The sequence below is a fragment of the Erythrolamprus reginae genome, chromosome 8 (genome assembly GCF_031021105.1).
Source record: "Erythrolamprus reginae isolate rEryReg1 chromosome 8, rEryReg1.hap1, whole genome shotgun sequence".
In the NCBI taxonomy this organism is placed as follows: Eukaryota; Metazoa; Chordata; class Lepidosauria; order Squamata; family Dipsadidae; genus Erythrolamprus; species Erythrolamprus reginae.
In genome coordinates this window covers 58,172,254-58,242,370 of record NC_091957.1, presented here as the reverse complement: position 1 = coordinate 58,242,370, position 70,117 = coordinate 58,172,254, and the positions used below count along the sequence as shown (strand labels likewise).

Genomic DNA, 70,117 nt, shown 5'->3' with positions numbered 1-70,117 from the left:
GGATGTGGTTAGTTGTCCCTGTCTTTCCAGGATGGTTTAAATGTCTCAGTCTACAGGTACAGTGGCACCTCTACTTACGAACTCAATTTTTCCCATAGGAATCAATGTAAAAGCAAATAAGGCATGCGATTGGAGGAACCACAGGGAGGGCGGAGGCCCTGTTTCCTCCCAGGAGATTCCTAGAGAGGCCCCACGGAGGCTTCTCCCCACCTTTTCCGGCCCTGTTTCCTTCCATGAGATTCCTAGAAGGGCCCCACCAAGGCTTCTCCCTGCCTTTTCCGGCCCTGTTTCCTCCCAGGAGATTCCTAGAGAGGCCCCACAGAGGCTTCTCCCTGCCTTTTCCGACTACAGTTTCAGAGGCTTGGGTTTGTAAGTGGAAAATGGTTCTTGAGAAGAGGGGAAAAAATCTTGAACACCGGTTCTTATCTAGAAAAGTTCGTAAGTAGAGGCGTTCGTAGGTAGAGGCACCACTGTACTTTAGAAAGAGGGATGTTCCAACTGCAGCTAGGATTGCTTTTGCCCAGTTTTGGAAAAATGCAGAGCCCCCCCACACAAGAGAAAGTAATAATTAATAAAATTTGCAATTGTTCCGAAATGGATAAACTTCCATTGGAATTAAGGGGCCAAAAGAATCAGAGTGTTATGAGATGTGGGAACAATGGCACAAAGGGATTGAATTAAGGAAAAGGAAGAAGATCATGAGTAACACTCAAAATTAGTTAAAATGTAAATATATATATGTAAAAAGAAATGTACAGCTATATTAAAGTAATAAGGTTTATGTAAGAGTGCCATGATATATAAATATGAGTTTTTAGTTGCACCACTAGATGGCAGCAATAGGCACTTGTGTCTCTCTAGGCTGCCCTCTGCAGCTGCAAACCGGAACAGTTCTTCTTAAGCGCAGGCACCCAAGGAATGGAATTTGGAGCGTTTGAAAAAGACCTGCTTCGGATGTCTCAGGTCTTCTAGTTGCTTTCCCCAAGTAGCAATATTGATCCTTCAGCCAGCAAAGTTCTCTCAAGTTGACACTTCCGGCCTGAAAAACTCTCAAAAGTTAAAATCTTGCACCGTTTCCTCCTTGGCAGATGTTGACGGATGGCGTCTTTGTCTTAACTCTTGGGAGCTCTCTCCAAGCAGCCGACTGGAGGATGCTTTCAGACCTCCCCCCCCTCCACGGACCCCTCCCGTGGTTTATTTATGCCCTCGGCTTTTAGTCCATTAGGTCTCCATTAAATCCAATCAGGCTCAGAGAGGCTGAAAGCTGGTTTGGCTCAGAGATTTGACACTGAGGATGGGCAGCCAGCAAACGCCGGCAGATAAAACCAGAGAGGGGGGGGCTGCAGGGACAAAGGGTTCAGCGCTCTTTGCAAAGAACAGAGGCGGAAAATTGAGCCTTTCTTTAAAAAAAACACACAACTCCACAACCTCTGGGGTTTTTTTTGTATTTTTAGAATGTGCCACCTCACCAGAGGCAGAATTGTGGCCTGGTGCCTTTCAAGCATTCTCCTCTTCGCTGGATACGGGGGCCAACTGGGCTGAGGCCGGGAGGACAAAGCCCCGGTGCCCCTCCCGAACTGGAGGTGATATTTAACCCCAGAATCTCTTTTGTACTATTGTATTATTTTTTTATTCTTGAGTCCTATGAGATTGGGTGGCATAGAAGTCGAATGAATTTTAAATTAAATTTAATTTAGGGAATGTGGTCTAAAAATCTCACGCTTCTGCCCAGGAAGTGAACCCTGGAGGCTGAGAAGACTGTGGCCAAAATGGGCACGCTTCTGGAAACTCAACGGAAGGAAGGAAGAAGAGTTGGAGGAAGAAGAAGAAGAGGAAGAGGAAGAAGAGGAAGAAGAAGAGGTCCTGTATTTTATACTGTTGTAAGCCACCCTGGGTCCTTCGGGATTGGGCGGCATAGAAGTCAAATAAATGAAGGAAGGAAGGAAGGAAAGAAAGAAAGAACAAGGAAGGAAGGAAGAGAGAGAGAAAGAAAGAAAGAAAGAGAGAGAGCGCAAACGGGCCTTCCTTCTTAGCAAACCCAACTGGACCAAGATGGAGCCTTCTCTTCTGCATCTGCCAAAGTTCTGCTCAGGAAGACGCAGAAAACAGGGAAGGGAAACGGAAGGGAGTGTCGTCAAAGAGGGCAGGGCCAGCTGGCAGGAGCCCCACAGCCAGTGATGGGCTCCTACAGGTGCAGTCAGGTACGCAGAACCGGTAGAATAAATTTGAATTTTTTTCTTGTTTCGCCTTCTGGGCTCTGGGTCTGTTTTTCCTATCGCAGTAAATGAGGTTGAATGTGTGTAATTTTAGAAGAGCTGTGCGTGTGTACATACACTTTATATAGTAGAGAATGTATATTTTTGTGTGCCTGTGTGTAATATGTATGTACACACATGGCGTATATACATAGAATTAAAGAGTATATTTTGGATGTTCAGTAACAGTCAATAAAGATGGAAATTGTCTCTCTTGGAGGCGAGGAGAGGCCAGGCACCCTCACCCAAACTTTTGATGTGAGTGACGTCAAGGTGGCCACCTTTAAGCCAGTCACATGATCTTTAAACCAACCCCCTGGTCACATGATTATCAAGCCGCTCCCACCTGGTCACATGGCCAGCAAGCCACGCCCATAAAATAAGCCATGCCCGCAATGTGGTAGTAAAACCTTTCCCATCCCTTCACGGCCCACAGCCCATCCTGGTTTGCAGTTACGGGCTGGGTGGGGAGGCAAAGCGGGTGGAGGAGGCTTTGAGAAATCCGGGGCCGAGACGTTGCCTCAGAGCCCTGAGGGTTTAGCAAGGCTCCGGAGGAAGCGATCTTTCGGTAAGTGGCCCAGGGTGTCTGGAAGGAACCTCCAAGAGATTGCAAAGAGTCACCGAGAGAGCATGAAATGCAAAGTTTCAAAACCTCCACACACTCTAGGCCAGCGGAGGTTTGTCATCTCCCGACGGTGCAAACCCTAAAAAACAGCAGTGTAACTTCCTGCCACTTTGTCAGTCAAAAACAGGCTTAATCTGGCCGGCACTGGGGAGCCCCACCTTAATTCCCAGCGGTGTCCCAGTTCTCTCCCCTGCCTAAAAAGACAAAGACACACACACACCTGGGTTGAACCCCATCCTGACTTCTCCAAGGCGGATTGTTGAGGTTCAGAACAGAACTAGAGCAGGAGCAGGCAAAGTTGGCTCTTCTATGACTTGTGGACTTCAACTCCCAGAATTCCTGAGCCAATCATGCTAGCTCAGGAATTCTGGGAGTTGAAGTCCACAAGTCACAAAAGAGCCAACTTTGCCTACTCCTGATCTAGGGGACTGGGGGCTAAAACATGTGAAGAATGGTTGCAGGAACTGGGCATGGCTAGTTTAATTAAAAGAAGGTCCAGGGGGGACATGATAGCAGCCTTCCAATATCTCAGGGGTTGCCACAAAGAAGAAGGAGTCAAGCTATTCTCCAAAGCACCTCAAGGCAGGACAATGGGTGGAAACTAAACAAGGGGAGAAGCAACTTAGAACTAAGGAGAAATTTCCTGACAGTCAGAACCGTTGATCAGTGGAACAGAAGTTGCCTCCAGGAGTTGTGAATGTCCCAACACTGGAAGTTTTTAAGCAGATGTTGGATATAACCATCTGTCTGAAGTAGTGTAGGGCTTCCTGCCTAAGCAGGGGGTTGGACTAGAAGACCTCCAAGGTCCCTTCCAACTCTGCTGCTGCTGTTGCTGTTATATATCTAAATTTAAATCTCCAGCCTTGCAGAGCCTCAAGTAAACAAAAAAAGCCCTGGTTTCACAGCCCCCAATAGCATTGGGAGAGAAATGCCCCCCCCCCAAGATGCCCAGGCCTTTTGCAAAGGCACCAGCTGAGTAGAAGGTCCCCAAACCGGAATGTTTTCACTGGGGGCCTGCTGCTATTTCCGCAGACCTCTGGCTGGGCTCCGAAGGCTGCTCTTCAGCAGGAAAAAGCTGAGTGCCAATTGGAGAGGTAGGAATCTCTTCTCGTCTCCCCAAACCACAGCCTGCAAGGGAGGGTTTAAATGTGGCTGTTCCGAGGCCGTCTTAAGAAACCTGTCTCCTATTTCTGCAGAGTTCCAAAATAAAAGAGCTATTTCCAGAGCCCCTCTTTAGCCTCGGTGCTTGGACATCCTGCCCTCCACCCGGTGACAAAATAAGTGGATCCGGCCCTTCCTTGCCAGCCCCCCCCCCCCTCAGTGGGGAAGGTGGTCTCCAGGCGGTCTCGAAAGAGGAAGGGTCAGATGTCCCGGGATGAGCCGCAGGGTCAGTGATGGGCTACCCAAATCTTTACTACCACACTGTGGCCGTGGCTTGTGCCTTTTGTTTCAACATCTTCCAGTGCAAATTGGGGGCTCTGGGGTGGAGCTCCACATTTTGCTAGCGGAACTGCGTTCCTGACCGTTCCCGCAGGAGCCCATCACTGCGCAGGGTTGTTGTGAAAGAGAGCTCAACAAGGGAAGCAGGGGTCCAAACATTAGCTGAGCCCCCCAAATGGAACCAAGATTCATGGTGAAACTGAATGTTTGCATGGGCATCTTTTGCAAACATTTATTTGAGATATTTCTGATAAGAAGGAAAGCTTTATGTCAGTGCTTCTCAACCTGGGCGCTGGGACCCCTTTTTTGGGGGGGGTCAAATAACCATTTTACAGGGGTCCCCTAAGACCCAGAGGGGGGCAGACAAATTTCCCCTGGTGTTAGGAACTAAAGCTTCATTTCGGTGCCTTGGAACATATGTTTACACTCCAACCAATCAGGCGTTGACAGTGGGGGGTTGTCCCTCTGACCTTCCTGCCAATCAGCTTAAAGCTCTGTTGGCACTAGACTTATGGTTGGGGGTCACCACAACACGAGGAACTGTTTTAAGGGGTCGTGGCATTAGAAAGGTTGAGAACTGAGGGGAAATCACTGCCCCAAACAGCCAACGATCAGATTCCACCACGTGAAGAGAAAAAGCTGCTTTCTCCAAAGTTCTGCAGGTGTCCATGAAGGTGGGCACTTCTCAAAAGCCACCTGAGATGGTGGCACCAAGCAGTGGTTCTCAATCTTTCTAATGTCGCCACCCCTTAAAACAGTTCCTCGTGTTGTGGTGACCCCCAGCCATAAGTCTAGCGCCAACAGAGCTTTAAGCTGATTGGCAGGTATCTGTGCCCGAAGCCCAACGGAAACTGTGCAGGGCAAGGCTTGGCATCTGGGCAACTAATCCTCGACAGTGACGTCATCGTGATGTCACCAGTGGCTTGCTACCAGTCCAGGCGAATCGGTCTGAACTGGGGGGAACCCACCTCTGGGGAAGTGGGGGAGACAGGCAGCCCCTGGGAAGGGGAAGCAGGAGGCCTCAGCAGAAGGGCCTCCTTGGTGGCTTCCTCCTTCAGCAACGAGACTCAAAGCCGAGGGACTTTCAGGTGCTTTGCAACCACTTTTTGAGGGCAGCAAAGGAGGAAATTAGACATCTTGTGGTTCGGGGGGGGGGGCATTTCTCCAGGACAGTCATTTCAAAACCATTTTAGGTATATTTAGTTTTGTCTTCTGCAGCTCCTATTGATTCACTGGAGGTGGGGCTTTTTTAAAAATATAATTTTATTGAACATTTTCAACATTAAAAAACAAACATAAATTTTACTCATTATGCATTTCCATATCAGTATCAATTCTCATCCATAACATTCCTACAAGGGTCACCCAGAAATGCACCATATCTTTTTTCTCAGCCTCCAGTAATGGTACAAATGCGAAACTTTAGATATACATTATTTGAATTGTCCAGGAGTGCGTGTGTAAATTTTGCTTTTCTTCAGACAGATAGTGTAGCTTCAGCCGTGTTTCAAAATGGCGTCTGTAAGTGATGTATGTTACAAGCAACGTGTCATCATTGAATTTCTCACTGCGGAGAAAGAAACTGTTGGGAACATTCACAAACGTTTATGTACAGTTGATGGAGAATCTGCAGTCGACAGAAGTACGGTTAGTCGCTGGGCACAGAGGGTGGGGCCATTACAGTGCAGAAATGGCTTCATGAGCAGAACAAGGAGTGGTACCGACTGGGCATCCAAGCCCTTGTGTCTCTCTGGAGGAAGGCCACAGAACGGGATGGAGATTACGTGGAAAAATAGGGAGTGTGGAAGAAACATCACTCTTCCTTGTGTGTAAGTTTCATTGTGTTTGATAAATAATTGTTGAAGGAAAAAAATGTGGTGCATTACTTTCTGGGTGACCCTTGTATCTACATGAGTTGTATTTCTATGGTTCACTATATTATACAGTCATTTGAAGGATAATCAGGGGTCCAAATAGCATCTCAAACTAGATCAGAGTCCGAAGCAAAATATTCCTCAAAGCTCCAATTTATTAGCAGAGCCATCTGGGAGAAATCTGAAGTCCCAGGGGTTTCTCCACCCCGTTGAAAGTCCAGTCCCTTGTTCCCACTACGCTGTGTGAGAGGCCTGGACATGACTTTCCTTGACCAGATGGACCAGGTCTGGGGGAAGCAAGTGTTCTAGAAGTAATCCATCTCCCTGAACTCCTACATGCCAGAAAGGGGAATGGGATAAAATCGGATGTGAAACCCTTGTGCTCTTCCCATTGACCTCAAGGTCTGTGCGAGCATGACGTCTCTGGGAGAAAAACCCACCATGTTCCCCAGCTCACATCTGCTCAAAAGGGAAGAGAGCCCACGAGTTGAAGGCATCATAAAGCCCCAAACATCTGGCGTTTAATTCAGTTTCATCGGCCTGGATTTCCCTTCCTCCCCTTCCCAACAACAGTGCTGATGACGGCCACATGAATTTGAGGGAGAGGGGGATTTAAGCCCCCTCCTCATTCCCACTCGAAGTGGCCTGTTATCTGAAGGGAGGGGGGCTCTGCAAGGTGGCTATGGGGAGGGGGCGAGGGGAGCAGCCCTCGTCCTTCTCTGCCGCTTGGAGGCTCCCTGAAGCCAAAAGAAACCACAGGAATGCGTTTCTGTCTCTGGACGGGAGCCGGGGAGGAAGGCCTGGCAGCTGGAGAGGAGAAGCCTGCCCTGAAAGGAAGGTGGAGGGGAGGGAGGGGTCCTTTGGTGTCAGTGGAGAGGAAGCAGGTCCCAGGTGGATCCCTCCCTCCACCTGCAGGCTCAGGCCGGTGGAACGAGGGCAGGGCCCGTTCTATGGACGGAAGGGCAGTGGACTTCCTCCCTGGCTGCAGGAGGCAAAGGGTTTGGCTTCAGGGTTACACAGAGGAATCACTGAGTCTGTCACCTGCACCTCCATCACTGTCTGGTTCGGTTCTTCTGCAACCCAACAAGACCGACACAGACTCCAGAGGAGAATCAGAACTGCAGAACAAAACAATGGCTGCCAACCTGCCTCCCATTGAGGACCTGTAGACTGCACGGGTCAAAAAGAGGGTGGGGAAAATATTGACTGACCCCTCGCAATCTGGACGTAAACTGTTTCAACTCCTACCCTCAAAACATCACTACAGAGCCCTGCACACCAAGACAACTAGACACAAGGACAGTTTTTTCCAAACGCCACCACTCTGCTAAACCAATAATTCCCTCAACACTATCTCAGTAGGAGAGAGGCTTATAATATCATATATGTATTGTGAGTGTTGACTGATGTAATGGTGTATGGCCAGGATTGTTCTTGACTAAGCTATTTGCCAAAGTAAATAATATTTATACACTTAATGTATCTGGTTATCTGAGTTACTATTTGTATCTCTGGGCTATAGCCATCAAGCTTGGACACTGTATGGTAGAGTCTTGTGTAACATTGTGTAACGTTGTAGGATGACATAACAGTGACAACCCCCATAGTTCCTCTTTCTCCAAGCTTGATGACTTCCACATGAGTTGGGACTGCGCAGGAAGACCAGATAAGGTACCAGAATATAATGTGGCAATTAAAGAACCAGATAAATGACGGAGACACGTTCGTAGGAAACAATAGTTTTACTCTTCAGTGCAAAATATCTTCTGCCTCAGTCTTCTGTATACAGGAACTTTACTTTAGCTATAGTCAGCTTACTTACAAGTAGATACTAAACCAATCCAAGTTACAAGTAGATACTAAACCAATGCAGTTTTCTAGTGGATACTAAACCCATCCAGGTTTCTCCATATCACTATCACTACTCTACTCAATATTTAGCTCATGCTCAAACTGCTCCAGCCAGCCAACTCCCAATCACCACCATCAACAGCAAACAACAGCAGACGATCAGAACATGGTGAAGTTGATTTGCGTCTTATAATGCTCTGGCCCAATCAAATTGCAGCTCACACCCTGTGACTCAGCATGAGCATGCTTTACATTCTACCTTTACCTTATATGGTAGAGTCTTCGGAGAGGGGCGGCATACAAATCTAATAAATGGAATTGAATTGGAATTGAATTGAATATGGTAATGCAATGAAATATCACCCAGGATTGCTATTCCTGACAGGGATATCAACGCCGAAGCTATGGAACTTCAACTCATGGGAGTTGTAGTCCCCATCTGAAGATCTATTTAGGAGGAACAATTTCCACCCATGTCCATCCATCAGTTGACCTGGAAAAGGAATTCTGGACTCAGAGGGTGAGAGTGAGGCCCCTTCCTTCATGGATCTTTATTGTCTGTTTTCTGGCTTTTGTCTTTGGAACCGGATCAAAAATGTCCTAAAAAAGCCTCCTTTCATGTAACGTGAGTGCAACGGGGATGAATTTTCCAGGAGGACAAGGGGGGGGGGAAATAACAGAGAGAGAGAGAGAGAGAGAGAGAGATGCTAAAAAGAAATCAACCACAGACAAAGACTCTTTAATATAAAAAGGCCCCACAAGAGGCAATTTCTTTCTTGTAGCTTTAGTCCCTTTGCTTTTCGGATGGAATTAATTTACAAAGTAAAAAAATAAATAAATGAAAATCCAAAGTATTGAATGAGCGACTGTAAAATTCCGGTTCTCTTGATACTCTGAGGATTAAAGATTAAAGCAGCCGAATGAAATGGAAATGGAAGAAATGTGGTAAAGGATGGAGAAAGGAATTTAGGCTAAAAATGATTCAAGTGCCTTAGTTTACATCACAGCGGACAAAAGCAAAGGGTTTTTGTTTTTATTGTCCCTGGTGTACAATTTGTGGGTGTGTGGATGTCCACACGAGTGTGCCAGCAGTGAAAGTGAATAGCAATTAAACAAGCAAAAGCCTTTTATATTTATTTTTTAAAAATAATCTTTATTGAATATATATAAAAGGAAAAAACCCCAGTCAAACATAGAGTCAAAAGTACAAACACATAAAACATCTATATATACATATTACATTCATATCTATAACTGTACATTCATTTATAATTCCAAGTATGTAAATTTTTTTATCCATCCGAATTCATACAATGTGTTTAACCAGGTGAATTGTAAATCTGCTGGCCTGCCTTAAAACAATGGCTGACCTTGGTCAGTTGCTCTTTTGACCCCCAAGAGGCTGCTCAGGTCAGCAAACCCCCTTTTTTGTCTGGCTGCCCAACAGGAAGGAAAACTACAAAGAGGACCCCATGCTGCCCCCCACTATTTATTTATTTATTATGCATTTGTTATTTATGGGGTTGATATCTGTGTCTGGAAGTGTGGACACGCCACTCCCTCATCAAGGAATATTTACTCTGGCCGCCCTCTTTGACTAACACCCCCCCCCCAATTTTGGAGAGGGGGGGAAAAAGAAAAGAAGATGACTGCAAAAGCTCTTAAGAGCTGGAAACAAAGAAGTAGACCTAAAATATGGAAGTAAAATATGGAACTAAAATATTTGTGAGCTTCCCAGTTCACAGCTTGTTCCCAATATGTGTTAAAAATAAGACTTGCTCTGCCAGAGTTTCAGTCGCGTGGCGTCAGGGTTGATTCCATCCAGGGCCGACAGAGGAACCTTCTGAGGGAACATGGACCAGGGCAGGATCTCGCCTTGAGGAAATCTCACCAAATAGCAATCCCAGGAACACTTACGTCAAGGTGAAATGCTACCGGTTTGGTGCAGTTTGGGTATGCCGGCAGTTTGGAGAACTGGTAGAAGTGGCCTTGTAAGGTTCCACCCAGTTGCCTGGATGTCGCCGTTTTCTTTTTTTAACCCTCTGCACGCAAAAAGCGTGCACGATGGTGGTGCATGCAAAGTGCATGTGTGATGCATAAAACGTGTGCAAACTCAAAGCACGCACTTCCAAACTGGTAGGGAAGGTAAGTAGATTTCACCGCTGACTTTTCTACCACTTCATGGTGCTTTCACAGCCCGCTCTAAGCCGTTTACAGAGTCATCCTCTTGCCCCCAACAATCTGGGTCCTCATTTGACCCACCTGGGAAGGACGGAAGGCCGAGTCAACCTGGGGGCTGGAACTGTTGAACCGCAGGCAGCTGGCAGTCAGCCGAAGTAGCCTGTAGTACTGCACTCCAACCCCTGCGTCACCACAGCTCTTGCCAAAAATCCATCCGGAGGCTACGTTCTAGATCCTTGGTCCCCAACCCTTCCCATCCTACATTCTGGCAGTGGTGGTGGGGGAGAGGGGATGGATTCACGTGTGCAAATGGAGATTTGCACACTCACTCGTCATTAGCATGGCCCTGTTCCCAATGGGACACAGACTGGTACCAGTCCACAACCTGGAGGTTGGAGGGTCCCCTGTTGTAGATGATTAAACCCTCTTCATATATTGCTGCAATTCAAAGGCCCACAGAAGATTCCAAACAGAGCAATACAATCACCGTTGAAACATGTATTGTAAAAACGCAAACTTAAGGGACGAGACAGGTGAAGAACAAACAAACAGCTGCAGGACAATATCCTTGCGGAATTAATTCGGTTTCCAGCCTCTAATTTCCTCCCTAATGTAGCCTTGACCTTGGGAAAAGCAGAACAATATCAAAAGCTGAGTCTTCTACCTCTTTTTCTAATGGTTGTCATGAATTTCCACTGCATTTATCAAATGCTTTTTGTGTGTTAATAACACGGGGAAGTCCAGCGTTTTCCCCACGGGCTCTTTTTACATCTCTGCTCGAATGCTTCCCTTTCACTGGAGAGCTTTGGCCGATGTCCTTCACTTGCCTTAAGAAAGACCCGATTTGGGGCATGTTGCAAATCAAATCAAAAGGTTTCCAGGTCAGGGGCACATTTTCTGGTTTTATGAAAGCAAAATTTGTGAAAAACCAGCACAAGCCTGAAGGTCAGCTTTGATGGCAAGACATGACAAACATGATAGCTTACTAACGGTTCAAGATGTTGTCTTCTACTAGCTCTGTTCTCTTAATTCACCAGTCACCCAGACAGCCTGAGTGGAGTCGCTGTAGGGAGCCCTGATCTCACACAGACCAGGACATTGGGTTCAGGAAGGGGCAGATACGAAGTCCAGTGGTCCCTCTGCTTAGGAACTTAATTCGTTCCGTGACCAGGTTCTTAAGTAGAAAAGTTTGTAAGAAGAAGCAATTTTTCCCATAGGAATCAGTGTAAAAGCAAATAATGTGTGCGTTTGGGGAAACCACAGGGAGGGTGGAGGCCCTGTTTCCTCCCAGAAGATTCCTAGAGAGGCCCCACGGAGGCTTCTCTCCGTCTTTTCTGGCCCTGTTTCCTCCCAGGAGATTCCTAGAGAGGCCCCAAGGAGGCTTCTCCCCGCCTTTTCCGGTTACAGTTTCGGAGGCTCAGGTTTGTAAGTAGAAAATGATTCTTGAGAAGAGGCAAAAATAATCTTGAACACCCGGTTCTTATCTAGAAAAGTTTGTAAGTAGAGGCGTTCTTAGGTAGAGGTGTCACTATATCCCTCTTTAGTCTCCAGGTGTTCACTTTGTTAATGCTGGTGAGATCTTTGGTGTTGGCTTTGGAGGTGACCATTGTTCTGGTCCGACTAATGCAAAGCCACAAATCTTTTTCCAAGGCTTTGATCTTCAAACAAATAAATCCTTTATTCTCTCTTGCACAGAATATAAATGGCAACAATACAAACATGGTTGCAAGATCATGCACAGTAAATATTTTACATGCAAATTCACATTCCAAGCTCAAAAGCTGGAGAGGCAAAGCTATAAATCTCTCTTACGGCAGAGGAGTTTATCAGTTTATCTGCTCGGTGTTCTTTTTAATCTAAATTAGCACAGTCTGTCATGGTTTATCAAAAGCTTACTTTTCCAGGAGCTATGAATCACACCATTTTTCAATCACGCAGGTTGTCCAAAAGCACTTTCTTTTCCGGTTATTACCTGGAAGTGACTTCTTTCCTTTTGACACAATTCTAACAACTGCAGATCCAGAACTTTTTCCCAAGAATTTCTTCTCTTCTTTTTGTGAATCTCCTGAACCTAGGATCCATCCACGGGTGTCAGATATTCCCCTATTATCCGAAAATGAATCACTTTCAATGCTAACTTCTAAATAATTGTCTCCTATGCTCTCGTCCCCACTGCCTTCTGAAAACCTTCTTAAACCAGGATAAACTAAAACCTCTGTTTCCTCATCCTCCGAGTCTGATGTTTCCTGAGGCTGGCAGGGAACATTCACAACAACTATTGCTGCCTCAAGAAGCAGAGGCACCCAGAGGCAATCCGTGGGGGTCCCCCTTGCCGGTTGTAATATCTCTGCAGAGTTGGTCAAGTATTTGTGTATTGCAAGACAAGTCACTTGTTTTGCAACCTGGGCCCCACGGGAGGAAGTCCTCTGGCTGGGCTCAGATATTGATTGACACAAAAAGTGCGAACAGTCGACGGGTGCATAGAAATGAACGTTGGGGACAAGAAAATTGTCTCAGAAGCATGGAAGCATTCAAGTGAGAGAGAGGGGGAGGAAGGGGAAACTACAAATGAACGCCTACAGGTAATTCGTTCTAGAAATGGATTTTCCATGATTCACAATCTAACTCAGCTACTTCCTATTTTTGTTGCTTTTGCACATGTTGTGCCAAAACTTCCACAATTTTAAGAACCCTCCAGGTCTTCTTGAGAACAGAGTCCAAGCTGAAACCAAACTTCCGAGTCGACTTTAGTGCTTAAGAGGACTTGTCTGAGTCCAGCCTGGATTTGATGCTCTTCAGCCGCCCAACGCAGAGCCTGATCCACCAGAATCTCTGAAGAGGAACCTTCCCTCCCTCCAACTTCTAACTGGCCTCCTCCACTGGAATCCGCTGGTGTGAAGCGGTCGAGCGAATTCATATTTTATTTATATTTATTTATTTATTTTTGTCCAATACACAATAATACACAATGAAGGTAATAGATACCTTCAAGTAAAGTATATTAGAGAAAGAAGTTTGAGTTCGGAAATTTGAAGTTTCCGAACAGTCTTCAAAGGCAGCCCCATGTAGAGAGCATTGCAGTAGTCACACCTCGAGGTGAATTACACAAAGCTCTGTTGATGAGCTAGAATGATTTGGTTTTGCTCCTCGTGGGTGGAACCGAGAGGGTGGCAGCGAGAGCTCTGATCCAGAGCAACCTCCGGGGTGGGGGTGGGGGCTTCTTCTCCCTCCTTGAGTCATGGGAGCCAAGAGAGTAGTCCTCAGTCACTCACAAAGACGATTACTGTGATCTGTGTTCTTTCTCTGGCAATTGTCATTGGCTGCTGTCAATTGCTCATCCTCAATCAGACCCGGATTTTTTCTCGACGTGTCACAAAACTCTTGCAGCAAGAATGCGCGCCTTTAACTCTGCACATCACTAGCTTTACTCACATTCTCTCTCTGTGTGTGTGCATGTGTGTTAGCACAGCCGTTGGGCAATGTTCTTTGTGTGGGGGGGGGGGAGGGGGAAGCCCCCAAACCACATCCTTCAGTTTGGTCCCTTTTCATCACCTTTTAAGTACATTTCTTGAGGCCCCAGGAAGTGGGACGGGCTGAGTGACACACATCAGATGGGGAAGGTGATTTGATACTGGATTATCAGCCGGTGGGAGGCCGGAGTCGGCCTGAATTCAAAGAAAGGGGCCAAAGATCACCTGCTCCCACCAACCCTATCAACCCTATTGGACAGGGAGGAGCAGAAATCAAGGTTTCCCCTATGGGGGAAAAGGCCTAAAAAGAGATTAGCTGAGGATGCCCCTTGCTTATTTGACTTGTGATGGGGGGGGGCTGCAACCGGGAGTTTGAGCCTCCTGCAACAATGTGCCACTGCTGTGTGTCTGTGTTTCTTATTTTATTTATTTATTTTGTCCAATACGCAATAACACACAATGAAGGTTATAGAGGATATAGTAGAGAAGAAATACGAGATATAGGAGAGACAATAGGACAGGGGACAGAAGCTACTCTAGTGCGCTTATGTGCGCCCCCTTACTGACCTCTTAGGAACTTGGTGAGGTCAACCGTGGATAGTCTAAGGGTAAAGTGTTGGGGGTTAGGGGATGATACTACAAAGTCCGGTAATGAGTTCCACGCTTTGACAACCCGTTACTAAAGTCGTATTTTTTACAGTCAAGTTTGGAGCGGTTAATATTAAGCTTGAATCTGTTGTGTGTTCTTGTGTTGTTGTGGTTGAAGCTGAAGTAGTCATTGACAGGCAGGAGGTTGCAGCATATGATCTTGTGGGCAATACTTTAATCATGTTTAAGGCGTCATAGTTCTAAGCTTTCAAGACCCAGGATTGAAAGTCTAGTTTCGTAGGTTATTCTGTTTCGAGTGGAGGAGTGAAGGGCTCTTCTGGTGAAGTATCTTTGGACATTTTCAAGGGTGTTAATGTCCGAGATGCGATATGGGTTCCAAACAGATGAGCTGTATTCGAGGATGGGTCTGGCGAAAGTTTTGTAAGCTCTGGTTTGTTTGTGTGTGTCCTAGATAAAGTCATGGCTCCTCAAAAGGGAACCCTAGAAGAGTCCCAGCTTGGAGTAAATGAACTTGCAATTAGGCGACTCCAGAAAAAAATACAACCTATATTTTCATTTTTGTTTCCACTTGAGCTCCCTTCCATGTAAAAGAAAGACAATTAATGTAATTTAATTTAATTTATTTTCTTAGATTTGTATGCTGCCTCTCTCCAAAGACTCGGGCCGGCTCACAACAACAATAAATATGCACAAACATTACTTCCAGCTGACTAATATTTAGTTAGCGATTTAACTACAGGAGAGAAAATATGTATCGATTGCCTTAAAGCCCAAATACGAAACTCTTCATTGGTTCCTAATATATTTTTTTAAATAATTGATCTTTGTCGTCATTTGCTGAAATTCTCTTCTTCTGTCCCCATTTCAGGCAGGACTGTTTGGGTCCTGTTTTATTTCTCCTGGTGGGCTGTTTTTGTAGCATTGCTATTTCTTTCTCACTAAAGGCATGTTGAAAAGCACTTCTAAGGTGGCGGTTGGAGTTTTTAAATGCTTTCCCAGCTGCCTCTGGCCTCCAGCCCCTCTTCACCAGAGGTGGGCTGCTAAGGTGGAACGGGGAGGAGTGCTCGCCCCCGTGGCTCTGAGTGCTAGCGGAGTCCAGTGCAATTCTGCTATGGCACCTGGGCAGGTAGAGAAATCACCCGTAGACACGTAGGGGTGTGGCTCTGAGTGCTAGTGGAGAATTGCGCTGGACTCCGCTAGCACTCAAAGTCATGGGGGGCGAGCACACATCACTCTTCCACCCCATCTTTCAACTCTCTTCTGCTGCTTTGGACTTTCTTCATTCTGTTGGGTACCCGGAAAGCCCCCAGGGCCCCTCCCTGAGCCTGGATTTTCTGTGCCCCCCCCATCCAACAGCTGCTAAGCAGGTGGCTCTCAGCCTGCCACCAGCTCCATCTCGGACAGCTGCCCAGGGACTCATGTGGCGTTAGAAGAAGAGAGAGGAAAGCCCAACACTTGTTTCCAGGAACAAAAGATGTTTGATGGCATGAAAATCTGTTTTTGGCTGGGAATGCCGGGAATGTCTAGTGAACACACACATGGTGCATGGGTTTGGTGGTGCAGTGGTTAGAGTGCAGCACTGCAAACTACTTCAGCTGATCACCGGTTGCCAGCAGTAGAGTGAACCAACCAAGCCGGCTTGGAGAAGGGTTGTTCACCTCATCCCATGGAGCTTCTGCTCCAGTAATCTTACACTACTAACCAGAGCATACAAAACATTTGCCAGACCAATCCTTGAATACAGCTCATCTGTCTGGAACCCACACCGCATTTCAGACATAAATTCTATAGAAAACGTCCAGAGACACTTTACTAGAAGAGCCCTCCCCCCTCCCCTCGCAACAGAATCCCCTACACAACTAGACTTACAATCCTATGTTTAGAAAGCTTAGAACTACGTCGCCTTAAACATGACCTAAGCATAGGCCATAAAATCATCTGCTACTATGTCTTTCCTGTCAATGACTACTTCAGCCTCAACCACAGCAACACATGAGTACACAACAGATACAAACTCAAAGTAAACCGCTCTAAACTCGACTGCAGTAAATACGACTTTAGCAACTGAGTAGTTGATGCATGGAACTTACTACCAGATTCTGTAGTATCATCACCTAACCCCAAAAACTTTACCCTTAGACTGTCCACTGTTGACCTCTCCTGATTCCTAAGAGGTCAGTAAGGGGTGTGCATAAGTGAACCAGTGTGCCTTCTGTCCCCTGTCCTAATGTTTCTCTTTTACTGGTATCACGTATATAAATATTGTTATATATTTGTATACCACCAATGCATACTTGAGTAACTAAATAACTAAATAACTAAATAAGCAAGCAAGCAAGGGGGGGGGGGACACCCCGAGAGGCTTTGAGGCAGGCTTGGCCCTTCCTAGCAGGGGGAGGGCAGCGCTGGAATGGCAAAGACCTCACCCCCTCCTGGGACCCCCTGGGCCAAATGGGGAAGGGGAGCTGCCAGCATCATGGAGAAGCCCTGGCTGGCATTGGCAGTAGGAGGGAGGCATCGGGGATGAGCCGAAATCACCCCCAAGGACCCACTCAGCTGCATTGAGCTCCCGAGTTGGAGAGCCACGTCCCCCAGGCCACTCTGAACTGCAGGAAAAACAATGGCTGCCCACCTGCCTTCCATTGAGGACCAGGATACTGCACAAGTCCAAAAGAGGGTTGGGAAAATATTTATGGACCCCTCACATCCTGGACACAAATTGTTTCAACTCCTGCCCTCAAAACGTTGCAAGACAGCTAGACACAAGAAGAGTTTTTTCCTCTGCCATCACTCTGCTAAACAAGTAATTCCCTCAACACTGTCAAACTATTTACTAAATCTGCACTACTATTACTACTCGTTTTTCCTCATCATTCCTATCATCCTTTTCCTCCCACTTAGGACTGTGTGACTGTGACTGGTTGCTTGTATCCTAAGATTTTTATTAATATTGTTTCTTCATTGCTTATTTGACCCCTGTGCCAATCATTAAGTGTTGTACCCCATGATTCTTGACAAATGTCTCTTTTCTTTTTATGCTCACTGAGAGCATCTGCACCAAAGACAAATTCCTTGGGTGCCCAATCACATTCGGCCAGTCAAGAGCCCAGGCGCCCCAGGACTTCTCGCGCCCCTGGCACAGCCGCCCAGCCGGCGCAGCGGATCTCCCCACTCAGATGCTTCGGTGTGTGGGGGTCTTGCTCCCTGGGCCAAGTCCCGCCCCCGGCCTTGACGGGCGGGGCCTGGGCCAATGGCAGTGGGCGGGCGGGGCGGGGCAGGCGGGGCGGCGCGCGGTGCCAGCCGGAGCGGAGAGCCGTGGCGGGCGAGCAGCCGGAGGGCGAAGCGGCCGAGCGGTGAGTGGCGCAGCGGCGGGGCTGGGGGGGGGGGGAGCAGAGGAGTCCAGCCGGTCTCCCGCAGAGCCTCCAGGCGGAGGAGCAGTCTACGTCGCCCGCCCGGAGCTCCCAGTCCACGCCGAGCGCCAGCAGCCGGAGAAGCGGCGCTCGAGGCAGATGGAGCGGGCGGGGGTGGCGGACTGCTGGGGGGTGGGGTGGCGGTGGAGGATGGGACCCCCCCTCCCCTCCCGCCGCCCTCCCGCCCTCCCTCCGCAGCCGCCGAGCCGCCCCGTCCTCCGCGCGGCTGCCGGGGACAACTCCGGCGGGCGCTTGGGAAGTTTCCAGCGGGGCTGCAAAGCGCGACGGGGGCTGCGGGGGGGGGGGGTTCGCGGGGGGGGGCTGCAAGACCCGGGCTCCCCCTTGCCCGGAGGCCTCTCTGCACGCGGGTTCCCCGGCCCCATCCGGGACCCGCCCGGTCCTCCCGCCTCGGCTGGAGGCTCAGGGCGGGGCTCCCAATCTGGCGGGGCCATCAGGTGCCCCCCCTCTCGCCCCCCCCAAAGCTCTTGGCTCTCCAGGACCCATCAGGGGGACGAGTCGCCCCTGGGGGAAGGAGGGTGGGGGCTGCTGTTGATTATTGTTGTTTTGTTGTTGTTATTTCAACAATACAACACAGCAAACCAGATCACTATGCTGGATTTCACATTTCATCCCCAGTCGGGCGCTTCCCAATCACCTCGGACTGTGCATTAGTAGTAGTAGTACTGTATTATTATTATTATTACTACTACTACTTGGTATAGGACCAGATTACCTGCAAGACCACCTTCTGCCCCACGAATCCCTCAGAGGTCCCACAGATTCGGCCTTCTCCGGATCCTGTCAACTAAACTATGTCGCCTGGCGGGAACTACAGGAAGAGCCTTCTCTTTGGCGGCCCCGGCCCTCTGGAATCAACTCCCCCCCCCAGATCAGAACCACCCCCACCCTCCTTGGCTTTCGTAAATTGCTTAAGACCCACCTGTATCGCCAGGCATGGGGGAATTGAGACTTCTATGCATGGTGTGCTTGTGTTCTGTGGTTTTTAAATGATGGGTTTTTAGATGCTTTTTTAAAATATTAGATTTGTTATATTGTAATACTCTTATTATTGTTGCTGTGAGCCACCCCGAGTCTCTGGAGAGGGGCGGCATACAAATCTAATTAATGATAATAATAATGATGATGATGATGATGGAGGGGGGCAGCATACAAATCCAATAAATAAATAAATATGTGGACTTGCTGAGGTTGAGAATCACTGCTAGGATGAACCCCCTCCTCTTTTTTGGGATGCCAGAAGCCCTATTTCTGGGTCAAGGGTCAGGGTTGAACCCCTGCTGGCTTTGGGGAGGGGGAGACACCCCCCTCCTGCCTCCAGGGCCTCTTCTTCAATGGGCTGATTCAGGCTGATCAGGCCGTTCCCCAGGTCAAGCCTCCTCATAGACCTGCCATTGAGCCGGGCCAGATAAGGGGGTCTTTCTCCACCAGAGGAAGGGGGGCAGCAGAGGGTGGGGAAATCCAGGCACCCCAGACACAATGAATGTGCCGAGAAGCAGGGGGGACGGCCCTGAGCCTTTGGGTCAAATGCTGGCAACTCTGCAGACGAGGTTTCTCTCCGGTAGCTTCTTTCACTTGGTTTTATTTACCGTTCCAATTTATGTAACTGCCCATCTTACATTTACGACTCTGGGCAGCTTACAAGCCATTTCTCTTCTCTTTTCTTGGCTCGGTGCCTGCTGAAGCTTCCTTGTCAGAGCTCAAAAGTTGCAGAGCTTCCCAAGTCAGCCCCAGAGCCAAAGCATCAAAGGGGGAGGGTGGGGTGGGGAGTTAGGACCACTTGGGCTCCCCAGACAAAGCGGCAGCGAGACGTTGGACTTCAGAAAATTGATTTCTGCTTTTAATCTCCCTTTAAGATGTTTCCCCTCCTCTAAAAATATTACCGATAATCCCTGTGGAATGGGAGGGTTTATACCCCAAACGATGTTTCCTGTTTTTATTCTTTGCTCTGGATGAAGAAAAAAAAAGTGTTAGATGCCTCCAAATTTACCTGCTTGAAGCAGCTTCATTGGGGAAAGCACAGGACATTTTTTAAAAAGGAGATTTTGATGGCTGGTTTTTTTTAAATCAAACAGCTGTGGGGGTCCCCCAAATTGTTCCCTTCTCTCCACATGGCTCCCACTCCATGGCTAGCAAAGCGGGCTGAGGAACTCTGGGAATTGAAGTCCACAAGTCTTAAAGGTGCCCAGGTTGGAGACCTCTGGGTTAGACTACAAGGGCACTCCTGCCAACTGGTTTGGGGTGGTGGGTGCTTAGCCTGACACCCGGGGAGGCTGGGAAGGCTAGCCAGGGAAGGAAAAATGGTATGATTAATGATAGGCAAGGCCTTAACTGTTTTTAATTGTTGCTTTGAAATTGTTTTACATTGTTTTTAAGGAGTTTTAATATTACATTGTAGGTTTTACTTATTTGGGTTGTGAGCCACCCATAGTCCCTCGGGAGTTGGGCAAATTCAAATAATAGAATACAAATTCAGATAGATGGATGGGTGGGTGGATGGACGGACGGATGGACAGACAGATAGATAGAGTTGGAACACGCACAAAGTCCACTTTCCAAAGGAACAGGATTCTGGCAGCCACAAGGCAGGCTAACCACTCTCATTAAAAGGAGCTTTCGTCAAACCTCTGCCTCTTAATAAAATTAGCCTGCTATGGGGCTGCCAGCCCTCATGAACCTTGCCTAGTTTCAGCTCTGCTCCTGCAAACCTCATTTTGCAAGAGACACGTGGGGCACAAAGTAAACATGCTGAATGTTAGAACTTTGGGGCGAAGTCAAAAGGGCTGAGGCTGGTTTCGGATGATGTGCTAGAGGGGTGCTCATTCATTTCCCTGTACAGTGGTACCTCTACTTAAGAACTTAATAGGTTCGGGGCTCAGTTTCTTAAGTAGAAAATGGTTCTTAAGTAGAGGCAAAAAAAAATCTTGAACACCTGGTTCTTGTCTAGAAAAGGTCTTAAGTAGAGATACCACTGTATTTGTATTTTATCTGGCAAAGTTGCCCTCAGTGGAGGAAGAGTTTGGGCGGGACCACCATGGGAGAACTTGGGCATTGCTGCCCCTGAGCCCTAGCAGTTTGCAGCCCTTGCCTTATGGCTGGATGTGGTGCAAGAGCTCAGCCACGGGTGGTTTATTCAGCAAACGGTGGTGCGGTTTGATGTGTGATCGCGGGGTGTGTATATAACTCCTGAGAGCATCTTCTGCAGCTGAGAAAGCCAGAGAGAGAGAGAGGCACCTTCTGAGTGAGCGAGCATTGTGGCTGAAGTCATTTGCGTAACAGAAAAACGAAGTCGCCCTGGAAGATCTGATCTAGAAAAATGTCAGATATTAGTTGATATGAATGGATGATAAATGCTTAAGAATGAGTAATTTGGTTTTTTTTAATTTTCTTCTTTTTTATGTTAATGTTAAAAAGGGCAATTAAGCTAAAATAAGGATTTAGAGATGTATATGAAACAAATAAAGATATATGACAATTGAAAACTAGCATTGTTTAAAGGTCTCTTTGGCCCAAATGAACTAGATAAGGAAAAGTAGTTGTTAATTTCAGTAAGGAGGTGGGAAAATTTTATATTTGATTTTTCAGGTGACAAAAGAAAAGGAGGCAGCATTTGTAAGAGGATAAAGCTGCCCCGAGTCTTCAGAGAGGGCGGCATACAAATCTAATAAATAAATAAAATAAATAAATAAATACCAAAAGTAAATAGATAATTATTGCGTTGTAATACAAAGGGAAGGTATATGATACTGTACGTTGTTCTGAGTGGAGATGAATAAAAGAAACATTAACACCCCCCCCCAAAGAAAAATGTCAGAGTAGTCGTGGGGCACATGATAGAGGCATTTAAAATTATGCCAGCTATGCTATGGAATTATGAAATTAAGCTATGTTGGCTGGAGAATTCTGGGAGTTGAAGTCCCCAAGAAAGTTGCCAAGTTTGAAGACCTCTGCTGCAAATGTTGAATTGCAGTTGGGTTCCATTGCTGTTAGCCTCCCGCCCTTGTCAATTCAGGGTTATTATTTTTATTATTATTTTGTTATTTATTAGATTTATATGCCACCCCTCTCCGAGCGGCTTACAACACATAAAAAGATAATATACATCGAGATACAGTTAATTCGAATTAAAAGTTACATTTAAAAACTAAAAACAAACCTACTAAAATACGCACACATCCATTCAAAGAAACTCATTATACATTCATTGGCCAAGGGGCAGAATCTAATAACCCCAAGCTTATTTCTCTGCCTTTACCCGCTGACCATTTTTTCTTCTGCCGGAAATCGGTCAGTGCAATCCTATATATTACTCTTGAGCTTGACTCCTAAATTCAGTGAGATCTACTTCCAAAAAACTTGTGGAAGATTGTAGAGAGCTGAGAGGCCAATCTGACAAAGTGCTTATTTTATTATTTGCCCATATTGCTGTATTTGTGTTTTTTGGAAATATGGTACTAAAAAAAGAAAATGCTTATTTGCCAGAATGACTTCTGACTTGGTATGTGAAGCTGATGGAAGTGATTTGCTGGGGCTTCTTTTATCTTGTGATGACTGCAACATTATCACAGCAAAGTTGCTTTATTTTTATAGACTGTGCTGAAGTTCCTCGTGCCTCCCTGATGGAAAGCAGATGTGGAATATTTGGGGATGTTAGAAATGCAGTTAAGGCTGAGTCTGATCTTGCAGATGTTTTAAAAGACTCTCTGAAAATACCACAGGGCGGGTTATTTTTAGAGTGAGTGGTCTTCGCTATCTTCCATCTCTCAAATAATGTATCCCTTGCTTGTACGGCTCAAAATGCTATTGTAGACGTGAGTGATATGTCTTTGCTCATTCACAAGACACCTGCATAATGTCCTTGTAGCGGCTACTAATCAAGATGGCACAACAACATGGATTTATTTTTGATTTGTCTCGGGAGGTGAGGCAGTACAAAAACCACCAGCTGGGGAAAAGGCAAGGGGGAAACCCAAAGTGAGCCAGATATTTCACCCAGGGGGGGGGTCTGCCTAAATGGCTGGGGAAATTCTGGGAGTTGAAATTTATAAAGTTACCAAGTTTGGACACCCCTGATTTAAATTGTCTCCCTTCACAATTTTACAGAAATACTCTTGGTTGGTTTTCTCCCCCTTCTTTCCTCCATCCATCCATAAAATCCATCCATCCATCCATCGCTTGATTGCATTTTTCTAACTTTCTCTAAAAGAACTCCTCAACTCCCATTGCTTAGGGCAGAGGTCTTCAAATTTGGAAACTTCAAGACTTGCTTTAGTTATTTAGTTATTGGATTTGTATGCCACCCCTCTCCAAGGACTCGGGGTGGCTTACAATATGTCAAAAACAATATACCATATACATATCTAAAAATCCAATTAATATAACTAAGAAACTTTAAAAAACTATGTTGGTGGAGAATTTTGGGAGCTGAAGTCCACAAGTTTTAAAGTTGTCAAGTTTGGACAGCCCTGATTTAAATTGTCTCCTTTCACAATTTTACAGAAATACTTACTCTTGAGGGGTTTTTCCCCCCCTTCTTTCCTTCTTTCCTTCTTCCCTCCTATCCATCACTTGATTGCATTTCCCCAGCTTTCTCTGAAAGAACTCCTCAACTCCCATTGCTTAGGGCTGAGGTCTTCAAACTTGGCAACTTTAAGACTTGCTTAGGCTGGAGAAGTTTGGGAGCTGAAGTCCACAAGTTTTAAAGTTGTCAAGTTTGGGGACCCCTGATTTAAACTGTCTCCTTTCACAATTTTACAGAAATACTTACTTGGGGGGTGGGTTTACTTCTTCCCTTCTATCCACCTATCCATCGCCCCGAGTCTATGGAGAGGGATGGCATACAAATCTAATAAATAATAAATAATAATTGCATTTCCCCCGCTTTCTCTGAAAGAACTCCTCAACTCCCATTGCTTAGGGCAGAGGTCTTCAAACTTGGCAACTTTAAGACTTGCTTAGGCTGGAGAAGTTTGGGAGCTGAAGTCCACAAGTCTTAAAGTCGCCAAGTTTGGGGACCCCTGGCTTAGGGTATGAAGTCTGGAAGAAAACCTCCTTTCCCCCGGCCTCTAGTTGCGATGGGAGTTGTAGTCCATCCCATCCGGGGAGGGGCCGGTTTCAACACATGATGAACTGGCAGAGGTTTCTGCTAGATGCTACATTTGCCAGCCAGCAGCCGCAACCCCCCCCCCCCAACTTCCTTTCCTGTTGTTAATACAACAGCGTCACCTCAAACATGTTTTTGCAACCGACTTTCATTCTCCCTCCAGGTGCAAATATTCTGGCTTTCCTGTTATCTCTGACATTTCACCTACTGGATATTAGGGAATGTCTACTTTGGTGATGGGAAGTCAGCAGGACACCAGTCCTCTTGATCTTCCCTGGCCTTAAGCAGTAGTTGAGATGGAGGGTGTAGGAAGTGTGCTACGTATTACTACATCAGACCAGATTACTTACTGGACCGCCTTCTGCCGCATGAATCTCAGCAACCGGTCAGGTCCCCCAGAGTTGGCCTTCTCCAGGTCCCGTCAACTTGACAATGTCGGCTGGCGAGGCCTAGGGGAAGAGCCTTCTCTGTGGTGGCCCCAGCCCTCCGGAATCAACTCCCCCGAGATATTTGCACTGCCCCCACCCTCCTCACCTTCTGCAAGAGCCGCCAGGCTTGAGGCCATTAAGATATCCACCCCACCCACCCCGGCCAATGAATGGAATGTATGTCTGTTTAAATGGGAGTTTTAAATGTTACATTTAAGGGTTGGGGTCATTCTTTCTCAAGTGGACCAGGGGTCCATTTGACTGATTTTTGCAGCCTTATTTGAAAAGAAACCATCACAAGAACAACCTATAAGATAGGAAAAAAACGTTCTCTTTCTACTGAAATAAAAAGGAAGATGATTGAAGGCGAGGAAACGGGGAGCTCTCTTTCCTCCCCTTCAATCATCTTCATTAGAAAGAGAAAGGTTTTTTTTCTATCGCTCTCTGTTTTCTCACCTTCAATCATCTCCATTTTTATTTCATTAGAAAGAGAACGTTTTTCTCCTATCATATATGTTGTTCTTGTGATGGTTTATTTTCAAATAAGGCTTCAATTTCACTCGGTCCACTTGACAAAGAATGACCCATTGGGGTTTTTAAAGATTAGGTAAATCGATTTTAAATATGGACGTAGGGTGCTTTTATTGTTTTCATACGATGTAAGCCACCCCGAGTCTTCTGAGAGGGGGAGGCATATAAGTCCAAGTAATAAATAAAATAAATAAATACATTTTAACTGGTGCTTCAGCGGTGCACCGAATTTGCTTTGCGAGGGCTGAAGCGTTCCTGGCAAAGGAGGCGATGGGAGGCTTCTTCCGACCTCCCTTCCGGTCCTCTTGGCAGGGCACATCTGCCAGCGCTGATGGCTGCAGCAGCTGGCAGTGGGGGGGGGGGGGTTGGGGAAGCAGGATATGAACACTGCAGTCAGCTGACCCAACCACAGAGGGTGCAAACAACGGGAGTGAGAGAGGCCCCTCCCTTGATGCAAAGGCCCTCCAGCTCTTTTTTATAGAAACATAGAAATATAGAAGACTGATGGCAGGAAAAGACCTCCTGGTCCATCTCGTCTGCCCTTCTACTATTTCCTGTATTTTATCTTAGCATGGATCTATTATTTATCCCAGGCATGTTTACATTCAGTGACTGTGGATTGACCAAGTTTGTTCCAAGCATCTACTACACTCTTTCAGTAAAATATTTTCTCACATTACTTCTGATCTTTCCCCCAACTAAGCTCAGATTATGCCCCCTTGTTCTTGGGTTGACTTTCCTATTAAAAACACTTAAACCTTCCTGAACCTTATTGAACCCTTTCACATATTTAAATGTTTTGATCGTGTCCCCCCTTTTCCTTCTGTCCTCCAGACTAGACAGATGGAGTTCATGAAGTCTTTCCTGATATGTTTTATGCTTAAAACCTTCCACCATTCTTGTAGCCCGTCTTTGGACCCGTTCAATTTTGTCAATATCTTTTTGTAGGTGAGGTCTCCAGAACTGGACACAGTATTATTCCAAATGGGGTCTCACCAGCGCTCGATACAGCGGGATCACAATCTCCCTCTTCCTGCTTGTGATACCTCTAGCTATGCAGCCAAGCATTCGACTTGGCTTTCCCTACCGCCTGACCGCACTGTTCACCCATTTTTATTTTATTAGAGTTGAAAGGGACTCTGCAGGTCATCAAGTCCAACCCCTGCTCCAGCAGGAAACCCTGCACCTCCCCAGCCAGATGGCAGTCCAATCTCCTCTTGAATATGTCGAGAGTTCACAACCTCCAGTGGCAGGCCGTTCCACTGGTTGATCGCTCTGACCATCAGGAAGTTCTTCCTTATTTCCAGGTTGAATCTCTCCCTGGTCAGCTTCCATATGTTGTTTCCAGTGCCCTGGAAAATAGTGTGACCCCCTCTTCTCTGTGGCAACCCCTCAAGTCCCTGTAGACTGCTATCATGCCCCCCCACTGGCCCCTCTTTTCCCTAGGCTCTCCCTGCCCAGCTCCTGCAACCTCTCTTCGTATGTCTTGGTTTCTAGCCCCCTTATCATTTTGGCTGCTTTCTTCTGTACCTTCTCCAGAGTTTCTATGTCTCTTTTGAAGTGTGGTGACCAGAACTGAATGCAAGACTCCAGGTGTGGCCTGACCAGGGCGTTACAGAGTGGTATTAATACCTCCCTAGTCTTGGAGTGTATCCCCCCTGTTTTGCTCTGTGCTGATCGTAAACACAGACTTTCTGAAATTGTAGGAGTTGCATTGTTCAAAACCCGGCACTCTTTCTCAAATTAGATGGCGGCTTGGGGCAAGGGGGGCTCCTCCTAGCCTCGCTAAATTTGGAAAGTGGTTATCACTCTGAATGGGCGACGTGCAGGTGGAAGCCGGTGATAAGGGCTGAATTTTGCAAGGGAAAAAAAAACTCCGCTCGGGCGATTGCAGCCAATACATTGTTCTCCCCAGGTGGAACACAAATGAAGCCAAAGTCCTCCTTTCTTCACCCTTCTTTTCACTGGAGTGAGATTTGAAACCAAGGCTTGGCGGAATTCATTTTCAAAAGCTTTGCGCTGCATCTGTCCAAACACTCCCTCCTCCGAGCAGCCGTGTGGGACAACATTAGGGCCCCACCACAGTTGTCGAAGCAGGTTCCTTTTAAACCCTCAACCCCACAGGGTAGCAGAAGTGCCCCGGAGACCCCAGGCCCTTCACAACAAGTGTTCACACAAAGCAAAGGCTTCTCTCTTGCTTGCAACAAATGTTGCTGACAGCTGCTGGGGACACACTTGTGTGCGAAAAAGAGAAGAGCCACACTGCACACTCGTATCAGCTCAAAACCTACACATTCCAGAAGGATAAATATTTCCTTTTGTTTGTTAAATTTCTAAATTGACCTTCTCGTCTAGATGACTCTGGGTGGGGTCCCCAAACTTGGCAAGTTTAAGACTTGTGGACTTCAATTCCCAGAATTCTCCAGCCAGCTATGCTGGGAGTTGAAGCCCACAAGTCTTAAAATTGCCAAGTTTACATCAATCGACACATTAAAAATGACAAGGGAAAACAAAAATCAGAGTTACCAATTCAAAAATGGGGAAAAAAAGTATCCAAAAAGGAAATGTTGCTTCCATATAGGAAGGAAAATGGATATTTTTATTTCTAGCCACAAAGTAGCCGTTGTTTTCCCCCCCCCCCCCGTCCTGACATCAAACTTCACTATTTTTTATTCATTCTTTCCTTCCTTCCTTTTCTAAACAAACCTGTTCCAGTCCTAGGTTTTAGATAGGTAGGTAGGTAGATTAGATAGGATAGGATAGGATAGGATAGGATAAGATAGATAGATAGAAAGAAAGAAAGAAAGAAAGAATTCTTTATTGACCAAGTGTGGTTGGACACACAAGGAATTTGTCTTTGGTGCAGATGCTCTCAGCGTACATAAAAGAAAAAGATACATTTGTCAAGAATCATGAGGTCCAACACTTAAGGATTGTCATAGGGGGTCAAAAAAACAATGAGAAAATAATCAATATTAATAAAAATCTTAAGGATACAAACAACAAGTTACACATACAGTCATAAGTGGGAGGAAATGGGAGATAGGAATGATGGGAAGAAAGCAAGTAGTAATAGAAGTGCAGACTTAGTAAATAGTTTGACAGTATAGAGGGAATTATTTGTTTAGCAGAGTGATGGCGTTTGGGGGGGGAACTGTTTTTGTATCTAGCTGTCTTGGTGTGCAGGGCTCTGTAGTGATGTTTTGAGGGTAGGAGTTGAAACAATTTGTGTCCAGGATGCGAGGGGTCAGTCAATATTTTCATCGCCCTCTTTTTGGCTCGTGCAGTCTACGGGTTCTCCATGGAAGGCAGGTGGGCAGCCATTGTTTTGTTCTGCAGATGAGGAAAATCCAGGGACTGTGAAACTTGAGAAAGTGAAGTGGCCTTTGGGGGTGAAAAACAGCCACCAAGTACCAAGATTCAGCTGCTTCCAAAAGAGATCGACTTCAAATGCCCCAAAGCAGCCACGTTTGGCCTTTGGGGTGACTGCTGTGCCCTAGCAGATGCCCTGTGGGTCTCCCTTACCTGCACTGGGGCTGAGTGACCTCCACAGGCCTTTGTGGGCAGCCTTGGGGGGTGGGAGGCATTCCTGAGGATCGCAGCCCTCTGTGGCCTTTGGGAAGAGCCGGCTTTCTCACTCAGGGCACCTGGTACCAACGAGGAGGAGGCCTTTTCTGCCCTGCGAGCGCGAGGGAGCCTTGGCGGCTGCCTTTAATGGCCAGGAAGGGCCCCCTTTGTCTGGGAGTCCAGACGTGACCTCCACCTTTGATCCGGCTTCCTGCCTGCATTCCTTTCTCCAAATGCGCAGATGCTGAGCTCATCCTGGGAAGTGACTCTTCAGGCAGCCGAAGAACTCCTCAAGAGGCCACTAAGTGCCGCAGGGCCAAGAATCCTGGTCAGGGCTGGGCTTCTCTAGAGCCCAGGTGGATCCCAGAGCCAGGGTGGCGCAGTGGTTAGAGTGCAGCCCTCCAGGCTACTTCTGCTGACTGCGAGCTGTAGTTCAGCAGTTCAAATCTCACCACCGCCTTCCCTCCTTCCGAGGTGGGTCAAATGAGGACCCACATTGTTGGGGTCGAGAGGGTGACTCTTTATAAACCGCTTAGAGAGGGCTGGAAAAGCACTAGGAAGTGGTACATAACTCTAAGTGCTATTGCTATTGCTAGAAAGAAACAGAAAGAAAGAAAGAAAGAAAGAGAAAGAGAGAGGCGGAGAAGGAGAAAAAGGAAGTAAGATGAGAAGGAAGAAAGGAGGGAAGGAAGGATGCCATGGTGGTGCAGTGGTTAGAGTGCAGCCCTCCAGGCTACTTCTGCCCACTGCTAGCTGTAGTTCAACAGTTCAAATCTCACCACTGGCCATCAATTGATTGATTGATTGATTGATTGATTGTTATAGTTGAAATTCTTTGAACCGCCGCTGGTCACTGTTACCGGTACACTCAAACTGGGAGCATTTCAGCCCTGAAGTTAGGGTGGGACAGCCCCCAAGAGAACCCCCCCCAAACAACCTGCCAGTGGGCTTCGTATTCTAGTCCTGGCTGTGATATTGTATTTTTTAAAAAGCCCCAAAGCTCTGAGGTCATTTTCTCTAAATATCCATCCACGAGGTGGATCTATAACTATAAATAAAGGTCGCCAGCTTTCTTCAGTCTTTGGGGAACATAATGGTTATTTTGGCCTCGCTGGAGTCTGAGACACACCCAGGTGGGGGTTGTAGGGAAAAATAACACCCATCCCTGTAACAGAAGGAGGTGTTTACAACTCATTTCCATACCAGCAGAGAATTCGGAACAGGGAAGACTTAAAAGGCCCCAGGAGAAGGCAACCCTCTTCCAGGCCAGGTAGCCCACACTCCTTTCTTTCTTTCTTTCTTTCTTTCTTTCTTTCTTTCTTTCTTTCTTTCTTTCTTTCTTTCTTTCTTTCTTTCTTTCTTTCTTTCTTTCTTTCTTTCTTTCTTTCTTTCTTTCTTTCTTTCTTCCTTCCTTCCTTCCTTCCTTCCTTTTTTCCTTTTTTCCTTTCTTCTTTTTTCCTTCTTTTTTTCCTTCCTACCTTCCTTCCTTTTTTCCTTCTTTCTTTTTTTCCTTCCTTCTTTCTTTTTTTCTTCCTTCCTTCTTTCCTTCTTTCTTTCTTTCTATTTTTTATTTAATTGTTTTGTCATGTACATATCGGTGGTATACAAAGATAGAATAATATTTACATATGCGATACTAGTAAGAGAGAAACATTAGGACAGGGGACGGAAGGCACGCTGGTGCACTTATGCACGCCCCTTACTGACCTCTTAGGAATCGGGAGAGGTCAACAGTGGACAGTCTAAGGGTAAAGTTTTGGGGGTTAGGAGATGATACTACAGAGTCTGGTAGTGAGTTCCATGCATCAACTCCTCAGTTACTAAAGTCGTATTTCCTGCAATCGAGTTTAGAGCAGTTTACTTTAAGTTCGTATCTGCTGTGTGCTCGTGTGTTGTTGTTGTTGAAGCTGAAGTAGTCGTTGACAGGATGGATGTTGTAGCAGATGATTTTATGGGCTTTGCTTTTAAGGTGACATAGTTCTGAGCTTTCTAAACCTAGGATTGTGAGTCTAGTTGCGTAGGGGATTCTGTTGCGAGTGGAGGAGTGGGGGGCTCTTCTCGTATCTCTGGACATTTTCTGAACCTTGGCTGCTCAGCTTCCATTCCAGAAGGAGCCAGGTAAATCTGTTCTCTGTGATTCTCACCTGGTGGTGAGATCCTGCTTTTGTCTCGCTCGGCCTTTGTTTTTTTGGCTGAATGAAGAGGCCACATCTGGGGCTGACCAGCATTCTTCCTTCCTTCCTTCCTTCCTTCCTTCCTCCAGCAGCCAGCGGATGCATTGGGGAAGTTTCTCCCGGGGTTGAGTCCATAACAATGGACACTGGGAGCCTGGATTGCTGCGGAAGCAGAGGGGATTCCCTTGCCAGGGGGGGGATCTGGTGGATGGGAGGGGGATTCCTCTTGCAAGCCAGGAATGCTGAAAGAGAAAGGCTTTCTGGTAGCCTCGGGAGGAAACAGAGGTTTTGTTTTGAAAAGGGCTGGGGCGGTTTTCCCTGCTTGGGACAGGAAGTGGTTAGAGATTGATCCCAGTTGGGAGAATTCTTGGGGAGCTGTCGGGAAGCTGGGGCATCGTGGTTCGCTTTCTCCGTGGCTCTTGAAATAAATCGTATTCTTCTTGGGAAAACAGGGCTGTTTCTGTAGATTAAAATTGGGAGGGAAGGGCTCTAGGGAAGAAGCCCAGCTTCGTTAGGGAAAAAGAACGGGAAGGCTGCAATTTGGTCCTCCTTCCTATGAGTCCCAGGTGAGATGAGAATCTGGGCCGCCCCACTTCAGCCTGCAGGTAAAATACCCTGAGGATGAAAGACTCACCTTCCCTGGTTGGGAGCGCAGGAAGCGAGAGGTGAATTCCATTCGCCTGAAGTGATTTGTTTTCCTTTCGGAAAAGGTTTCGCTCCCTTGTTTCATCTTGTTTGGTCTCAGAGCTCCCTCTTCCTGTGTCTGGATCCCTTTTCCTCCATTCTGGGGTGGATTACTCTGGACTGGGATGGGGGGGGGGGTTGCAATGGTGGTGCCTTAACAACCTGTGGACGTCAGGTCCCAGGATTCCTGAGTTACCATCACAAAACTCAAGGATAATAAGCATAAAACCTATACACCAATCTGTCTAGTCTGGAGGACAGAAGGGAAAAGGGGGACATGATTGAAACATTTAAATATGTTAAAGGGTTAAATAAGGTTCAGGAGGGAAGTGTTTTAATAGGAAAGTGAACCCAAGAACAAGGGGGCACAATCTGAGGTGAGTTGGGGGAAAGATTAGAAGCAACGTGAGAAAATCTTATATTAAAAGAGTCGTAGATGCTTGGAACAAACTTCCAGCAGACGTGACTGGTCAATCCACAGGAACTGAATTTAAACATGCCTGGGATCCTAAGATAGAATACAAGAAATAGTATAAGGGCAGACTAGATGGACCAGGAGGTCTTTTTCTGCCGTCCGTCTTCTATGTTTCTATGGAATAAGGAGAAAGAAGGACACTATTGTCAAAGTGGAGACACAAACCCCCCCCCCCACTCTAACGCAAAGGAATCCAACACTGTAACCCAAAAAACACTCTTAACCCCAAAGATTTCTCAGAGCTGCTTTCCCTGATGCTGAGCCTTTCAGAACTGGAAGGCTGAAGGCTTCATCACCCGAACACAATGGAGACCCACGTCTGGCCTGGAGCCTATAATAACTGGCCTTGACCCATTCATTTCCTGATGCTGCCAAACTCCACAAAGCGAGAGGCGAGGTTTAAATTTAGCTCTGAGTCACTGGCACGACTCCCCTGCCTCCGAACAGCCGGACGGGAGAGCAGCCACAAAGTTGGGTAGCAGCCTCTGCAACAGCTGGGGGAGGCTCCGAGGTGTTGGCCCCACCGTTGGAAGGAGGAGATCGGGAGAGACGATCTACCAGATCCTCCAAGGGTGGAGCGTTGTGGAGAGGTCACAGTAGCCTTGGTTGGTGACCCATCATCCGAAGGTGGGAATTGCACGCATTTCATTATTATTATTATTATTATTATTATTATTATTATTATTAATAATATTTGTATGCCGCCCTTCTCCGAAAACTCAGGGCGGCTCACAGAATAAATATAGAAACAAAATGTACAAGACATATCTAATACATTTTTAAAAATCCACAGCTCAAAACCCAATGTATTAATCAAACAGTCCAATCACACCATGCATCACATTTATTGACCAGTGGGGCTGAGATCTAATGGCCCCAGGCCTGGTGACATAGGTGAGTCTTAAGACTCTTGCGGAAGGTGAGGAGGTTGGGGACAGTGCGAATCTCCGGGGGAGGGAAGCTGATTCCAAAGGGCTGGGGCCACCACAGAGAAGGTTCTTCCCCTAGGCCCCGCCAAGCGACATTGGAGAGCTGGAGAAGGCCGACTCTGTGGGACCTAACTGGCCGCTGGGATTTACGCGGCAGAAGGCGGTCCTGTAGAAGCCCAACCACAAGCGCAACACTGTTTTAACATGAAATGTGCACACTGTGTTAAAAACACAGGAGCCTGGTCCTGCCTTGCTTGGTTACTGAAGTTGTATTTTTTACAGTCAAGTTTGGAGTGGTTAATATTAAGTTTAAATCTGTTGTGTGCTCTTGTGTTGTTGTGGTTGAAGCTGAAGTAGTCGTTGGCAGGCAGGACGTTGCAGTGAATGATCTTGTGGGCGACACTTAGATCTTGTTCAAGGCGTCTTAGTTCTAGGCTTTCTAGGCCCAGGATTGAAAGTTAATGTCTAGCAAAGACACAGGCAGGATCCCTTCTTCCCTTGTGACTTCCTGATGCTTAGGAATAAATCCATTCATTCTGGCCGAAGGGCGGGTGGTGGAGTCAGCTACTTTTTTCACCCTTAAGGGCGAATTATTAGTCCAGAGCATTTTTTGGGCTTCCTTTGGCCTCTTCCCAGCTTCTCCTCTTATTCCAACTGTCTTCATTCTCGTTGCTTTTTGGAGGCTCCCACCCCGTTTGCTGTCCAGGAGAATCAGCCCCCCCTTTTGCTCCCTCCAGAGAGGACTCGGGGCCCCTTTTTGGCCCTGGACAAAGCATGCAGTATTTTCCACCCAGGGGCAAGAAATCTCCACCACCACCGACCCTGCTTCCCCTGCAGGCTTGGAGAGGTGGAGAAAAACAGATGCTGGTGGTGCACGGCCCTCTTGCCTCCATTCAGCAAAACTGCTGTGTCACCTTTTCCGAGAAGAGCGCCCTCCCCTCCCCTCCCCTCCCCCAGCCTCCCTCCGTAGCTCTGGAGGGAACCGAGTGCAGGAAGGCAAGACGCTTTTCGCCCAGGCAGAGAGGCCGAGCCTGCCGAGACACGTCCAGGTGGGTGACATGGGAGTGCCCGGCAGCCTCATCCTCCCCTGGTTCTCCTGGTCCAGGGCGCGGCTGGGGAGGCGACGCCCAAATAGGCCAAAACTGGCATCTTTTTAGGAATCCCAGGGCCTTTCCCCGACCTCTCATTTTTGCAGCCGATCCTCCCTTGGGGGGAAAAAGGCTGGCTCGGAGGAGAACGTCTTCCACGGATGATTTTTTATTTATTTATTTATTTATTTATTTAAGTATTTTTTACTTTTTAAAATTTATTTTGTTTTGTCAAGTACATATTGGAGGTATGTAAAGATATAATAATATTCTTTTTTTAAACAAAATATCTTTATTAGTTTTAAATATAACCAAAAAAAAGCAAAATTAAAAAAAGGAAATTATATCCAATGCAAGAACATAATCAAGTATCAAATAAAAAGGAAAGGTGAACATAGTATAAATAATATTCATATACCTGATGCTAGTAAAATATAAGTAAGAAGAAACATTAGATATCATAATATTCATATACCTGATGCTAGTAAAGAATAAATAAAAAGAAACATTAGGAGAGGTGAGGAAGGTACCCTGGTGCACTTATGAATGCCCCTTACAGACCTCTTAGGAATCGGGAGAGGTCAACAGTGGTTAGACTAAGTGTAAAGTTTTAGGGGTTTGGTGAAGATACTACAGAGTCTGGTAGTAAATTCCATGTCTCAACTACTCGGTTACTAAAGTCGTATTTCCTGCAGTGGAGTTTGGAGAGGTTTACATTAAGTTTGCATCTGTTGTGTGCCTTAAGTTTGTCTCTGGTTGGTTTATTTATTATTTATTTATTTATTATTTAGATTTGTATGCCACCCTCTCCAAAGACTCGGGGCGGCTCACAACACGATAGAACAAATCATAAATAATCCAAATAACTTTAAAATATTTAAGATTTAAAAGAGCCCCATATACTAACAGACACACACACAAGCATACCATGTATAAATTGAACATGCCCGGGGGAGGTGCTTCAATTCCCCCATGCCTGAGGGCAAAGGTCGTCGTCCTCCTCCTCCTCCTCCCTTCTGCCTTCAGGGCCTGGAGCCGGGCAGCCGATCTTCTTACTGTGCCAAGCAAAAGCCGCTTGCTCCTGATTTCAGCATCACAGAAACGGGGCGTCCTTAGCAAAGCTCCACCAGGTTTTGTGGAGGGATCCTTTCCCAGGGAAAGAGCGCCTCTCTCTCCCCAACAGTTCCCTGCCTCCATCTTGCTGGAGCCGAGGCCGAGTCCCGCTGTGGTTGCACCCTCTCCGTGCCCCTGACGCAAACAGGAGACTTCTGCCGGCCTTGGTGTGCCAGCGGGTGAAGGCTTGGGCTCACATCTTCTGGGGAGTCTTTGGGGATAGGGAATAAAGGGAGGAAGAGGACGGGTCTTCCTGGCAGAAGGTTGACGTGGCCGGCCATTCACCCCTCACCTGTTTTCCTCCTGCGGCCGGCCGGCTCTTTCCGCTTGCCGGGAAGACAGGTGAGCGGAGTGGCTGCCTTCACCAGGTGAGGAGGCCCTGGGGCAGCGAGTGTCCTCCGGTAGCCTTGCCCCCAAGGGATTGGCCCGATCGTTCAGGTGCCAGCTGAGGTCCTCGGGAACCTCAGCTGACTGTGCCCCAAGGGCCCCGCTAACCAGACAGCCGTCTGCCAGCAGGCACATTATTTTGTGGGTGCGAAATAATCAGACCCCCCCCCCCGCCCCCTTGGCAGGGGAAAAGGGGGAGAGCGCTGGTGAGGGCTGCTTCCCAAGGGAAGTTCCCACGGGGAGAATTTAAGTATGAATTTTCCACTGGTTTGTTTATTTTATTTATTTATTATTTATTAATTGGATTTATATGCCAACCCTCTCTGAGGGCAGCTTACAACATATAAAAAAGAACAAATACAGGCTACAAAAATGGCAGAAGGTCTTAAGCATAATCATGAAAGAGTAGTAGATGCTTGGAACCAACTTTCAGCAGGCGCGGTTGGTCAATCCACAGGAACTGAATGTAAACATGCCTGGGATAAACACAGATCCATCCTAAGATAAAATACAGGAAATAGTAGAAGGGCAGACTGGATGGACCAGGAGGTCTTTTTCCGCCGCCAATCTTCTATGTTTCTATGTTTCTGGAGGACAGAAGGGAAAAGGGGGGGACACGATTGAAACATTTAAATATGTTAAAGGGTTAAATAAGGTTCAGGAGAGAAGTGTTTTCAATAGGAAAATGAACACAAGAATAAGGGGGCACAATTGGAGGTTAGTTGGGGGAAAGATCAGAAGCAACAGGAGAAAATATTATTTGACTGAAAGAGTAGCAGATGCTTGGAACCAACTTCCAGCAGACGTGGTTGCTCAATCCACCGTCACTGAATGTAAACCTGCCTGGGATAAACACAGATCCATCCAGAGAAAAAATACAGGAAATAGTAGAAGGGCAAATGAGATGGGCCAGGAGGTCTTTTTGTGCCGTCAATCTTCTATGTTCCTATGTTTCTAAAGTGCTTTATGTCTGAGGATGCCCACAAAGGACATGGCTGGAGGGGGGGGAGATGCCTGTGGTTTTCCAAGCAGCCCCCCCTTGCAGCTGTGAGTATCGGCAGGCAGCAGGGTTTTCGGGAAAGCTGACCCTGCGCCCAACAGGCTGGCTGGATCTATGATTTGTCTGCGGCAAGGGAGGAGAGGGCGGGTGGTACGTGTGCGTTTGTGTGTGTGTTTGTGTGTGTGTGCCTGTGCAAGTGTTCAAGTTTTGCTGTGTAATGCGCGGTTCCAGCCCGAGAGGGCCGACGGAGGCCGCCTCTTCCCATTCGCTGGCAGGACTCGCTTGCCTGGAATTACGGCTGTGAAGAATGCTGGGCGTACAGATTTAACGTTCGCTCGTTCGGGGCGTGGGAGGAGAAGCAGGCGGCTCCCTCTGGCGGGCCTGGGCCGAGAAGAGCCGTTCCCTTGGGGGGGTCCCACCGGGAGAGGTAAGGGGGCTCCGGGCGGGGGGCTCCGAATGTGGCTCCACTCTGCCGCACTGCAGGCGGTGTGTGTTTGTGTAAGGGATGTTGGAGGTTCGACTTGTCGACCTTCCTCTCTTCTGCACCCTTTAACTTTTCTTCTGCCTTCCTCCCCCTTCCTCTTCCTCTCCGGTTTCCTGCCAGTCCGCCTGATGGGAGGATGGAGGAAATGGGTGCGGAGTTACACACACACACACACACAAAGCGGAGTCCTTTGGGGCGTTCTCTGGCTTCTCTCCCTTCCTTCTGCTGGGCACGGGGAGATCTTGGGGGGCTCACCGGCCCTTTTGCTTCACCCTTGGAAGCCGTGGGGAGGAGGCCCCTTTTGCGCTGGGGCGGAGCGGATGGGAAGGCTCCCGGAGCACATCTGGAGAAGGTCTAAGATGGAAGCCCGAGTCAGCGTCACCGGGGAAGGGGAAACATCTGGCCTTTCCTAGTGAAAGGCTGCCGCAGCTGCTGGGAGGCTGCTCGGTTGGAAATCTGGGGGGGGGGGCAGGAGATCAAAGAGGCCTGAACTTTGGAAGGTCCCAGGGAGGGCTGGGAATCCTGACGGAGAGGTGGCGGAGGCCCCATGCTCGCCTGAGTGGACCCTGTGCTGGCGTGACGGAGGAGTGCAGGCATTGTTTTCGGCAGGGATTCCATGCACGGGATAGAAAAGGTGGAGAGAGAAAAATTCAAGGAATTTTTCAAGAAAATGGAGCCCCTCCCTTACAAAACCAGGTTGCAAGGCCTCGGTCTCTCCAGCCTTGAAAGACGGAAGCGTTGAAGGGGGGACTTGATCGAAGTGCATAAAATCCTGCACGGGATAGAAAAGGTGGAGAGAGAAAAATTATTTTCTCTATTGCACAATACTAGGACGAGGGGCCCCTCCCTAAAGCTCACAGGTGAGAAAGTGAGGACAAATCAAGGGAAATGTTTCTTCCCCCAGAGGGTCCGTGGTTGATGGGATTCCCGTCCAGAAGAGGTTGTGACAGCTGTCAGCCTGGAGAGCTTCAAGGCAGGATGAGACAGATTCATGGATGCCGAGTGTATCATAGGTGGTGATTGAAACGGATGTCCATGTGCCGCCTCTATGTTGCTTGAAGCAGGCAGGGCTCCCTTGGGTCCCATTGGTTGGGGGTCAGAGAAAGGGAGGCTCTTGCCTTCTCTTTGTGCTCAAGATCCCCATGGACAATTGGGGGTCACCGTGGGACACAGAATGCTGGGCTCAGTGGGCTTTGGCCCAATTCAGCAGGGCTCCTCTTAGGTTCTTAGGTTCCATCTGGGTCGTGATGAAATTCCAGAGAGAAAGCGCTTGGGGTGCCCAGCAGGTACAGGATTTGGGAGGGAGACACGGGAAGGAAAGGGAGAGGATGGCCAGGCTGGTTGCAGGGAGTGACCACAAGACAATGGAGCTTCCAAATGCCGCTTTGTGCAAAGGCTGTTGGGGGTGGGAGTGGAGGAGATCGTCCCCTATGCTTCCCAGGAATGTCCTTGCCAGCATGTTGGGAATTCTCTTCCTCCGCCACCACCACCTCCCTCCCTCCCTCCCTCCCTCCCTCCCTTCGGAATGTGCTCTTATAATCAGCAATATTTGGACCATCTCAGGACGGGGGCTCCTGCGTCTGCCTGGCTTCTGAGCAACCGAATGTGCTGGGGGTGGGGAGGGTTTTTTCCTCCTTCAGAGGAGGCAAAAATAAATACTGTGCATGAAATATGTCCCTGGAGAACCCCACCCCTCCAAAATTCATGGGACCGTCTTCTGCCTCACATGTCCCAACGGCCAATTAGGTCGCACAGAGTCTGCCTTCTCCGGGTCCTGTCGGCCAAACAATGCCAGCTGGCAGGACCATGGGGCAGGGCCTTCTCTGTTGCAGCCCCTGTCCTCTGAAACCAGCTCCCCCCAGAGATTTGTACCGCCCGCACTCTTCTCGCTTTTGAAAAGCACTTAAAACCCAACTTTGTCAGCAGGCCTGGAGGCTTTAAGCGATGGTCCTCCACCCAGGCCATTAATATGTGTTGGTTGCGTGTAGTTTTATTAGGATAAGCTTTTTAGCTCTTCAGCTTTTGCTATTATGCAGTGGGGTGTTTTTAAATTTTGTGTTACCGTATGTTTTTATTGCTGTAAGATGCCCTGAGTCCATGAGGAGATGGGCGGCCTATAAATTAGATAGATAGATAGATAGATAGATAGATAGATAGATAGATAGATAGATAGATAGATAGATAGATAGATAGATAGATAGATAGATAGATAGATAGATAGATAGACAGACAGACAGACAGACAGACAGAGAAGACAGATAGAGGGGGGAGAGAGCAATAGATAGATAGAGAGTAGATAGATGGATAGATAGATAGATGATAGATAGGGAGAGAGAGGGGGAGGGAGAGAGGAATAGATAGATAGATAGATAGAAAGATAGAAAGATGAATGAATGAATGAATGAATGAATGAATGAATGCATGTCATAGCCAACCTTGGAAGAGGAGCTGTGGGGTGTGTAGATTCCCATCAAATGAATGGATACCTTCTTTCTTGGATGCCTTTGAAAAACTATGTTTTCATCGGCTCAGAAGAGTGGGGGGCAAAGGACCCTCCGGGCACACAGCAAACCTGCCTTTCATTTCAAGGTGCTGGGAGCTTTCTCAAATATAACTCCCCCCCCCCTCAGGTCACCCCTCCTGGTGTGATAAGAGCAGCAGGTGTTTCCTTCCCCGCCTAGAATTGGGGAGAGGGCTGTGCTCACCCCTCTCTCCTTGCGGCTGACCTTAGGAAGAAGAGCCAAGGCTTTTCTCTCTGCCTGTTTTTCTCAATATTCCCAAGGAGAAGCCCAGAGCATTCACTGGCGGACAGGGGCCTCGTGTCCCCCCCCCCCCAGCCGGTGAAATTGACTGTCAATCAGTGTTGGACAGTTTGATTTCACAGAAGTTTGATTGACTTGGAGTTATATAGTGTTGTTTAAGTGTTCCCTTTATTTTTTTGAGCAGTGTACATGATACTAGTAAGAGGGAAAGATTAGGACAGGGGACGGAAGGCACGCTAGTGCACTTATGCACGCCCCTTACTGACCTCTTAGGAATCGGGTGAGGTCAACAGTGGATAGTTTAAGGGTAAAGTTTTGGGGTTTTGGTGACGAAACCACAGACTCTGGTACTGGTAGTGAGTTCCAGGCCTTACCAACTCTGTTGCTGAATTCGTATTTTCTACAGTCACGTTTGGAGCAGTTCACTTTGAGTGTGTATCTGTTGTGTACTCGTGTATTGATGTGGTTGAAGCTGAAGTAGTCATTGTCAGGAAGGATGTTGTAGGTGATGATTTTATGAGCTATGCTTAGCTATTATTATTATTATTATTATTATTATTATTATTATTACGAATAGAATAGAATAGAATAGAATTTTATTGGCCAAGTGTGATTGGACACACAAAGAATTTGTCTTGGTGCAGATGCTCTCAGCATACATAAAAGAAAAAGATATTACTATTACAGTATTATTATTATTATTATTATTATTATTATTATTATTATTATTATTATTATTTACATCAGCTATGCGCCTCTTTAGCAAGATGTGGGGGAAAGGCAGGCTTTGTGTGCAACGATTCCAAAGCAGTCAAACTCTATTCAGTGGAGCTCCACTGAATAGAGTTATTATATAACATGTGTAATATATGTATATATATCTCCCGCATGACAGCAGGGTGGAGCCTCTCGGAGGCTTTTTCTCCCAGTCTCGTGGTGCCCCAGAGGGCAGGCGTCTCCCTCCGCTGATGGTGGCAACGTTTGCCGTTGTAGCTTGGATCTTTATCAGTCTGGGAGCCAAGACTTGGAGGGGGGGGGGGGCTTCTGCTTGGGTGCTGCAGTTATGGAACGTAAGAACATAAAGATAAGAAGAGCCCCACTGAATCAGGTCAAAGCCCACCGAGTCCAGCATTCTGTGTCCCACAGTGGCCCCCCCAGTTGTCCGTGGGGATCCGGAGCAGAAAGAGAAGGCCAGACCCTCCCAAATGGCCTCCTTCCCGAGAGACCTTCCAACGCCCTTTAAGCTGACCTTATTCAGGAGCCCACAAATGTTAACACCACTAGGTGACCTACAATAAAAGATCACAGTTCCCCCAGAAAGTTTTCCAAACCCCAAGCTGGAAAACTTCCCAAAGTAGAAAAAAGGATATTATTCTACATTTGGAATACTGCGTCCAGTTCTGGAGATTGATCAAACTGAACGGGTCCAAAGACGGGCTACAAGAATGGTGGAAGGTCTTAAGCATAAAACCTATCAGGAAAGACCCCATCAACTCCATCTGTCTAGTCTGGAGGACCGAAGGGAAAGGGGGGACATGACTGAAACATTGAAACACATTAAAGGATTAAATAAGGTTCAGGAGGGAAGTGTTTTTAATAGGAAAGTGAACCCAAGAACAAGGGGCCACAATCTGAGGTGAGTTGGGGGAAAGATCAGAAGACACGTGAGAAAATATAATTTGACTGAAAGAGGAGTAGATGCTTGGAACAAACTTCCAGCAGACGTGGTTGGTAAATCCACAGGAACTGAATGTAAACATGCCTGGGATAAACATAGATCCATCCTTAGATCAAATACAGGAAATAGTATCAGGGCAGACTAGATGGACCAGGAGGTCTTTTTCTGCCGTCAATCTTCTATGTTTCTAAGAGGCTAGGAACAGCCGTCACTGCCCCTCTCTTGGCGATGTTACTCCTTGGAGTAGAAAACCCCAGAGCCCCCTGGGGAAGGTCGGAGCCCTTCAGGAGCTGGAGGTGGACCCCTGCTTGTTGACCTCGTCCTGGATATTCTGCTGTTCTGGTGTGGCTCTTGGTGGGTCCGGATGAGTCAGGCTGATGTCATTGAGTCTGGCGACTTCCTCCAGATTGTCCTCCCGCCTGGGCGGTTCCCTGACCTCAGGGTTTACTCCTACTAGTAAAAGCAACACTTAACCAATTAGGGAACAAAGGCCTCCTCCGCTTAAAGACGTAACCGTCCCATTAGCAAAGCGCAGGCTAGATGGATGGGTGGCCTGCAGTTTCATAAAGTGGCAAACTCTACTCCCTTCTCCCTCAATTGAGTCCGGGGCCAAGCTGGTGGGTACTGGGTGCCTTTTAAAACGGGGCAATTTCACATCGCCTGGAGGGTTGCGCAATGCCTGGGCTATAAAAGAGGGACGAGGGAGAATTTAGCAAACAAGGAAACGGCTCATCCCTTCGGGCCGCGGCAGGAAAGTAGGAGATAGTTCAACACCCCTCACACACACACACACACACCCTCCCTGCTTGTTTACCTAGGGGCCTGAGGACAGGAAAATGCCCCACGGAAAGGATCAGAGGTGGACCAGCCTGTCTGGCCAAGGAAGGGAGGGAGGGAGGGAATGTCCACTCCTTTCTCCCAACAAGAAGGTCCAGCCGACGAGGGGAACCAATGATTCTCTGAGCTGTGAACGTTTTCATTGCTCTGGATCAGGGCAGTGGCTTCCTCCCGGTTAGGGCCAGTTTGCCCGAACTGGTAGCGACCTGCTGGTGATGTCACAATGACATCACTGAACCGGATTGGTCGGTTCATGGATGGGAAAGGACAGGAAAGTAAGAAAAAAGGAAAGGAGGAAGGGAGGGAGGGGATGGATGGAATGAAAGAAGGAAGGAAGGGAGGGAAGGGGGAAGGGGATGAGTTGATTAATGGAAGGAAGGAAGGAAGGAAATGGGAAGGAGGGAAGAAGGGAAGGAAATGGGAAGGAAGGAAGGAGAATAAAAAGAAAATCATATGACCAAAATTGAGCCCAAAAGTTTAGGTCCTAAACAAGAGTTTAAGTGAGTTTCACCATATTTTACAAGTTGGCCTCCTACAGGGTCAGGGTCACTCCAACCATGCCCACAATATAAGCTACACCCACAGAATTGGTAGTAAACAAATTTGAAATCCACCCCTGCTCTGGATGGTTTGCAGCTGGGAAAAGTGTGTGTTTTGTGTGTGTGTGTGTGTATGAGAGAGAGAGAACTACACCACAAACAGGGAGGGGTTTTTTCCCCTGGGCTTCTTCCAAGCAAACGTAGCAGGCGGGCCATGTGATGGTTCTTGCTGGTCAAAAGGCTGCTTTGCTGGACACCTTTTTCCCTGGCCAGAAAAGTCCACGGACACCCCCCTCCTCTCACTCCCTTGGTTTACTTTTACTGGAGTCTTCTCCAGCTTTTCACCAGGTGGACCTGGGCGGAGTTGGTTCCTTGCCGAGGGGGTGGCTAGCTTCAATCCTGGATGGTTACTAAATACTCCCAAGGCAGCAGGAGAGGCTTTCTTGCTTAAACCCTGAAACCCCAGTCTGCCCTTGGGGGTCAGTTTCGGTTCTCAATCCAGCCCCCCAGCCACCCTTCAGCTGAGTTGTATGTATGTGTGCTCAGGATCTACATTGTCTTTCTGGGAAGGTGGGGGGGGGAGAGAGAAGAAACTGCACAAACACAAACACACACACCCAAACACACGAGTGTTTGCTAGGACCTTGGGAACAGGATTGCAGGCTTTGTGTACATTTGCTTAAGCCCTGGAGGTCCCTCGGTGACAGACAACCAGAGGCCCAAACCAGTTTGAGAAGAGGACGGAATGAGGAGGGGATCTTTTCAGCCGGCGTGAAGCTGCTCAAGTGGCCACTCTTTTAGCCCAGCTGCGGAGGTTAAAAACAGGGTGTCCCTCTGGTTAACTGATTATTATTATTATTATTATTATTATTATTATTATTATTATTATTATTATTAATTAGATTTATATGCCGTCCCTGTCCGAAGACTCGGAGCGGCTCACAACAACAGAACAGTACAAATCCAATGATTAAAACAATTTAAAACCCTTAATATAAAAAACAGTCATACATTTCATGCAAACCATACATAAAGTGGAAACGGCCCAGGGGAATCAATTTCCTCATCCCTGACGGCACAGGTGGGTTTTAAGGAGTTTGCGAAAGGCAAGGAGGGTGGGGGCTGTCCTAATCTCTGGGGGGAGTTGATTCCAGAGGGTCGGGGCTGCCACAGAGAAGGCTCTTCCTATGGGTCCCGCCAGGCGACATTGTTTCGTTGACGGGACCCAGAGAAGGCCAACTCTGGAACCGAACTGGTCACTGGGATTCATGCGGCAGAAGGTGGTCCCGGAGGTATTCTGGTCCGATGCCATGATCCCAGAAAAAGCACCGATGAATTTTAGGATTTACTGTGGCAAAGAATCAGGAGTCTGGTAATGCCTTTTTTTATTTTTTTTTTAAACTAGAAGGTTTTGTCAGCTGGGTCTCTCCGTCAGGGACCCCCAAACTTGGCAACTTTAAGACTTGTGGACTTCAACTCCCAGCTATGCAGCAGTTATGCTGGCCGGAGAATTCTGGGAGTTGAAGTCCACAAGTCTCAAAAGTTGACAAGTTTGAAGTCCTCTGCTCTCTCTACGTCTTCAGAGATTATTGTAGTGTAATGTAGAATCCTTGATGAAGACTCAGATGAGGAAGCTGCAACTGTTTGGCCACCTAATAACACAACCCTGGCAAAATTAACCAGGCCCTTGTGTTGAATGAATCTTATTGGATTTGGACTGGTGATCCTAATTTATTGATTTTTCCCTCCCTCTCTCTCTCCCCCTCCTGCTCCTTTTTTAGGTGTTGTGTTAATGCACAAAAATGGCCAACACCACACAGATATCCAAAGACGAGCTGGAAGAACTCAGGGAGGCCTTTTCCAAAGTTGGTAAGTAGTTCTGTTCTGGCCAGAATCGGGCCTGATGCATTTGGCTTGGACCCGTTTCCCAGAACCTTGGGTTTTTTGGCCATCGTAAACATTTTCTAATACTTTGCTTATTTAACTTCTGATTTGGATAAAGACAACGCTCCCTCCTTCGATTTCAGTGTACATAATCCTGGACTTAATGACTGGTCACTTAGCAGCCACTTGAAATTACGACGGAGGGACAGGCTCTGGTTTTCTTGGCTCCTTGACACGCTGTGTGTTTGGCGCACATGTGCAGAAGCAAAAAAGAAGATGGTGCTGCTTATGGTGCCGCCAAGAGAGCTGTTTCAGGGGCCTGGCAGGCTTGGGTCACTGCTGGTTCCAGCAACACTGGCCAACAAGTTACTGCTGGTTCCATAGAATCGGTCCGAACTGGGAGGAACCCACCTGTGGGACCTCCCCAGAGCTACTCACTGTTGTGGTTGGGTCACAGCCAGCTCCTCTGGTAACGGACTTTGAGCCAGAGGAGCCGTGTCCATCCGAGCATCAGAGACCTGTGTGGCTCTCGGAGGATTCAGACAGTGAGGGGGAAGGAGAGATGGAAGTTGAAGGTTCTGGAGAGATGGAGGTGGAGGCCTCTGCAGTGCCTATGGAAGCCCCAGCTAGGGCCTTGTCTGGGACGGATGAGGAGGGGGTGATTGATGATCCCATCCTGAACGTACATGGGAGAAGGATTAGGGGGAGACAGGAACAGTTGCGCAGATGCAGGAGGAGATCTTGATCACAGCTGCGAGTCATGGGGAATTCTGCAGCGTGCATAAAAGGGGAGGTCTTGTGGGAGGGTTCTTTGCAGGAGTTATCGTTCATGGTTTAACAGAGAAAGAGAAACAGATCCAGGGTTTTCTCTAAACCAACATCCCTGCTTCCTTGGAGAAACCCAGCCTTTGGACAATTGTGCTATGAAAGACTGTAGCTCTTGCAAAAAAGAGTTAGTACCCTCGCTTCAGCCCAGTACGGAGACATTATTTACAAACCTTGGGGGTGGGGTGTTGTTGGACATGTATTATCGGCCTTGAAGATAACTTAGATTCTTTGGCAGTAAACAGACATTCCTTTGCCCTAATTGTGGTAAATCTCAGCCAACTTCTTAGGGAAATATATTTTGGTGTTTCTGAAACTCCAGCCTGTGTGTTTGATTTTGACTTTAATGGCTGCTCAGCTGTCACGCCAGGCAGAACTCTCACAACCCAGTTGTGTAGTTCCAAAGTCTGCCCCACCCCTGCAGTCATTTTGGGTGATAGACAACAGCCTCACCCTTGTGGCTGTTTGCAGCCTCTTGTGTTCCCATGACCAGGATTTTATGGAAACCAGAGTTTACTTTCAAATCCCCTCGTGCGCATATGATGCTGCCTTGCGAGACAGAGAGAAGCCGCCTGGCTCGAGTTTGCAAATGGGTGTAAGCAGGGAGCATCTTCTCCCGCCGAGCATGTGCTGCTGGGTTTCCCCAAGGGTGCGAGAGACCCTTCTGCTTTGCAAAGCCAGAATGATCTCTGTTTTGGGGGCCCAGTTTGGATTCCCCACGGGAAAAGTTAGACCCTTTCACGCCGTGTTTTTCAGTGGCGCGGGAGGTGGCCAATGCCCTCCGATGACTTTGGGTGTTGCAAGTAGGACAGGGGTCTCCAACCTTGGCAAGACTTGTGGACTTCAAGTCCCAGAAGCAAAGCTGGCTGAGGAATTCTGGGAGTTGGTACACAAGTCTTAAAAAGTTACCAAGTTTGGAGACCAGTGTTGGGGTTCCTACCTGGACGGGATACAGCCAGGGTGGTGCAGCAGGTAGAGTGCAGGACTGCAGGCCACTGTAGCTGACTGTAGATCTGTCGGTCAGCGGTTCAAATCTCCCCACCGGCTCAAGGTTGACTCAGCCATCCATCCTTCTGAGGTGGGTAAAATGAGGACCCGGATTGTGGGGGCAATAGGCTGGCTCTGTTAAAAAGTGCTATTGCTAACATGATGTAAGCCACCCTGAATCTAAGGAGAAGGGCGGCACAAAAATTGAATAAATAAATAAATTGAATAAATAAATAAATTTTGGTAGTGAAAATGGGTGACCACCAGATGGATGGATGTGCCCGAGTGAGATTTTTCTTCTGCGCATGCGATGAAGCAAAATGTTATGAGAGGACCCACAGGCGCATGAGATTTATGTGGTTTTTGGCGTTTTCTGCTTCCGTCCATGCACAGAAGCATAAAAACCCTGCCTAAATCTTGCCAGTGCACATGACCCCTCGTGAGATTTGCTCTCTGCACATGCACAGAAGCAAACTCTCGCTTGGACACGCGCGCACCGGGGTCGCAGAGCTGGGTGGGAAGTGCACCAGTAGTGGCAGTAAGTGGAATCCGCCATTGTTGGTGACCCCTGCAGTAAGGAGTCCTGGGGGCTTGAGATGAGACCCCTGCCTTGCTCCTGCTCTGATCCCCCCCCTCTTCTCCGTCTTCCCTCCGAAAGACCTCAACAGCAACGGTTTCATCTGTGATTATGAGCTGCACGAACTCTTCAAGGAAGCCAACCTCCCCCTCCCGGGATACAAGGTCCGAGAGATCATCCAGAAGCTCATGATTGACGGAGACAAGAACAAAGACGGAAAGATCAGCTTTGAAGAGTTCGTTTACGTAAGGCTGGAGCCATCCGGGTGTTAGTCCCCTGACCCCCCCCCAAACTCTGGGCAGCGGCTGTTCCTGGGAGACCCTCCTTCGGCCCTTGACCAACGCCTTTGCTCCCCCTGCTAGTCTACCCCCCATCACAGCCATTTTCTGGACAGAGCTAAAATGTGTAAAGCGCCAACACCAGTTTGAAAACAGCAGAGCAGAGAATAATTGGAGGGTCCTCAGAATTACATTACGGTGGGTGGACAGATTTAACAGATGAGTTGGATGGGACCTCGTAGGTCATTCAATCTGACCCTCTGCTGAAGCAGGAGACAGTTCGGGAGACCTCACCTACAAAAAGAGATTGGGAACGGGTCCAAAGACGGGCTACAAAAATGGTGGAAGGTCTTAAGCATCAAACTTATCAAGAAAGACTTATGAACTCAATCTGTAGAGTCTGGAGGACAGAAGGGAAAGGGGGGACATGATCGAAACATTTAAATATGTTAGAGGGCTAAATAAGGTTCAGGAGGGAAGTGTTTTCAATAGGAAAGTGAACGTAAGAACAAGGGGACACAATCTGAGGTCAGTTGGGGGAAAGATCAGAAGCCACATGAGAAAATATTATTTGACTGAAAGAGTAATAGATGCTTGGAACAAACATCCAGCAGACGTGGTTGGTCAATCCGCAGTCACTGAATTGAAACATGCCTTAGATAAAGATACTAAGATACTAGGAAATAGTAGAAGGACAGACTAGATGGACCAGGAGGTCTTTTTCTGCCCTCCATCTTCTATGTTTCTTCCTCTGTGCTTCTACCCTACATCTGCCTCTCCCTAGGATTGAACTCACAACCTTGTGATTGTGAGGCAAGAGCTCCACCTCTAAAAAAAGAGAGATTAATTTAGGACCTTCTAAAAGGTTCCACTTCTGGGCTTGGGTTTCTCTGCTGCTGAAACCCAAAAGAATAAAAGAGTAATAGAGTTGGAAGGGACCTCTGAGGTCTCCTAGTCCAGCCCCACCTCCCCAAGGTAGGAGACCTTATTGCAAATATCTGTCCAAACTTTTCCTTAAAATCTCTAATCATGGGGCCCCTACAACTTCTAGAGACAAGTCCTTCCACGGATTAATTTTCCAACTGTCGGGAATTTTCTCCTTGCCTCTAGGTTGATGGTCTCCTTGATTAGCGTCCGTGCATTCCTTCTCATCTGGCCCTTTAGAGACTAGGTTGAACCCGCCGCCTTCCTTTGTGGCGACCCCTCAAATGTTGGAAGACTACTATCATGGCACCCCTGGTCTTTCAGATGAGTCTTCAGGATTGGTATGGGGCTCTCCTGCCCCCCAGGAGTTAGTATCCCAGGATTCTACTAACGGTCGATCCTGACTAGGTAGACTTTGGAAACTCTGAAGCAAGACCAAAACCTTCTTGGGGCTCACCCCATCTTACCCCAAATTCTTGGGGCTTACTCCCTGTCTTCAGGTGCTTCCACAAGTCCCTGAAATAATTGTGCACATTTACATTTGCAGATCTTCCAAGAAGTGAAAAGCAGCGATGTGGCCAAGACCTTTCGCAAAGCCATCAACCGGAAGGAAGGCATCTGTGCCATCGGGGGCACGTCGGAGCTCTCCAGCGAAGGCACCCAACACTCCTACTCAGGTGCTGCCCCCTGGGAGCCTCCTCCCCCCTCCTGGCCCTTCCTTGCCCTTCCTACATCGGCCGAGAAGGTCTCACAGCTGCCCAAACGTCTTCTGTAGACCACACGGCCAAGGTCCTTTGTGGCCCAATGGTTAAGCCAGTTTATTTACTCCTTTACCTTCTTCAGCAGACCCAATCTCCTAATAGCCGTTGGGCCTGTTGTCCTGGTTCTTGAGTGATTTAAAGCAGGGAAAATTCTGTCTCAGTTTTTTTCTAATACAAGAAGTCCTCAACTGACCATTTGTGGAACTACGGTTCAAAGTTATCATGGTTTCTGGCCAAAAAACATTTCGGTTCCAATTAGCCATAACAATAGGATTCAGACTTATATACAGTGCTTTACAGCCCTCTCAGTTTACAGAGAATCAGCAAATTGCCCCCAACAACCTGGGTCTTCATTTGACCCACCTCGGAAGGATGGAAGGCTGAGTCAACCTGAAGGAAGGAAGGAAGGAGGAAGGAGGAAGGAAAGAAGGAAGGAGGAAGGAAGGAAGGAGGAAGGAAGGAAGGAAAATAGCCATAGACTTATATACCGCTTCACAGTGCTTTCCAGCCCCCTCTAAGCAGTTTGCAGAGACTCAGCCTCTTGCCCCCAACAATCTGGGTCCCCATTTGACCCACATTGGAAGGATGGAAGGCTGAGTCAACCTGGAGCCTACTGAGATTTGATCTGCCAAACTGCTGGCAGCTGGTGATCAGCCGAAGTAGCCTGCAGTACTGTACTCTAACCACTGCACCACCAAGGCTCAATTTTGGCCATAGGTTTTGGACTCTCTGTAATTATTGCACCATTGATCAAGGGGACAAGAAGGGTGAAATGGAGACCCCACCCTTCCGACCTCAGGGGGAGAACTGGCATCGAGTATCTATCCTCTTGTCTTGGCAAACTCTTGTACCCCGTCCCACCCTACTCCCCCACCCCCAGGGGCCATGGGTGGGTTCTCCCCCCCTGGTGTCGCTGGAGTGCTAATCTCGGAGCCCCCCCCCCTTCTCTCTCTCCTTCAGAGGAGGAGAAATACGCCTTCGTGAACTGGGTCAACAAAGCTTTGGAAAACGACCCCGATTGCAGGCACATCATTCCCATGAACCCCAACACAGACGACCTCTTCAAAGCCGTTGGGGACGGGATCGTCTTGTGGTGAGTCTCCTGCCCTGACTGGGGCGGGGGTGGGCAGGGGAAGCCCCCCCTCTCCTCCATTCTCCCCAACGCCCTGGGTCCCCGGCTGGGTGTCCATTTCCCCCTTCTTTCCCTGCAGTAAAATGATCAACCTGTCCGTTCCTGACACCATCGACGAACGAGCCATCAACAAGAAGAAACTCACCCCATTCATAATTCAGGTGGGGGCTCCATTGTTCCCTGGGTCTTCTCTCCCCCCCCCACAGCTTAAATAGTGCTGGGTTTGTGGGTGATCCAAGGGGGGGGGGGGCGGCCAAGCGAGGGAAATGGGTTTTGTTGGCCTTTAATTATTAAAAGAGGCTTTTGTGCTGCCTCATTGTTGGACGTTGAAAGCAGAGCGTCTCCCAACAGAGGAAGACAGAGTCGCTCAGTAAATATTAATGGCCATCAAAGTGGAAGACGGACCAAGACGGCGTTTGGCATCGGGTCAAGTGGGGAAACGATCGGGAGATTTTCTATCTATTCTCTTGCCTTGGCAAACTGAAGTTAGTTGGGGGAAAGATCAAAAGCAACATGAGAAAATATTATTTGAGTGAAAGAGTAGTAGATCCTTGGAACAAACTTCCAGCAGACGTGGTTGGTAAATCCACAGTAACTGAATTGAAACATGCCTGGGATAAACATAGATCCATCCTAAGATAAAATACAGGAAATAGTATAAGGGCAGACTAGATGGACCAGGAGGTCTTTTTCTACCTTCAGACTTCTATGTTTCTATGTTTCTATCAGATTCCTCCTCTTCTTCTGCCTCCTCTTCCTCCCTCCTTCTTTTTCTTTTTTTAAATAATTTAATTTACAAGAATATATACAATAAACACAACAACAATACAAATAGCAATACAATATTGGACAAATAAAATAAAATAAAATATGGAGGGGGAAAAATGACAACCATCCCTGGATTGTACAATGAACAGTAGACAATAATAGCGAACAAATAATAAAAATCGGGTGGGTGAACACCTGATCTGTATCAGAAATTTGTGCTCCAAATATTCTCTATAGCCCGTTACCTTATAACTAAAAATTACATTATATATAAATAAGAAGTAAAGTTGAGTGTAACATAGCATAAAAATATTTTAAGAGGATAGGTTTAATTTTTGTCTATAACATATTTCAATCCTTCAATACTGTGGTTGGTAAATCCACAGTCACTGAATGTAAACATGCCTGGGATAAACATAGATCCATTGTAAGATAAAATACAGGAAATAGTATAAGGGCAGACTAGATGGACCATGAGGTCTTTTTCTGCCATCAGTCTTCTATGTTTCTATGTTTCTAAAATATATTTTTATTGATTTTTAGCAAGTTTAATATACACATAACATAAAACAGTGCATAGTGAAAAATGCCCACCACCCCGACACACACACATGCCCCACCACCAAATCGGGGGTGTTTCTTCTTATATAACCCACTTTAAGCCAAGAGCAATATATCTATTTACATATTATAGAGTGATTCATATTTCAATCCTTTACTGAAGCAATTTAAACACCAGACTATTATCTTTAAATATTATATACATACAAGTGTGTAATAAGTTTTAAGCAGTTATTGGTCGGGTTTTTCTTTTTTCCAACCGGCGGTAAAAGGGGTCCCAGCATTTATAAAACACAGATTCTTCATCCTTTCTACGTTCTAGAGTTAGTTTAGTCATTTCTGCACAATTTCTAATTTTTTCTATTATTAATCCATCTTGAGGTGTATCTTCATTTTTCCACTGTTGCGCAAATGCTAATCTGGCCGCTGTAGTAATATGGAGATCTCTTTCCTCGTCCATCTCTTGTCTTTTTCTCTCCTCCCCCCCCCCTTTGATCAGTTTCCTGGGCCACAAGTCTTATCTTGCTCTGACAGTGAGAAAGCTGCACATTTCTCTCCTGTGTTCAGCTTGTTATCTCTCCGTTCAAGGTTGGGGAGGCGGGGAATTTGCAATGTTTTGGTTTGGAGGAGCCTTTGTTCAATGCCTCCCATCGGCTGTTGTTGTGGTGTGGAAGAGATCCAGGGCCCCTGTGGGCATCACGCCCTGAACTGACCTGAACCTGGTGGCCTGAAGGCTGCAGAGGGCTCTCTCTTGAAGGACTTCTCCCTTTGCAGGAAAATCTGAATTTGGCCTTGAATTCTGCTTCGGCCATTGGGTGCCACGTGGTCAACATCGGAGCGGAGGACTTAAGGGAAGGGAAGCCGCACCTGGTCCTTGGCCTTCTCTGGCAGATCATCAAGATCGGCTTGTTTGCCGACATTGAGCTCAGCAAAAACGAAGGTAAGAGACGCTCACCTGGGCTGTGCAAGGGGGAGCTTGCAAGGGGCTCTAGCTGAGATTCTGTTCAGAGAAGCCCCCAAATCTCACTCCTGCCCCTCCCCTCCCAGGAGTCCCCATGCCGCCCATTTTCAATGCATGCGAGGAGGCTCAGGTAGGGTGTAAAACGGGCCTAGCAGACATTCAGGAAGTTTGGGGCTGTTTCTGGCCTCCAGAGGGCTTCCAGAGTCTGGGGAGGCCATTTTCGCCCTTCTGGAGGCTCAAGGAAATCCTCCGGAGCCCAAGGAGGGCAAAACACCACCACCACATCATGGTGCAGGAAGCTGAGAAGGCCACGCCCACCATGACTCATGTGTGACTCATCCAAGCCCTCGTTCCATCACGTCTAGGCTATTGCAATAGCTTATTGGGAGGCTTGCCATGTTGCTCTCTTTGCCCATTATCCCTGATCCAAAAGAGTGCTCTTCAGGGGGTTCTAAATCTTTCCAAGTCATCCCATGTGTTGGCCCCACGTAGGTCTCAGCTTCAGCCCAGTCCACCCTTTTGCAGTTGAGGGGGACGAAATGAAGAGATGCCTCCATGGATCTCTTGGGGCACATGAGCGTGACATCTACTGGAGAGACCAAGGAATTATGTTCCTTGGGAGGGCGAGCCATGAATTGGGGGCCTGCTGTAAGACTTCCCTCTCCCCCCTTTTCAGCCTTGGCTGCCTTGCTGTGTGATGGAGAAACCTTGGAGGACCTGATGAAGCTGTCGCCAGAAGAGCTTCTCCTGCGATGGGCCAATTACCACCTGGAGAGCGCTGGGTGGCACAAGATCAACAACTTCAGCTCCGAGATAAAGGTATTGGGTGGGGGGTCTCAGTGGAGGAGGTCCATGGGAGTCTTCCATTTTGGAAGGGGTTGGATGCTTCTCCAGGGAAGCTGGTCTGGATCCAGTCACCTGCATCCTTAGCCTTCTCTCAGTCCAGGCGATTGTCCATCTAACCCTCTTAATTCCCTTCTCTCCTACGCTGTCCGGACTTTCTCTGTCTCCCTCCCCCTCTGTCTTTTTCTCTTTTTGATTTTGCAAGCTTTCCGACTTCCATAACTCTGTCAAGGTACAGAAATCCTTCCTATTTCTGATTAAAATATTACGTCACATGGGATTGATTCATAACACCGGGCTGCAAAAAACCCCCAAACTCTTAGCTTCTGCTAGCGCAGTCTTTCTCAACTTCAGTCTGGCTGTGGAATTCTGGGAATTGAAGTCCATCCATCTCAAAGTTGAAAGTCTCTGCTGTAATCCCCTTTGTCTGGTTCTGCCTCCTCCAGGACTCCAGAGCCTACTTCCATCTCCTCAACCAAATTGCCCCCAAAGGACAGAAGGAAGGCGAACCACAGATCAACATCAACATGTCAGGCTTCAATGTGAGTAGGGGTCTTGGTGGCCTTTTGGGAACCTTGGGACCACCGTTCTACTAATCCTCTGTATTTCCCACCCAATGATGTTGGTGGGCAGCACTGGTGGTTATTACAGGATTCCTCCCAAGTTCTCTCATTGTTTCAAGCATTCGACTCTATTATGCAACACTTGGAAACCCTTCACCAGGGACACTTTGTCTGATTTTCATGGTCAAAAATGCATTTCATTCTTTATTTAAAGACCTTGTAGATGAAGGTCCATGCTAGTCTTTGATGGTTCACTTCAGCAGGAACTCCTTCTGTGAAGAACATCCCAATGGGAGGGAAACATCAAAAGAAATCAAAATGGCGGCCTTAGAGCCTGATCATGGCCACCATCTTCACATCCCCCATGGACCCTGAGGTCTTCTCAGAGCCTGCCCTTGAAAAGTAGTGGCTCCATCTAACCCAACGTCAGAAAGTACCACCTGTGCCTTTCCTTCCCTGTAGGAGAAAGATGACCTCAAGCGGGCCGAGTGCATGCTCCAGGAAGCAGATAGACTGGGCTGTCGGCAGTTTGTCACCCCGGCAGATGTTGTAAGCGGCAACCCCAAGCTGAATTTGGCCTTTGTGGCCAACTTGTTCAACAAGTACCCGGCCCTCACCAAACCTGAAAACCAAGACATTGACTGGACATTGCTAGAAGGTGAGACGTTTCTTCTTCTGTGCCATTACTGGGAGGAAGAGTGAGAGAGAAAGAGAGAGGAGGAGGAGGAGAAGGAAGGGAGGGCGGGAGAGAGAGCGAAGGAAAGGAAGAAAAGAAGGGAAAGGAAAGAAGGAAGGAAGGAAGGAAGGGAAAGAAAGGAAGGAAGGAGAGAAAGAAGGAAGGGAGGGAGGAAAAAACAAAGCAAGGAAGGAAGGAAGGAAGGAAGGAAGGAAGGAAGGAAGGAAGGAAGGAAGCTGTCTTTGCATGCTGAAGACTTCTGCTGCTGTCTTGTTTTAGCATTTTTAGGCCATTTGCTTTAACTTTGTGCCTGTAGTGTTGTCGTCTATGTGTAGAGAAGTAAAGGCCGAGTCCTTCAATTGCACCTCTTTGTATCTCAGGTGAAACCCGTGAAGAACGGACGTTCCGCAACTGGATGAATTCCCTCGGTGTGAACCCTCACGTCAATCATCTCTACGTGTACGTCAGGCTTTCTTTCGGGGGGCCTGATTGACAGGGTCAGAATCCTACCCGTCAGGTCTTTTTTGGGGGGAACGATGCTTCCCAGTCATCAGATTTCTGTCTTCCCTTCTAGTGACCTCCAAGATGCCCTGGTGATCCTGCTGCTCTATGAGAAGATCAAAGTCCACGTTGACTGGTGCAAAGTCAACCGGCCTCCGTACCCAAAACTTGGGGCAAATATGAAGAAGGTGCTGGAACCTGGTGGTTGCTGAACTAGCCGTTTTCAATATCGTGCCCGTGTGGTTAAGGGGGTTCTGGAGGGTCTCCAAGATAGCTGGTGGCCGATGCCTCTTCTTTGCTCCACGCAGGGTTGGGCCAAGGGCTGATCCCCCCCATGGGCTCCTCTGGTCAGGGCCAAAGAGCCCTTGCGTGGCTTATAGGAAAGGCCAGCTTTGGGATATTTCATGCCCAAAGCCTTCTGGCAAGGAGGTGTGGAAAGGAGACCACTAAGGCAGCTTCCTGGCCCCACCCAAGACTTAACTGTGATCTCTCTCTCTTCTCTCATTCTCTCTCTCTCTCCCTCATTCATTCTCTCTCGTTCATTCTCTCTCATTCTCTCTCTCCATTCTTTCTCTCCCTTGTTCATTCTCTCTCGTTCATTCTCTCGTTCATTCTCTCATTCTTGTTCATTTTCTCTCATTCTCCTGTTCATTCTCTCTCTCATTCTCCCTCTCCATTCTCTCTCCCTTGTTCATTCTTTCTCTCGTTCATTCTCTCTCTCCCTCCCTCCCTGCCCCTCTCCTCACCCCACACCTCCCACCTCCTTCTGTCTCACCAAACAGCTGGAAAACTGCAACTACGCGGTCGATCTAGGAAAAAGTCCCGCCAAGTTTTCCTTGGTCGGCATTGGCGGGCAGGACCTGAACGATGGGAACCCGACCCTCACCCTGGCCTTGGTCTGGCAGCTGATGAGGAGGTACCTTTGCAGCCTCCGCCCCAGTCGTGGGAGGCTCCTGCTCCCCGTGGGAACCCTGCATGCCCAGGGGTTCAAACACACCTGCAGGTTCTCCCGGTGTTTGTGTGCTGAGTAGCTTTGTGGTGTCTCCTTTGCCCAGATATACCCTGAATGTCCTGGAGGACCTTGGAGATGGTCAGAAGGTCAACGATGACATCATTGTAAATTGGGTGAACACGACCTTAAGCGAAGCTGGGAAATCTACTTCTATCCAGAGCTTTAAGGTGGGTAATTTAGCTCAAAATTTGTAGGGAAAGAAACAGAATAAATCGGGGGGGGGGGGGGGGGGGGGCGAACGAACCAAACTGTATTAAAATAAAAATTTTAAAGTCAGGGAAAAATCATGTTTTAAAAAAATGGATCGCGCTGCCTGGCAGAGTCAAGCAGAAATGAGCATAACTGTGGCAAGAACTTGCTTCCTCAGCTGCCGATGTTTCTCCAGGGCTCAGCCGTTTGGTATCACGTCATCTACAACTGTGCTTAGCTAGATCGCAAGGGACAGGGAAACGTCAGGGAAATATCAGGAAATTTTAAAATGCTTTTCCCTCTGGACACCCTCTTGAAAGCACTATATAGTTTTAAGCCTGTTTTTGTACAATTGTCTCCCTTAAAAAATCTCAATTTCAGCATGGTGGAAACACATATTTAAGTGTGTACCTAAGCTTATCCAGGTAGATAAATATTCTTCCTCCTAGAAGGAATATATAGTATAAGACCATTTAAAAGAGGTGGCCTTCATCGGGTGCGTCCGGCCATTGACGTGACCCTCATTTTTCTCTCCAGGACAAAAGTATCAGCAGCAGCCTGCCGGTGGTGGACTTAATCGACGCTATTCAACCGGGCTGCATCAATTACGACCTTGTGAAGACCGGCGACCTCTCCGAGGAAGACAAGCACAGCAATGCCACGTGAGAGTCCAGGCTTGGGGGCCCTGGTCAGCCTTTCTCTGGACGTGCTGAATGAGGGGAGGGGGCTGCCCGTGAATAGAATATGGAACAGAACAGAGTAGAATAGAATAGAATAGAATTTAAAATAGAATTTAGAATAGAATAGAAGAATAGAATTTAAAATAGAATATAGAATAGAGTAGAATTTAGAACAGAATAGAATATAATATGGCTCAGGGCCTCCTCTGCTGGGGGTGCCTGGGGGTCTCTGGCCCCATCTGAAGGTGCCCCTCTTTCCCACCTCAGGTACGCCGTCTCCATGGCCAGGAGGATTGGGGCCCGCGTCTATGCCCTCCCGGACGACTTGGTGGAGGTGAAGCCCAAGATGGTGATGACCGTGTTTGCCTGCCTGATGGGCCGAGGGATGAAGCGCGTTTAAAGAGCAAAGACCCCCCCTCCCCACCCCCAGTGCAGATGCCCGACCGAAGTGCTCTGCTCTGCTTCCAGAAGGGTGGACTGTCTTGGCCTCAAGGACCCTCGGCTGGGCTTGGCAACCCAGACCAGGAGAAACCTCCGAGAGGGAACAGGGACCAAGCCAGCCACCTCCCTCCCTCCTTCCCTTTCTTTCTTTCCTTCCTTCCTTCCTTCCTTCCCTTTCCTTCCTTCCTTCCTTCTCATCTTCCTTCCTTTTGTCCTTCCTTCCTTCCTTCCTTCCTATCTTCCTTCCTTCTTTCTTTCCTTCCTTCCTTTCTTCCTTCCTTCTTTTCCTCCTTCCTCCCTCCCTTCCTCAGAGATTTCAAGGTTGCACCTCCTCAAGTGCCCAAGGGAACAATTCGCACTCACGCCGGTGGCCGGCACACCGACCAAAGGTTTCTTTCCTTGTCCCGAGGGGCAGTTTCCGGAGAGTTGTCAGTCACGGCCTCAAGGCTCCTGCCTGACTCTCCTGCCCTGAAAGGAAGAAGGAAAGAAAATAAAGTTTCCTTTAAAAGAAAGAATAATAGATGTTTCTAGTGGTCCAAAGGTTTGAGATGGGCTTCAGTGGTTGTTTTCTTTCTTCTCTGTTTCTCCTTTTTAATTTAACCTCCTCTTCGGTCCTGGGTGCAAACGCAGTCACGTTTTTAAGCCACACTTTTACCACACACACCAATGAATAGGAATCGTACAAAGTTAGGCCATTTTTTTACATAATTTATCTTGCTGTGGAAGCTAGTGTGGTACACTCCCTCTCTCACAATCTGGTCACGCAGAAAGAGGCGGGCCCAGAGGGGGGCTGCTAATGTGGAACGGTGACATGGGCTCACAACCCTGTGGCTCCGACTGCTAGCGGAGTCCAGCGCAATTCTGCCACAGCACCTGGGCAGGTAGAAAAATCACGCACGGACACGCAGGGGCGCCCGTGGCCCAGGTGCCATAGCAGAATTGCACTGGATTTCGCCACCAGCCCAGGTGCAGAATTGCACTGGACTCCAAACACGATTTCGCTACCTGCCCAGGTACCATAGCAGAATTGCACTGGACTCTGCTAGCACTCAGAGGGGTGAGCACACCTCACCCTTCCACCTTAGTGGCCCACCTCTGGTCGTGCCACTGAAAGTCTTAGGAGGCAGCTCCCTCTCACTTTCAGCCCACCTCCCAAAGGACTAGGAACTTGGTTTGCTTTTGATTTTGGCGTGAGTTTGCCACCTTGGGCTGCTCTGCCCCCTGGCCGACTGCCAAACTCGGTCTTCCTGCCGCCTTCTGAAGTCATGGTGCTGCTTCCATTTGCCTTTACAGCACAACTATGTCAACGCTTCCCTTTTCCGACCAAAGCGCGACACATTTGTGCGAGTTTTTTTAATATTTCCACGCGACTCACCATCTGCAAAGGTTCCCGCCTTGCCCCAGCTTCATTGGACCCAGAAAAACCGAACAGATGCAATTTTTATGTGTTGCCTTGGTTTTCTTTCGTATTTTGCCTGGACATATTTTTTTAAGGTTCCCCCCCCCAAAAAAAGAAACTGCATGGAAACCATTTAAAAAAACACACACACACACCATAAGATATTTAAGTTGACCTGAGCTGTTTGTTACAAACTGTGTGAGAAGGGGGCCACAGATGAGACCGGGCCCATTCTGCAAAAGGCAGGGACTAGTAACTTGAAGAGCAGAATGTGCCGAGATTAAATAAACTATTTTTTATAAATAAAAGGAAAATGTTATCACCAAAGAAAAGGCTTTTATCCACAGGAGCAAGTATATTCTGGCTTTAGCAAGCTGTTAAGCTACCCCTGAGATCATCTTGTTACATATTCACAGCATTGGACTGTGGTGGCAAAGCAGTTGATGAAATAAAAATGGTTTATAAACCTGGCATCTGGATTTATTTCGCAAAACCTCTTTGAAAGTCAACTCTGGCTTGGAATCCTGGTTTTTGAGATAGTCTTGGATATCTCTCCATTAAATCCTTCCACTTCATTCATGACCAACAACCCTCTAATGAATATTCCTGCCAGTCAGCCAAAATAATATTTTAGACATTAAAAAGACTATAAAAAAGAGGTGTCCAACCTTGGCAACGTTTAGACTTTTGGACTTCAGTTCCCAGAATTCTCCAGCCAGCATTGCAGGGGACTTCTGGGAATTGAAGTCCACAGGTCTTAAAATTGCCGTGGTTGGATGCCTCTGATATAAACGGAATGTGAATAACCTCACCACCCCTTCATTTTCTGCCACTGTCAACATTCACACAGCCACTTAAACTATGGTTTGCATAATAGCAGTTTATTGGATCTGGGATAAGCTTGTGACAACGTGTTTTGCCTTGAACCCTGATTCAATTCCCACGAATTCCCTAGATTCATCCAACACCTAATTCCAAAATCTACCTGTTGAGTGGAGGGGCAAAAGAACCTTAACAAAAACCTTCCCAACAGTGAGAAGTCCAAAAATTTTAAACTTGCAGAAGGGAGTTAAATACACGAGTATAAGAAATTGAAAGGAGTAAATTCAAAAAAAAAAAAATGAACATGGCAAAAATTGTCTTTTGCCACTAGAGGGCGCCACAGGCTTTCCAATTACTGTAGATCAGCCAACTCTGGAATTCAGATTTTGAAAAATTCAAAAGTACTATTTGTATTGCCCAAGATCTCAGCTTGATGGGCGCTGGGTGGGAAAATTGAGGTTTGTAATCTGGAGAGGGGCTGAGAGAGCTCCCTTCCTTGGAGGAAGGGGGTGGGGGAGCGTTTCTCACTTTTCATCTAACCCAGGGGTTTCCAAAGTTGGCAAATTTAAGGCTTGGGTGGACCTCAACTCAAAATTCCCCAGCCAGCCTGACTAGCCCCACATAGCACTGATGATGTTACCTAGTTTGGCTCAGGAAACATCTGCTAGAAACCCACCAAGTTCCGAGAGCACCAAAGACTCCCTCGTTTCAAGGGGTCTCTGTTGCAAAGCCAGCACATGAACCCACCTGGCCACCTTCATTTAGCCCGCGTTCTGAATCTGCATTCCTGAATCTGGGGTTTGGCAGGAGGTCTGGACTGTAGCCAGTCTGACTGGGGGTGGGGTTTCTCAATCGATGTGTCTGCCTGTGGGGTAACTTCGCTCCCCCCCCCCCCCCAAGCACAATTGGAAACTAAAGATGTGAGACTATCGAAAGCTTTGTGGGTGAAATCACCGTCTGGGGGAGTGAAGTCAGCCCTGGATTGTCTTTCTCCTTGGCCGAGAGTGCAGCAGAACAGGCTCTGCCGTCTTTGGGATCCTCACTCCCAGTAATAACATTGCAAAATGCAGAGGTAAATGCAGCAATTCAGGGCCTTTCCCGTAATCAAAAGCATCGCCCTGAAAGTAGTTTAGATAAACAATGGGATGAAGGAGGAAAAAACACCTCCCAGGACGTAAGCTGTTTATGCCCTGTGTAGCAGAAGAAGAAGGCTTGGCTGCATAGCTGGAGGTATCACAAGCAGGAAGAGGGAGATTGTGATCCCGAATTGAATGGGTCCAAAGATGGGCGACAAAAATGGTGGAAGGTCTTAAACATAAAAGACTTCACGAACTCAAATCTGTATAGTCTGGAGGGCAGAAGGAAAAGGGGGGACATGATTGAAAGATTTGGGGAGTTGATTCCAGAGGGTCGGGGCCGCCACAGAGAAGGCTCTTCCCCTGGGTCCCGCCAGACGACATTGTTTCATCGACGGGACCTGGAGAAGGCCAACTCTGTGGGACCTGACCGGTTGCTGGGATTCATGCAGCAGAAGGCGGTCTTGGAGATATTCTGGTCTGATGCCATGAAGGGCTTTGTAGGTCATAACCAACACTTTGAATTATGACCGGAAACTGACCAGCAACCAATGCAGACTGCGGAGTGTTGGTGTAACATGGGCATACCTGGGGAAGCCCATGATTGCTCTTGCAGCTGCATTATAATATATATATTATAATGCATAAATAATATAAATGATAATAAGATGGTAAAAGAGAAAGGATGTCACAGGGAGAGATTTGTAACCAGACAACACACAGCTGATGGAGCAATGGAATGTTTCTTTTGTGTATTTGTAATAAACGTGTTTAAAAATAGAGAAGTTTTTCTGCTTTCTTAGAAATCCTGAGCCCAAAGTTGTTGATGCTTCCTCTCGAGTGACATCCCACAAACTGGACTTGGCACATGCAAAGGCCTTCAGCATCGCTTGACCATCTCAGGAGAACATTTTGAAAGGGTGGAGCTGCATGGAGACTTCCAGGAAAGAGCAGCATTTTAGTGCGTCTGGCCACCAAAACCAAGAGAGAGCATGGTTTTTGCCTAAGACATTTCTGCTGAACGAGAAGCCACCAGAGGGGGGAGGATTGTGTTGGACGATCTCAGCGTTGTTGTCTTGGGTTTTTTGCAATGAATTATCTTCTGTCAAGCACATCGTTTGGCCGAGGGGAACACAACTCTCAGTGCGTGTCAAGTTTTGTTCACAGCTGGAAACGGGGCCAGCTCCACCCTCCAAGCATTGGGCAGTTAGTAAATTTAGAATGGCCTAAATTCTGTGCATCGGGACCCAAAATCACCAGCTGCAAGCATTTTCCTTGCCTTTCGTAAACTTTTGAAAACTCATCTATGTCACCAGGCATGGATTAATTGATGTGTCCTTAGCTGTCTTGGCTTTACGTATGGTGTGTTTGGGTTGTATGATTGTTTTTAACAGGGGTTTTAAAAACTGTTTTAATATTGGATTTGTAGATGATGTTTTTACTTGTGAGCCACTCCAAGTCCTCGGAGAGGGGTGGCATACAAATCTAATAAATTATTATTATTATTAAAATTATTATTATTATTTCCACACGGATGAAGACAAAAGAGGAAGAAAGAGCCGCAGGACCCTCAATTCAGCTCCAGTTCTCCAGGAAGCCTGGAGAAGAGCTTCTTGAAGCCCTGGGGGGCCACCACCAGGTCCTGCTGCAGCTACTACCAGATTCCCTCCCTGTTTCCGGTTAAATCCTTTCAATGAAAAAGGAATAAGTGGAGAGTCCTCCATCCTGGAAAGGCCAAACTCCGGCCATTGCTCCCTCCCTCTGTCCTTTCAAGAACAGCCTCCAGAAGAGTTCTAAGAAAGTTGACCCAATCTCAAAGTGTCAGTTGAGCTCTCAAACCCCAGCGAGGCTTTGGGGTAATGCCAAGTCCCCCTCCCTGCCGAGCCTTTTGAGAGAACAGGCCTTGGAGAGGCTGCCCCAGGACTCTGCTCTCCAAATGAGCCCAAGGGAATACGTCCCCCCTTTAGCCCCACCAAGTCTCCATATGCCCCCACCCCATTAAGCCCCACTCGGCTTGGCTGGCTGGCCCCTCCTTTTCTCCACCTCCAGCTGCTGAAGCAAGTAAGCAGGAACACAGAGATTTCAGGGGTGGGAGTGAGCAAAAGGGGTTAAGAAAAGTATCCCCAGCCAGCGCGGGGTGGGTGGATGGAGAGCCCGCCCATTTCTGGCCCTCCTGGACTCCCACTGACTGCACAGAGAGAGAGGGGGGGAGAGAGGGAGAGAAAAAGAGAGAGAGAGAGGGAGGGAGAAGGAGTCCCTTCCCTTCCCCTGCAGCTCCGAGGGGCTGTGGCTCGCTCACTGCTCTGGGGAGAGGCAGTGGTCAGCAAAGAGTGGCCACTCTTCCGATGCAGGAAATGGAGGTCGTTGTGGACAGCTGAAGTGTTCTGGGTGGGAAAAGCCCCAGGACAGATCCCACAAACTCACTTTCTCAACCTGGTAAGTGACCAAGTTTTCTTTCAAATGTTTCCGTCCTTTGAAGCTTAAAGATGATGTGCATTGCTAAGGAAGCCTCTTGGTCTGCTGAAAGGCCTGATTTGCACCCAGGACCTAAAGGGCAGTTTTGACAGTTTTGCTGCCGTCCGTTTGCTCTCTTAGACTATCTCCATCCTCGTTTCTACTTTCCTTCTAATGCCTCCAGCAACTGACTCCAGTTTGCCAATAGCAGTAGCACCTAGATTTATATACCAGTGTTTTACGGAGTCAGCCTATAGCAATAACAATAACCTTTAGACTTATCTACCACTTCCTAGTGCTTTTCCAGCGCTCTTTAAGCGGTTTACAGAGAGTCAGCCTCTTGCCCCCAACAATCTGGGTCCTCATTTGACCCCCCTCGGAAGGAGCGAAGGCTGAGTCAACCTGGAGCCGGTGGTGAGATTTGAACTGCTGAAATACAGCTAGCAGTTAGCTGAAGGAGCCTGCAGGGCTGCACTCTAACCACTGCGCCACCAAGGCTCAATATCGGAGGGAATGGGGACTATCTGGGCTCCCCCGGGCAGGAGAGTCTGTGTCCACTCCAACCAGAGGGCCCGTCCTAAATGTGTTTCTTTGACGACATTTCACTTCCCATCCAGTCAGAACTGAAGGAACCTCTTGGATGAGAAGCGAAGCCTCTTCAAAAGACAAAGAAGAAAGTCCAGTTGCCTCTTGGACAATCACCTTTGGTTCTATAGAGCTTTGGTGGCGCAGTGGTTAGAGTGCAGTCCTGCAGGCGACTTCTGCTGATCACCGGCCGCCACAGTTTGGCAGATCGAATCTCAGGAGGCTCCAGGTGGACTCAACCTTCCGTCCTTCCCAGGTGGGTCAAATAAGGACCCAGATTGTTGGGGGCAAGAGACTGAGTCTCTGTAAACCACTTAGAGAGGGCTGGAAAGTCCTTGGAGAGGGGCGGCATAGAAGTCCAATAAATAAATATAATATAAGTCTAAATGCGAATGCTGTTCCTACTGAAGCGTTGCAATTCATGCTTGTGTCCTGTTGTCCTCCTTTCTTTAAGAGCCATAAGTATCCAGCCTTGGTAGTGCAGAGCCCAGGAGTTCCATGTCTTGGAGCGTCCTGGAGGCCACCCAATCTTCTCTGACGCCAAGATGCATCTCAGGAACTTCTCCGCCACCCTCTCCACCGAAGAGCCTCCTCAAGAGTCGTCTCCCACCAATGTCTCCGCCAAGGTGGCCTGCCTCCTCCACCTCTCCAACCAGCAGTTTGTGCTCCTCCCCGTGCTCTACTGTGTCATCTTCATCCTGGGGCTTGTGGGCAACAGCATGGTCCTCACGGCTCTGTGTCGGCAGAGGAGCCCCAAGACGGTGGCCAACGTCTACATCTTCAACCTAGCAGTGGCCGACCTGCTCTCCCTCGCCAGCCTTCCCGTCTGGGCCGCCAGCTACACCAACGGGTACAACTGGGTCTTCGGCTCCATGATGTGCAAGCTGTCCAGCTCCATCCTCTGCTTGACCATGTTTGCGAGCATCTTCTTCATCACGTGCCTGAGCGTGAACCGTTACCAGGCCATCGTGCACCCCTTCCGGTGCCAGCGAGGAACTTTGGAGCGGGCCTTCGTGACCACCTTCGCTGTGTGGGGACTGGCGGCCTTGACGTCTCTGCCCACCTTCTGTTGGCGCAAAGTCAACTACGTCAACGAGCTGGGCGTCAACGCTTGCGTCATGGCCTATCCCTCCGAGAATTACGCCGCCTGGTCAGCTGCAACGGCCTTGGTGAAGAACCTCCTGGGCTTCCTGCTCCCCATGGCCATCATCCTTGGGTCTTACCTCTCCATCAGGGTGCACCTGAAGAAGGCCCAAGGGTTCGCCAAAAGCATGAGGGTCAAGGACCGGGTGCTGAAGCTGGTAGCCGCTGTGGTGGTGGCCTTCTTCATTTGCTGGCTCCCCTTCCACCTCTTGACCTTCCTGGATGCCCTCTCCTGGATGGAGGTGATCAGCAGGTGCCACCTCACCTCCGTGATCGACGCGGTGCTGCCCTTTGGCCTCTGCATGGGCTTCGCAAACAGCTGCGTCAACCCCTTGTTGTACTATTTTGTGGGCAGGCAGTTCCGGGATAAACTCCAGCACCTGTTCAAGCTGAGCCTCTCCCAGTTCAACAGTGGCCGGGGAACCCTTTCCTCCAGCAAAACCAGCTCCCCCAAGACTCGTGGCTCCCTGAAAGAGGCTGACACGGAAAGGCCACTGACCCACCCACTGTGGCTTCCCCAGTCACCCTCTAGAAGCAATTAAGCCATGGTTAGGCCCACCTCCAAGACTCATGCTATTCCTCTGGTCTCCCCTTCCTCATCTAGGCAAAGTTGGCTCTTCTATGACACGTGGACTTCAACTCCTAGAATAGAGTAGAGTAGAGTAGAATTCAGAATAGAATTTAGAATGGAGTAGAATAGAATTTAGAATATAATTTAGAATGGAGTAGAATAGAATGGAGTAGAGTAGAATAGAATAGAATAGAATTCTTTATTGGCCAAGTGTGATTGGACACACAAGGAATTTGTCTTTGGTGCAGATGCTCACAGTATACAGAAAAGAAAAGAGACATTTGTCAAGAACCAAGGTACAACACTTAAGGATTGTCAATGGAAACTGCAGTTTAATGTTTCCAAATGTAAAATAATGCACTTGGGAAAAAGGAATCCTCAATCTGAGTATTGTATTGGTAGTTAATGAACTCAATCTGTATAGTCTGGAGGACAAGGAAAAGGGGGGACATGATCAAAACATTTAAATATGTTAAAGGGTTCAATAAGGTCCAGGAGGGAACTGTTTTTAATAAGAAAGGGAACCCAAGAACAAGGGGGCACAATCTGAGGTCAGTTGGGGGAAAGATCAGAAGCAACATGAAAAAAAATTATTTGACTGAAAGAGTAGTAGATGCTTGGAACAAACTTCCAGCAGACGTGGTTGGTAAATCCATAGGAACTGAACTGAAACATGCCCGGAATAAACATAGATCCATCCTAAGATAAAATACAGGAAATAGCATAAGGGCAGACTAGATGGACCAGGAGGTCTTTTTCTGCCGTCAATCTTCTATGTTTCTATGTAAGATGAAAAAACAAGGAAGTGCATATTATTTTATTTTTAAAAAGCCAGTTGCATCCATGTAGGACAGCTTGGTTCATTATGGACAACTCTGGGCAACACAAAAAGCAAAGGTAATATGTCAGTTTTATGGACTTTGATGTGCTGATTCCAAAAATATGCTTAGTTTTGCTCTGTCACATAAAGTCTCTGATATAAAAGCATTTTTTGTTATTACATTATTTCTACATTTTCAATGTATGCGGTAATGACTGTTTTCTTAATGTCGCCAGTATATTTCCTAGACCTTATCATAATGATGCTGCTCCATGGAAACTACACCTGCTATAGAAAAAAACTATATACACTTTTGAAATCAGAACCAAAGAAGGATTCAGAAAAGTACAAGGTCAGCTGCAATGATTACAAAACCCATTTTTTGTAGACCTGTGCAATTAATGCAATGAAGTTTGTGTAGGAGAGGGGACTTAACTCTTCCCTCCTTGCACTTCCTTCATCTTCTCTGTTTTAAAAAAAATCTCTTCCCCCACCTGAAATAGATCTCCCTCCAATGGTGGACCTGCCCAGAGGCCAAAAGATATTGGAACACGATAGGGGAATGGCTGAAAGAAATCACAAAAGAAGAAGTTGAGAATTATTTTTATTGGGTATTTTTAAGAAGAAATATAAAAAAGAAGTCTAGTATTTGATTATCTTGACAGCGGCAAGGATCATATATGCCCAGCTTTGGAAAAGTGAAAAAATACTAGAAGAAGGGTTTGTAATTTAAAATGTGATTTTGTATGTTATGATTTGGAGGAAAAAAATGTAAAAAATTTACCCTGGAAAGAGAAAAAGTGATTGTGCAGAGAGAAAGATACTGTACAGTCAAGGGAAGGAGGACTCGGCTACTATAAAATATGCGAGAACTTTCCTAATTGGTTAAAAGAAAGAAAGGATAAGAGAATAGAAATTATACAGAAAGACAGTTCAAAAGATTAGGAACTAGGTTTGTAGAAAAGTAGGCAAATATGTAAACATGCAAAGCAATACGTTACTCAAAATAAGGTACAAATGCACAGATCTCCGACCGAAATTCTGAACGAGAAGGGGATGCAAATATTCCCAAAAATAATGAAATGGGGATCCTTAAGACCCCCTTCCAGAAATGTAAAACTTCCACAAAGTTCTTCGCTTGTGACAAACATTTCAGTGGGGGGGGGGGGGGGGGGGGAGGAACGCCCCCACTCTTGTTAGCCAGCATTTGCTTCTGACATTTAATGATTGCTTGTTTATCCCTTGAATGTGCCGCCCAGTACAATATGTTCCTTCCTTTGGACACCCCCTAATCCCCCCCCCTACAGCAGCCACATCCTACCTTGGCTTGGCTTGGGCTGCCCATTCGCTCTGATTTATGGTGCCGAGCAGCACGGAGCCTTCTCTTCCCACACATCTGCTTCCAGATGGGTGTCTGTGGAACTTAGAAAGCTTAGAACTACGGGGCCTAAAACACGATTTAAGTATTGCCCACAAGGTCACATGCTGCAACGTCCTACCAGTCAATGACTACTTCAGCTTCAACCGCAACAACACAAGAGCACGCAACAGATTCAAACTTAATACGAACCGCTCCAAACTTGACTGTAAAAAATATGACTTTAACAATCGAGTTGTCGAAGCGTGGAACTCATTACTGGACTCAATAGTGTCATCCCCAAACCCCCAACATTTTACCCTTAGACTATCCACGGTTGACCTCTCCAGGTTCCTAAGAGGTCAGTAAGGGGCGTGCATAAGTGCACTAGTGTGCCTTCCGTCCCCTGTCCAATTGTCTTTCCTTTATCTCATATATCATATATATTTTCTTCCTTTCATATATCTTCTCTTCTATTTTTACATATTATCTTTATATATATTACTTCATGTCTATTCTCTTCCATATGTATTGTGTATTGGACTAAACAAACAACTAAACTAAACTGAACTAAACTGAACTCTCGGAGCCCTCCATCAAAGCATTGCCCAATCAGGGGTGGCCTTGGGCCCCGATCCCACGGCACAGGCTGCTGTTGCTCACCCACGCCGTGGGGGCTGAAGAGCGAGGGATCTAAGAGTCCCCTTTCTCTTGGCCAGAAGACAACATAGCCCGAGGCCCAGCCACAGAACATGCTGCTAATCATGACTAGTTTGATGAAAAGAAGGACCAGCAATACTAGCCGCCCCGAGTCTTCGGAGAGGGGCGGCATACAAATCTAAGTAATAAATAAATAAATAATAAATAAATGCTCCAACATCTCAGGAGTTGCCACAAAGAAGAGAGAGTCAATCTATTCTCCAAAGCACCTGAGGGTAGAACAAGAAGCAACAGGTGGAAACTAAACAAGGAGAGAAGCAACTTAGAACTAAGGAGAAATTTCCTGGCAGTCAGGACAGTTGATCAGTGGAACAACTTGCCACCAGAAATTGTGAATGCCCCAAGACTGGAAGTTTTTAAGCAGATGTTGGATCACCATCTGTCTGAAGTAGTGTAGGGCTTCCTACCTAAGCAGGGGGTTGGGCTAGAAGACCTCCAAGGTCACTTTCATTATTATTATTATTATTATTATTATTATTATTATTATTATTATGTCAATACAACACAGCAAACGAGATCACTATGCTGGATTTCGCATTTCATCACCAGTCGGGCGCTTCCCAAGCACCTAGGACTGTATTATTATTGTTGTTGTTATTATTATTATTATTATTATTATTATTATTATTATTATGTCAATACAACACAGCAAACGAGATCACTATGCTGGATTTCGTATTTCATCACCAGTCGGGCGCTTCCCAAGCACCTAGGACTGTATTATTATTATTATTATTATTATTATTATTATTATTATTATTATTATTATTTTTATTATTCTGTCAATACAACACAGCAAACGAGATCACTATGCTGGATTTCGTATTTCATCACCAGTCGGGCGCTTCCCAAGCACCTAGGACTGTATTATTATTATTATTATTATTATTATTATTATTATTATTATTATTATTATTATTATGTCAATACAACACAGCAAACGAGATCACTATGCTGGATTTCGTATTTCATCGCCAGTCGGGCGCTTCCCAAGCACCTAGGACTGTATTATTATTATTATTATTATTATTATTATTATTATTATTATTATGTCAATACAACACAGCAAACGAGATCACTATGCTGGATTTCGTATTTCATCACCAGTCGGGCGCTTCCCAAGCACCTAGGACTGCGTGATGTAGTGGCGAATTATGTTTGCCGATCCCAGTAAAGCGGCCTTTTGCAATTGACAGGTGGAGATTTTGTCAATTCCGATGGTTTTCAAATGTCCGCTGAGATCCTTTGGCCCTGTGCCCAGCGTGCCAAGGACCACTGGGACCACTTTCACGGGCTTATGCCAGAGTCGTTGTAGCTCGATTTTTAGATCTTCGTATTTCACTAATTTCTCTAGCTGCTTCTCCTCAATTCTGCTGTCTCCTGGGATTGCGATGTCGATGATCCCTACTTTCTTTTTCTCCACGATCACAATGTCTGGTGTGTTATGCTTCAGAATTCGGTCAGTCAGAAGTCCCACAGTAGTTTTGCTTGCTCATTTTCAACCACTTTTTCGGGCTTATGATCCCACCAGTTCTTTGCCACTGGTAAATGGTAGTTCCGGCACAAGTTCCAGTGGATCATCTGTGCCACAGCATCATGTCTATATAATAATAATAATAATAATAATAATAATAATAATAATAATAATAATAATTATTATTATTATTATTATTATTATTATTATTATTATTTAAATTTTTATTTTGTAGTGGACACCTGTAGTGCACAGTTTTACCTTATTTATGTATTATACAATTTACTTATTATTGTACAATTCTGGTCACCACACCTCAAGGAGGGTAGAATGGAACTGGAAAAGGTGTAAAAAAGGGCAACAAGAATGAATCAAGGAAATGGAGCCCCTCCCTTAGGAAACCAGGTTGCAACACCTTGGTCTCTTCAGCCTTGAAAGACGGCATTGAAGAGGTGACTTGTTGGAAGGATATAAAATCATACAGGAGGGCAGTTCTGTGGGTGTGGCTTGGTGGGCATGACAGGGGAAGGATCCTTCAAAATCCCCATTTCTCCTCTGGGGAAATCAGATGACGTGACATTGGACCAGATGAACCTTCTCGAACGTTCACAGCTTTGTCTT

The 70,117-nt window shown here is 47.2% G+C and overlaps 2 protein-coding genes across 7 annotated transcripts; both read left to right on the top strand.

Annotated features, from left to right (window-relative positions):
- Positions 1-17,577: 17,577 nt before the first annotated feature.
- PLS3 (plastin 3) lies at positions 17,578-58,940 on the top strand. 5 transcript variants are annotated; one of them, XR_011559773.1, is made up of 17 exons: positions 17,578-17,658; positions 44,294-44,381; positions 46,867-47,030; positions 48,535-48,664; positions 49,709-49,841; positions 49,960-50,041; positions 51,984-52,149; positions 52,847-52,989; positions 53,460-53,555; positions 54,039-54,234; positions 54,633-54,711; positions 54,827-54,941; positions 55,536-55,669; positions 55,809-55,932; positions 56,492-56,616; positions 56,902-57,956; positions 58,101-58,940. XR_011559773.1 is itself a non-coding variant. In XM_070760007.1 (16 exons), exons 2-16 carry the CDS (start codon positions 44,315-44,317, stop codon positions 57,032-57,034), a joined length of 1,887 nt encoding a protein of 628 aa, XP_070616108.1. In that variant the 5' UTR covers positions 17,578-17,658; positions 44,294-44,314; the 3' UTR covers positions 57,035-58,940. The 5 variants fall into 5 exon arrangements, 4 of the variants coding, with proteins under 4 accessions (XP_070616108.1, XP_070616110.1, XP_070616111.1 ...); XM_070760007.1 differs by having other exon boundaries at positions 56,902-58,940; XM_070760009.1 differs by lacking the exon at positions 17,578-17,658 and adding an exon at positions 29,569-29,632 and having other exon boundaries at positions 56,902-58,940.
- Positions 58,941-62,562: 3,622 nt separating this feature from the next.
- AGTR2 (angiotensin II receptor type 2) lies at positions 62,563-66,112 on the top strand. Of its 2 annotated transcripts, XM_070758345.1 has the most exons (3): positions 62,579-62,808; positions 63,444-63,667; positions 63,866-66,112. In XM_070758345.1, the coding sequence occupies exon 3, from the start codon at positions 63,957-63,959 to the stop codon at positions 65,094-65,096; it is 1,140 nt and encodes a 379-aa protein (XP_070614446.1). In that variant the 5' UTR covers positions 62,579-62,808; positions 63,444-63,667; positions 63,866-63,956; the 3' UTR covers positions 65,097-66,112. The 2 variants fall into 2 exon arrangements, with proteins under 2 accessions (XP_070614445.1, XP_070614446.1); XM_070758344.1 differs by lacking the exon at positions 63,444-63,667 and having other exon boundaries at positions 62,563-62,808.
- The last annotated feature ends 4,005 nt before the right edge of the window (positions 66,113-70,117 follow it).

Coding starts and splice junctions, on each gene's coding strand:
- PLS3 (XM_070760007.1), top strand. CDS start 44,315: ATGGCCAACACCACACAGATATCCAAAGACGAGCTGGAAGAACTCAGG. Junction 44,382..46,866: donor GGAGGCCTTTTCCAAAGTTG/GTAAGTAGTTCT, acceptor TCCCTCCGAAAG/ACCTCAACAGCAACGGTTTC. Junction 54,235..54,632: donor TGACTGGACATTGCTAGAAG/GTGAGACGTTTC, acceptor TTTGTATCTCAG/GTGAAACCCGTGAAGAACGG.
- AGTR2 (XM_070758344.1), top strand. CDS start 63,957: ATGCATCTCAGGAACTTCTCCGCCACCCTCTCCACCGAAGAGCCTCCT.